This window comes from Coregonus clupeaformis, chromosome 33 (genome assembly GCF_020615455.1).
Source record: "Coregonus clupeaformis isolate EN_2021a chromosome 33, ASM2061545v1, whole genome shotgun sequence".
NCBI lineage: Eukaryota > Metazoa > Chordata > Actinopteri > Salmoniformes > Salmonidae > Coregonus > Coregonus clupeaformis.
Genome location: NC_059224.1, coordinates 1308270 through 1379910, shown reverse-complemented (window position 1 = coordinate 1379910; position 71641 = coordinate 1308270). Strand labels below are relative to the sequence as shown.

Genomic DNA, 71641 nt, shown 5'->3' with positions numbered 1-71641 from the left:
CACAAAGTGCTATACAGAAACCAGGCCTAAAACCCCAAACAGCAAGCAATGCAGATGTAGAAGCATGGTGGCTAGGAAAAACTCCCTAGAAAGGCAGAAACCTAGGAAGAAACCTAGAGAGGAACCAGGCTCTGAGGGGTGGCCAGTCCCCTTCTGGCTGTGCCGGGTGGAGATTATAACAGTACATGGCCATTAAGGCCAGATTTTTCTCCAAGACGTTCAAATGTTCATAGATGACCAGCAGGGTCAAATAATAATCACAGTGGTTGTAGAGGTTGCAACAGGTCAGTACATCAGGAGTAAATGTCACTTGGCTTTTCATAGCCGGGCATTTAGAGGTTGAAATAGCAGGTGCGGTAGAGAGAAAGAGCTGAAAACAGCAGGTCTGGGACAAGGTAGCACGTCCGGTGAACAGGTCAGGGTTCCTTAGCCGCAGGCAGAAGAGTGGAAACTGGAGTAGCAGCACGACCAGGTGGACTGGGGACAGCAGGGAGTCATCAGGCCAGGTAGTCCTGAGGCATGGTCCTAGGCCTCAGGTCCTCCGGGATGTCAGTCAGCCAAAGGATAATCATATGATATATGGCTTAAACCGAAACTCAGAATTTATAACCAGATTAAAAACAGCTAGGATCCAGAACCCTCTGTCACCTTACAAGAAACCAATTGCCTCTGGCAATTAAGGTAAGTAGCTTAGTGGGTAAGAGCGTTGTGCCAGTAACCGAAAGGTCGCTGGTTCTAATCCCCGAGCTGACTAGGTGGAAAAACCTGTCGATGTGCCCTTGAGCAAGGCACTTAACCCTAATTGCTCCTGTAAGTCGCTCTGGATAAGAGCGTCTGCTAAATGACAAAAAAATAAAAAAGGTTTAACGCAATAATTGAAGAAGAGCAGCTAGGGGACGATTTAGGGGAGGTTGAGAATTAACTGTACTTTACATTTTGATTTACATGATATTAAGAGTAACCTTGTTTGATAAAATTCAACAACTGAAACCAGAAATATTATTGGTTAGATACGAAGAGAAACTGGAATGGTAATTTAGAAAAGAAGTGTTCCTGGTTACAAATGTTGTTTCCAAAGCATGGAAGATACATCAAGATAAGCTACACTCAGTATACACAACATTAAGAACCCCTGATCTTTCCAGGACATAGACTGACTAAGTGAATCCAGGTGAATGCTATGATCCCTTATTGATGTCACTTGTTAAATCCACCTCAATCAGTGTAGATGAAGGAGAGGAGACAGGTTAAATACGGATTTGTAAGCCTTGAGACAATTGAGACATGGCTTGTGTATGTGTGCCATTCAGAGGGTGAATGGGCAAGACAAAATATTTAAGTGCCTTTGAACGGGGTATGGTAGTAGGTCCCAGGTGCACCGGTTTGAGTGTATCAAGAACTGCAATGCTGCTGGGTTTTTCACGCGCAACAGTTTCCCGTGTGTATCAAGAATGGTCCACCACCCAAAGGACATCCAACCAACTTGACACAACTGTCAACATGTGCTAGCATCCCTGTGGAATGCTTAACAAACCTTGTACAGTCCATGCCCAAACGAATTGAGGCTGTTCTGAGGGCAAAAGGGGGTGCAACTCAATATTAGGAAGGTGTTCCTAATGTTTTGTTCCTAATGTTTTGTACATTGTTTTTGTCAAAATTGTTCAAGCTCAGTAAATTTGGTTGGGAATAATTTATGGACAACAATATTCAAAAGCTAATTTAAGTCAGGACTGAGACTGGACCACTCAGGAACACTCAATACCTATTGGAAAGCCAATCCGGTGTGTCTTTGGCAATACCCATAACATGATGCTGCCACCACAATACTTGAAAATACAGAGGATCAACAACATTGCATTCACTCCACATCACTGGCCTGTATGACAAAGTGAAAAGAAGGAACCCTGCGTAAAAACATCCACTCCAAATCATCCATTCTGTTTGCAACAAGGCAGTTAAGTAATACTGCAAGACAACACGGCAAAGATATGAACCTTTAAAAATGACATGTTTTGGTCAAATACAACACAGAGTGAAGCCCTCTGTAATTTCAAGTATTGTGGTGGCAGCATCATGTTATGGGTATGCTTGTCACCGGCAGGGAATGGGGAGTTTGTCAGGATCAAAATAAATATGAAAGGAGCAGTTTAATTTTGACTGGGGAGTTTGTATGCATGCATATATATCATTATTTTCTTTGCTACTGCAGATACAGTGTCTTACAAGCCCATGTGGGCTGGGCATCTTGAAAATGCAAGACACTTTCATAATGAAATAAATCAAATCAATCAATGCTGTGTTTTCAGAGACCAGCCTGTGTGGGAGCCCTGAGAAGACTGGGGATGGGAGCCAGAAAAGGAGCAACAACAGCCAGTATCTGTACAGGCAGCTACGTCATGTAGAGAAGGAGCTGAGCCTACTGGGACCCTCTCGCTTCCCCAACCCAGACAGCTACTGCCGGGCAGTGCAGCAGGTCCAGGGCATGAAGGGACTGCTAGAGTCTTCCAGCCTTGGAGGGGACCAGCTGGCTCGAAGCCCCAGCCCAGCAGAGAGCAGTGAGGGAGACAGCAGCAGTAAGAAGCAGGGCGGGCTTCCCTGGTGGTTTGTGTTTATTGGCTGGATACTGGTGTTAGCCACCAGCGGAGTATCAGGATACTTCACCATGATGTATGGGCTGACCTATGGGAAGGACCGCTCTATAAGCTGGCTCATCTCCATGGTTGTGTCTTTCTTTGAGAGCCTCTTCATCACTCAGCCGCTGAAGGTGAGACCTACAGTACAATACATACTGTACAATGTAAAATGTCCTGCATCATGTATCTGAAATCTGGGTATTACTTTGTGGATTTCCTATCACAGGTGCTAGGTTTTGCAGCCTTCTTTGCTCTCGTTCTGAAGAAAGTTGATCAGGAGGAGTATGGGGATCCAAAGTTTGAGGGGGAGCTCCGAAACCCAGGTGCTTTATCTTAAAGCTAATTTCCCATATTTCAGGCATAACGGCATATCCTTTCTGCTTTCCTTATTCGTTATGGATATTCTGTTTACTTGTATATGAGCAAGCTAAGACTAGATACCTTTTACAACCATCTTGTCCACAGATGACCCTGATGCAGTGCGGGCTGTCAGGAGGGATAGCACATGCAGCTTCTACCAGCCCCCTCCTCCCACAGACATCGACAGGATGAGGAACAACATGATCAAGGAGCAGAAGGTCTTCGCCCTCATCAAAGAGATTCTCAGTAAGATGAACCGCTTTTTCATTCACTGCACTGTCATTCACCGCACCTATTGGTTAACACACATGCTTAAGGCCTATGATTCTTTTGCAGCCTACATGGGGTTCATGTGGATGTTGCTCCTGGTGGCGTATGGTCAGAGGGACCCTAACGCTTACTTCCTGACTCAGCACATTCGGCAGAGCTTCAGCCAAGGGATCTCAGACAGCATGAGCCACGGAAATGTGTTCACCTGGGCAAATACCTCTCTTCTCAGCAACCTCTTCGGAGAGAACCCAGGTAGCATTCTCAAAAGAGGAGGTTTATTTCATAGAGAACGTTAATTTCTAGAAGGTTAAAGAGAAATTGTATAGATGAAAGCGTGCTAGCGTTTTGTCTTTTAGTTATTCTTTGCCTTAACATTTTCTGCATGCTGTGTTATAGGTTTCATCACAGATGGGAACTCCAAACTGGTTGGTAATGCCCGTCTTCGCCAGGTGAGGGTGCAGAAGAACTCCTGCCGCATCGCCCGCTCCATGCGCCAGTCTGTTCCTGACTGTCATGCTCCATACTCATGGGAGGTGGAGGACATGGGCTCCTATGGGCCAGGCTGGAACCGCTCGGGGAGTGAAAACACCTCAAAGACCCTCCGCAGCCCCTGGCAATACCAAACCCAGGCCCGACTCAGAGCCCAACCTATCTGGGGTAGTGTGGTTCTCTACCGGGGAGGGGGGTTTGTGGTGGACCTGGGCCCTGACTCACAGAACGCTAGCAGGTAAATTAACATTGACCAAATGTTTAAAAATTATCAGAGTTATCAAACCATATTTGTGGTAGAGAAATATGTTATTTTATTCATGCATGTCTTCTGTCCCTGCAGTACCCTTCAGTATCTGTTTGACAACACCTGGCTTGATATGTTCACCCGGGCAGTCTTTGTAGAGTTCACCGTGTACAATGCCAATGTCAACCTCTTCTGCATTGTCACACTCATGCTGGAGACCACAGCTGTAGGTGAGACAGTTGTTATATCACTCCATGAATACAGCACAAAGTAAGTATTTAAAGGCACCCAAAGCTCAGATTGTCAGCACCTGTCTTATTCTCTCAGGAGCGTTCCAGTTTCGCAGTGAGCTGCAGAGTGTCCGACTGTACCAGTCCACCGGTGGACTCCACATCTTTGTCATGGCCTCTGAGGTCATCTATTTCCTCTTTATCCTCTACTACATGTTTGTTCAGGTAAGCTGTAATTTAAATACCTTTCTTATGTGTAAAGAGTATAAAATCAGTGCCACAATGGTCTAGTGCCATTGTTCTGGAATTCCTCCTCAGTCTAACTATTCTCATCTCCTCACAGGGAAAGCTGATGAAGCAGCAGAAGTGGGCTTACTTCAAGACAAAGTGGAACCTGCTGGAGCTTGCCATCATCCTCCTGAGCTGGAGCGCATTGTCTGTCTTCATCAAGAGGACCCTGTTAGGGAACCGGGACATGGAGTACTACCACAACCATAAAGACCAGTGAGTTCACACTGGGTTGGGGTATCATGGGTTTCTGCTTTACTTTCGCTAGTCTTTTATCCCTATTGTTGGTCAGTTGCTTCTGTGTGATGTTAAACTTCTCCGCTCTCTGTCCAGGTTTGCCAGTTTCCATGAAACAGCCATAGCAGATGCAGTGCTGGGGTATCTGATCGCATTCCTGGTGCTACTGGCTACAGTCAAACTGTGGCATCTGCTGAGGCTCAACCCCAAGCTACACATGATCACAGCCACACTGCAACGGGCCTGGACAGACATATCAGGCTTCCTCGTGGTCATCACCATTATGTTCCTGGCCTATTCTATTGCTGTAAGGGTCTTTCTGAAACACCTAGCCTATAAGTTGTCCATGGTGCTGTCATTCTCCAACTTCATCCTCATTCTCTTCTTATGTGATGTTGTGCTTGTGTATGATGGGTGTCCCCTTGACTTGCAGTGTGAGTGACTAAACTGTGATCATTCTCCGTCTGCAGTCTAATCTGATGTATGGCTGGAAGCTGTACTCATATAGGACTCTCCTGGATTCTGCTCTAGCCATGGTCAGCTTGCAACTGGGCATCTTCAACTATGACGAGGTTAGTAGAGGACAGCTCTACTAGACTGATTACTGCTGTAGTCATGATGGTAGCGTTGTGATTAAATTCTGTAACTTCTCCTTCTAATCCAGGTTCTTGATTACAACCCGGTGCTTGGTGCGTTCCTCATCGGCTCCTGCATTATATTCATGACCTTTGTGGTTCTGAACCTGTTCATCTCTGTCATCCTGGTGGCGTTCACTCAAGAGCAAATGCATCACAAGGTACTGTGCATCAATCTTACACTATGTAAAATTAACCTTGTTCTGGTCATATTAGGTCTTATTTGAACATCAATATATCAGAATCAACCGGGACCAATACCTTAATACATTTCGACTGAGGCGGTCACTTGACTATCCATTCTGAGCTGTCTGTTCACTGTTCCACAGCCCTCAGAGGAGGAGGAGATAGTGGATCTGATGCTGATGAAGCTCTGCAACTTGTTTGGAATCAAAATTAAGAAGAAGGAAGACAGTGACAGCCCCAAGGAGAATGGCATGACTGCCTCAGCAACTAACAAAGGATTCTTCACTATATCCTCATAGATGATTACTTCTAAGTACTGGTGTACCACTCTGTATGTATTCATAGGGAGCTGTCATTTTCTGTTCTGTTGCTTCATAGGAGCGGTGATGCATTTTGTTGACTTGTTGCCTCTAGCCGTTTAATTATCTAATATATCATGCATGAATGAGGCTATTTGTGCCGTTTTGTGATCTAATGCAAAGCTTTAAAAATATGTTAAGAGGAAATAACAGCTCCTTCTTTTCCCTCACACTTTTCTGTCACAAATACACACATGTATGGTTACTATGGTAATGTGAGGAGTAGACAACACTGAGGAGTAGAGCAGGATAAAAATATAATTCAAATGTTGTTGTATTCATGTTTGTTGTGAAATTAATAGCAAACTAGTATTTTGTCAACATTAACCAAATGAGCTACATAAGAATGAAAAATGATTAGACTTATGTGGAGTAGATAACCAAATAGCCAATTCCCTTCACTCTTTTAATACATAAAGAAAATGCGAGGGTCTTCTTCATAAAAAAAAAAAGATAAATAGTGTCCGACAGGTGGGAAGAACAAAAACAAACAGTCAGTCCGTAGTCAGAAATCAGCATTGCTTCCTCATTTTTTCTCCTTCTTATCTTTCTTAGTGTCTCCCTTCTCTTTTTCCTTGTCCTCTTTCTTCTCTTTCTTGCTGTCATCTTTTTCCTGGCCTTCCTTCTTCTCTGCATCTCGGTTGGCGATCTTGTTGTTGATGAGGTTGTGAAGAGCAACCACGGAGCGAATGAGTGAAGCCAGGTAAACCACCAGCATCTGGTCATTGGTCTTGAGGTAAAATGCCTTGATGAACTCTTGAAGGTTGACGTCAGGCAGCAGGTTGAAGACGTCCTGCAGCTGGTAGATGATCTGGTGGTTGATGGGCAGCTTACCTGTGGCAACTTTCTCCAAATACCCTTTGATATCCACTAACTTGCAGTTGAGGCCCTTTAGGCCGTGCACCTGGTTGGTGATGCGTTGAGACAGGGTGCCAACTGTTGTGTCCTTGATGTCTCTGGATAGAGATACAAAACATTTTATTTCAGCGACTTGCATGTTTTAAGTCAACCGGTTTCCCTTTTTGGTGGCAAAACTGGCCTTACATTTTTATGGTAAGAATCAGACCTGGGTCCAAATACTAGTTAAAATTGTTCAATTACTTTCACATACACTACCAGTCAAAAGTTTGGACACACCTACTCATTCAAGGGTTTTTCTTTATTTTTTACATCGTAGAATACAGTGAGGAAAAACTAAGAAATAACACATTGGAATCATGTATTAACCAAAAATGTGTTAAACATGCTTCCCATGTAACTGAGATTCTTCAAATAGCCACCCTTTGCCTTGGATGACAGCTTTACACACACTAGGCATTCTCTCCACCAGCTTGGCTGAGGTAGTCACCTGGAATGCATTTCAATCTTAACAGGTGTGCCTTCTTAAAAGTTCATTTGTGGAATTTATTTCCATCACGTTTGAGCCAATCTGTTGTGTTGTGACAAGGTAGGGGTACTGAAGATAATGCCCTATTTGGTAAAATACCAAGTCCACATTCAAGAACAACTCAATTAAGCAAGAGAAACGACAGTCCATCATTACTTTAAGACATGAAGGTCAGTCAATACGGAACATTTCAAGAACTTTTAAAGTTTCTTCAAGTGCAGTCCCAAAAACCATTAAGCGCTATGATGAAACTGGCTCTCATGAGGACTGCCACAGGAATGGAATACCCAGAGTTACCTCTGCTGCAGAGGATAAGTTCATTCGAGTTACCAGCCTCAGAAATTGCAGCCCAAATAAATGCTTCACAGAGTTCAAGTAACAGACACATCTCAACATCAACTTCAGAGGAGACTGTGTGAATCAGGCCTTCATGGTCAAATTGCTGAAAAGAAACCACTACTAAAGGACACCAATAAGAAGAAGAGACTTGCTTGGGCCAAGAAACACGAGCAAGGGACATTAGACCAGTGGAAACGTGTCCTTTGGTCTGGAGTCCAAATTTGAGATATTTGGCTCCAACCGCCGTGTCTTTGTGAGACGGTGCGGGTGAACGGATGTTCTCTGCATGTGTAGTTCCCACCGTAAAGCATGGAGGAGGTGGTGTTATGGTGTGGGGGTGCTTTGCTGGTGACACTGTCTGTGATTTACTTAGAATTCAAGGCACAGTTAACCAGCATGGCTACCACAGCCTTCTGCAGCGATACGCCATCACATCTGATTTGGGCTTAGTGGGACTATCATTTGTTTTTCAACAGGACAATGACCCAACACACCTCCAGGCTGTGTAAGTGCTATTTTACCAAGAAGGAGGGTGATGGAGCGCTGCATCAGATGACCTGGCCTCCACAATCCTCCGACCTCAACCCAATTGAGATGGTTTAGGATGAGTCGGACCGCAGAGTGAAGTGCTCAGCATGTGGGAACTCCTTCAAGACTGTTGGAAAAGCATTCCAGATGAAGCTGGTTGAGATAATGCCAATAGTGTGCAAAGCTGTCATCAAGGCAAAGGGTGGCTATTTGAAGAATCTCAAAAATAAAATATATTTTGATTTGTTTAACACTTTTTTTGGTTACTACATGATTCCATATGTGTTATTTCATAGTTTTGATGTCTTCACTATTATTCTACAATGTAAAAATAAATAAAAACCCTTGAATGAGTAGGTGTCCTAACTTTTGACTGGTACTGTACATTTAAAGTACGTATTCAGAAACATTTCATTTGAAAAGTAGTTGAATATTTTAGTGTACACTGAACAAAAATATAACCGCAACATGTAAAGTGTTGCTCCCATGTTTCATGAGCTGAAATAAAATATCCCAGAAATGTTCCATACGCACAAAGTTTTTTCTTTCAAATGTAGGGCACTAATTTGTTTACATCCCTCTTTGTGAGCATTTATCCTTTGTGTCATTACACAGGTGCCACTTTTGCTGGGGACAATAAAAGGCCACTTTAAAATGTGCAGTTTTATCACACAACACAATGCCACAGATGTCTCAAGTTGAGGGAGCGTGCAATTGGCATGCTGACTGCAGGGATGTTCACCAGAGCTGTTGCCAGAGAATTTAATGTTCATTTCTCTACCATAAGCCGCCTCCAACGTCCAACCGGCCTCACAACCGCAGACCACATGTATGGCGTCGTGTGGGCGAGCGGTTTGCTGATGTCAACATTGGGAACAGAGTGCCCTATGGTGGTGGTGGTATGGTATGGGCAGGCATAAGCTACGAAAAATTTTATCGCTGGCAATTTGAATGCACAGAGAAACCGTGTCGAGATCCTGAGGCCCATTGTCGTGCCATTCATCCACCGCCATTTTCAGCATGATAATGCACGGCCCCATGTCTCAAGAATCTGTACAGAATTCCTGGAAGCTGAAAATGTCCCAGTTCTTCCATGGCCTGCATACTCACCAGACATGTCACCCATTGAGCATGTTTGGGATGCTCTGGATCGACATGTACAACAGCGTGTTCCAGTTCCCGCCAATATCTAGCAACTTCGCTGGAGGAGTGGGAAAACATTCTACAGGCCACAATCAACAGCCTGATAAACTCTATGCGAAGGAGATGTGTCGCGCTGCATGAGGCAAATGGTGGTCACACCAGATACTGACTGGTTTTCTGATCAACACCCCTACTTTTTATTTTTTTAAGATATCTGTGACCAACAGATGCATATCTGTATTCCCAGTCATGTGAAATCCATAGATTAGGGCCTAATTTATTTATTTAAATTGACTGATTTCCTTATATGAACTGTAACTCAGTAAAATCTTTGAAATTGTTGCATGTTGCGTTTATATTTTTGTTCAGTATATTTAGAAATACACTTGGAAAGCATTTGAAAATACTAAAATACACTGACTCAAATACACACCCATGCACTTAACTCTGGTATTTGAACATAGTATTTGAAATAGGTATTTGAAAATGGTCTCAAACACAATTTGCTAGACTATTTCGTTTTTTACAAATAACCATTCAAATACTCTAATAAAAGTACTTGTATTTGAACCCAGGTCTGGTATGAAAAAATTATGAGCAATAATACAAGGAACAAGTACATACACATTGACCACATGCTTGGGTCCAGTCTTACCGGAGTAAATGCTCCACGCCCACTTCCTCTGCTTCTTCAGCGCCAATCTCACTGGTGACATGTTCAAATGTCTTGGATGTGGGAGTGCCATCCTAAAAACAAAAGGAATGTTCCAACCATTAGACCTTCTTCTCAAGCGAGTTTATCAGTTTTCCTCAACATTAAAGCTCAAAAAGGCATCCGTTGCTCCACAACATAACAAACTGATTTTTACAGTGACATTCTTTCTAATCCTACAATTTTTAGATTTTACTTAGTGGTAGATGTAAGACTGACATGCAGCATAAACCTTTGTTGCAGAGGTAATAGTAGAGAATTGTAATTCCACTATTACATTCTTTCAATAATTCCACTGATAAAAACGTACATCATGCACTTCCTCCACAGATATGTAGGCCTCTGTTGGTAGACCCAGGTCTTTCGGTTTCACATCAATGATGACTAAAACCTAAAACGACCAAAAAATCCAATTAAAATCTTTGTACCATAGTATATTTATTATTATATTTACTACAGTGACATCAGTAGTAATTGGCTAATTGCTAAGTAAAAAATTACATCAACGTTTTGTATTAAATTCAACTAAAATGTTGTACTTATACTTACAGAATTGGTACAATATTGCTTCACGAGTTCATTGATGGCAATGTCATTCTTGTGCAGTTTGGGGCCTGTGTGATACCAACCAACTATTCTTTCTCTTGCTGAAACACAATGGGGATACATGTTCAAGTTCAATCACATTGTAGAGTAAAATCTAGTGTTATTAAAATGCATACTAATTTACAAAGAACTCCATTCTTACCATTGACTTTCTTGAACATGTTATACATGTTCTCCAAATAGTCATGGTCCAGGAACCACACAGAATCATCCTTGTCATCCTCGTCAAAGGGCACTGTAAGAAGAGCAGGGGGGAGATCAGCCATATCAACAAGAAACCAGAGTGTTATCAAAGAATGGACCGTGGTTATAGAAAGAGGTAACGTTAGGAAACTCACCTGCAAAGCTGTTGGACACATCAAGAACCTTCTTATGCCATGAGCCGAGTAGTACACCCACAACCCTCTTCTGACTTCCAACTTTACCGATTCTGATCAAATTCAGAATGAGAATAGGCTGTTAGCTACAGACATGGGGTTTCTGAACTGTCTTTGCTACAGACATGTGACAGTGACATCCCTGACTAGAGAGCGGATGGCGCTAACGCGTTACAAGCTGGTTAACATTATCTAGCTACAATAGCTAATAAAGTGCATAAAACGATGCACTAATCGTAGAGGAAACCTGCAATTTGTGTAATATGAGAACATGTTGTGTATCTAGCTAGCTACTAGCTATACTGGATAGCAGGTGAATCAGAGCCTTCTGAGGTGAATCAGCTATCTAGCTACACAGTAGCTAGTTAGATAACGTTAGCTTGCTTGCTCTAACGTTAACTTACTGTCGCTAGCTAGTCGCTAACGTTAGTTAGCTATCTAAACTGTACTGTTATTTGGGAAACAACAATGAGTCCACATTTTTTAACAATCATCAACAACTGTCGAGCTCATTCGAATCCTTTACCTGTTAAAATGATCCACCACACTCAGGAGCACCAAGGGATGGACAATAACTTTTTCAACAGCTAACTCCGGCATGTTTATGTGTGAATTGAATTAAATATTAAATATTTTCGCCATAGAGCACAACAACCACAACCACTGTCAGTGCTCCACGATCCCTTCTTCTTCAGTGGGGTTTATCAGCGGTTGGCATCCAACGTTATGGTGCATTACCGCCACCTACTGTACTGGAGTGTAGGCCAGAGACAGGGAGAAACGAAATCCTACCTGCCAGCCCCGTTGCTCTTAAACAAGTTAACAAAATATGTGAGACTATATCTAATGACGTTCTACTCAATATACTCTTTAAACTAATTTTCTGTATCCCCTTCTCCCTCATACTAGATCTCATCCTCTCTCTTTCCCTCTGATACTGCCCACACTGTAGCAATACATGCTCCACTGTCTCTGTTTCCTGACAATAATCACACTTTCCTGTTGGATGCTTTCCTATCACATTTAATGTCTTATTCAACTGGCTGTGTCCCACCCTTAATCGACTTTCCTCTGTACTTGAAATACATGCCTTTCCTTATTATCTCTATTCCACTGCTCCTACCATCTCTGCACCAACACTTTATATACCTTTGCCTTGCTCATTGAAACTTCAACAACAGCATCCCCACTACTAAGTGCTTGTTTAGCCTGTTCATCTACTGCCTCGCTCCCCTCCACCCCCACATGGGCTGGGACACAAGTAAATCTTATCTGAATACCCATCTGTTTAATCCTGCCATGGGTTTGTAGCACCTCTTAAAGCAGGTATTGTCTGCTACGTGAGCAAAAGGACTGGAGACTCAACAACACTGCACATGAATCAGAGCAAATAACTACCCTGTCTTGTTTGACTTCCTCCACCCCCACTGCAAGACCAACAGTTTGGCCATCAGCTCCGCCGTATATACAGCCAGCTGATCTGTAATACGTTTCCTGACTTCCATCCCACAACTCCACAATCCCACAATCCTTTGCTTAGGGTCTTGTGACCAAAGAGCCAAAGTGGATCGATTTGTCAAACTGCGCAAAAAAATGCTCCGTTTGGATTGTAACGTGCATTTTGCATTCATTTGAGTATCCTTTCAACAAAAAAATGTCGGTGTGGGAAATATCATAAATGCATTTGGCAAGCTATTTTTTTTTTACCCAAACGAGTCGAGAACATACTTTGTGTAGATTCATTGCGAAGTTCCAGTTCAAGCTTTTTTTGTATGGATTCCTCCATGGGTTGGGTTGTCCCTGGTTTCAACACTAGAGGGCTGGAAATGCATAAATAAGCTCTTAGAGTTGGGGCTTCACTTTATAGTGAACTCTCTTCTTGCATTTCTTCAGAGTTAATAATAATCGGCCCTTGGTAACTTCATTACCCTCATGCTCATCCAAGGTTAGTAGTAGTTGCCACATGCTGTGTGGATGCAGGCCTCACCCTGGGTGTGTTATCTAAGGTACATAATATTTACAATTCTGGTTGTATGGTGTTTTCTACTAAGGTTGATGAGGCTTCTTGTGATGGAGGAGTTAGGGTAGTGCCTTTATAAACTAATAATGAGCAGTTTATAAACTACTTATAACCCTCTTTATAAATCCTTAGGTTGTTAGGTTGTTACAAGCTGGGCAGGGAGCTATTCTATCGCTGGCCTACTGTATTGTCTATTTTACTTCAAATGTAGCCTACTGGTCAAACTATTTTTTTGATTAACCGTTTTCTTGTGTCCACCATAGGTGACAAATTAAGATGTCACCACTGAACAGAAAGTATTGGGAAGGGTGGTCAGAGAGGCCTAGTTATCAACAGAATCAGAGGGACAATAAAGGCATAAAATCCCAAGGACAGGGTCATAAACACTAAGGCTGCAGGTCGTTTGAAGTTTCTTTTTCAGTGCTCCTTTCTTTTTATAGAAAGAGTAATGAACTTGTGAATTTGAAACAACTGACGAAACATTTGCTGTTTATTAACTCAATGCACTGAGAAAGTAATGATCAAACGCAGATTTAGACCATGGCATGTGAATGGCTATTTTAGGAGGTATGTGGTGAGTGCAGTGGTGAGATTAGGTATATGATTAGGTCTCTGCATTGTTGGGAATGGGCTCATAAGTAAGCATTTCACGGTGAAGTCTACACCTGTTGTATTTGGCAATACAATTTGATTTGATTGATTTGATGTCCAATGATGTTGGGATTTGTACTGTGCCATTCTCCAATCATCACTATAATGTCTATCTTCAAACCTGCAGGCTTTCTAAAGGGTTCATATGACATGAATAACAAAATCGTCTCACATACCTCACAACATCTACAGCACAGTGCAGTACACGCATTGTTACAGTCATGCCCCAATCAACAAACAGGTTTCTGCAATTACCTTGCTGCTGCGTTAACCTTGCTCTTGGCCATTGTTAGGATTTATAAGCATATCATTATTCATTCCATCAAGAAGCCCATTGTGTTTTATAAACGCTTTCATTTTTTATTTTAAGTCTGTATATCTATTTAAACGGATAGTTATCATACTTCAACAGGTGGCATAAGTGAAAAATATGTAACTGCCAAATCAAATAGTTTCTCACACTGAATCAAAATCCTCTTATTGCAGCAGATAGTTTGGCCTTATGAGATGCATATCATAGAACCTTGATCCTTCATTATACTCTAATATCAAATCAAATCAAATGTTGTTTGTCACATACACGTGTTTAGCAGATGCTATTGTGGGTGTAGCGAAATGCTTGTGCTTCTAGCACCGACAGTGCAGTAATATCTAACAAGTAATATCTAACAATTTCACAACATATACCCAATACACACAAATCTAAGTAAGGAATGGAAATAAGAATATATACATATATGGACAAGCAATGACAGAGCGGCATGGACTAAGATACAGTAGAATATTATAGAATACAGTATATACATATGAGATGAGTGGTGCAACATTATTAAAGTGACTAGTGTTCCATTTCTTTAAGTGGTCAGTGATTTCAATAGGCAGCAGCAGCCTCTAATGTGCTAGTGATGGCTATTTAACAGTCTGATGGCCTTGGGATAGAAGCTGTTTTTCATTCTCTTGGTCCCAGCTTTGATGCACCTGTACTGACCTCGCCTTCTGGATGATAGCTGGGTGAACAGGCAGTGGCTTATGAGGACCAAAAAGCCACACCAAAACAAATAACAACACCATTAAATATTTAAATGTGTCAGCCATCAATTAAAATTAGAATTAACACATAAATGCACATAAATGTGTCACAACCACTATCATCGACTCATTTTATGCAAATACATATATTAATTATTTCACATTTACATTTCATGGTCCCCATGTTGGAGTGCTTTCCCTGGAATTACGAAAACTGTCAAACTGACCCATCAAAAGCAGTAGTATGGAACCTAACGCCTGATTGGTTACCCTCTGCATCGGGCCAAGACAAATCAATTCCAGATAATGTCAGCAGGTCCTGCTTCTACATCTCTCTGCTGGTTTAAAATGTCTCTAACCAACTCCCCTGGAAAGCCCATGAGATCCTGATTGTCTCTATCCAGGTTGGCCCACTTACCTAGACCAAAGCAATGGACTGACCAGATTCGCAAAAGCAGCCTGCCCACTTGACTTTGATGGGTCAGCAGCCTGACAGTTTTAAGTAATTCATGAACCACTGAAATTAGACTATGAAAATGTAAATGTAAATAGGAATAATTATATATGTATTTTACAAAAAATGAATCGGTATTTGAATTAATTAATGATACATTTAATTACACATTTATGTATTTAATTTTAATTTGAATTAATTAATGACACATTTATACTATTTAATGGTGTATTTATTTATTTAATTGTGGCAATTTTTAGTCCTCCATAGTGGCCCGGGTGGTTGATGTCCTTGATGATCTTTTTGGCCTTCCTGTGACATTGGGTGCTGTAGGTGTCCTGGAGGGCGGGTAGTTTGCCCCCGGTAATGCGTTCGGCAGACCGCACCACCCTCTGGAGAGCCCTGCGGTTGCGGGCGGTGCAGTTGCAGTACCAGGCGGTGATACAGCCCGACAGGATGCTCTCAATTGTGCATCTGTAAAAGTTTGTGAGGGTTTTAGGTGCTAAGCCACATTTCTTCAGCCTCCTGAGGTTGAAGAGGCTCTGTTGCGCCTTCTTCACCACACTGTCTGCGTGGGTGGACCATTTCTGTTTGTCAGTGATGTGTACGCCAAGGAACTTGAAGCTTTCCACCTTCTCCACTGCGGTCCCGTCGATGTGGATAGGAGGGGTGCACCCTCTGCTGTTTCCTGAAGTCCACGATAATATCCAAGAAGGAGTTGTGTGCTGTTACTTTTTAAAGTTATAGGAGTTGCAGTGCCACAGTCTTTGTTTACTAATATAATATCATATATATGACAAAACACGTCAGAAATAGTGGATGCACCTACATGACTTATATCCACTATGCCCGAAAGAAAGAAAGAAAGAAAGAAAGAAAGAAAGAAAGAAAGAAAGAAAGAAAAGCTGTGAACAATCTCATCAGGACCATTTGCTTGTGCATTATCCTAGAACTACATTGAAATTAGGGGGAGATCACCAAACGCAAGAATGGAAAGGATCCCTTATTATTTGAGTAGGCCTAGAGTTTTTACACTTTCAATTATGCAAATTTCAGACTAGTTGTAGGCCTACAATCATGTGACAGATTATTGTCCAGTGGCTACTGTCTTATCTTGAATGACGGGTTTGCGTCATGGGGGGGCGGGGCTGTACAGAAAATAGACGAACTGAACACATTTGACGAACACGCATGTAACGGAGTCAGAAAGAAGCGTGTTACACAGGCTAATAACGACTGGTTCAAGCTATACATAGCCTATATGTCAAATAGAGTTTTGTTTGTTGTCAGTAGTATTTATTTACCATTAATTCAGTGTCAGAGAAATATGTATTTCTAGCTTGCTTGCTCAGCGACGTTCACATCTGAGGGGGTCAGATTTCCCCTCTTCTTCAGAGGCATTGCGATGCCCTCTGATTTTATATCTCTACTCAGCGCGGATCTCGACCTGAATTCCCCCAAATCCCTATATTCCAAAGGTAATACATCTATTTTATGTTAAGCAGAAACTGTCCTCTTTTCTTGTCTGTGTTTTAGTTATTTTCGTTGATATACGCTGTTGTTATTCTCGTACATGTGTTTTGTGAGAGCGCTGTCGTGCTGTTTTTTCCGCCCCGGTCGGCGTGAACGCCAGCGCACCGCATCCCTCTACGTCGCTTTGGCATTGCATCTAAACAGTAGAACTATAGCTTATGCCGTGTTCAGAACAACTGGGAACTCGGAAATATCCGACTTCAGTGCATTCAAGACAACTGGGAACTCGGAAAATACGAGCTCCGACTGGGGAAAAATTGGTTTGAAGGGTCATCCACCCGGAATTCTAAATTGGAAATCAGGCATCTTCCTAGAGCGCCGACTTTCCGACCTGAAGATCACTGATGTCATGATTTGACCGCGTTTTTTCCAAGTTCCCAGTTGTCTTGAAAGCACCATCAGTGCAACGTCACACGTACATCTTTTTTTTTTTTATTAGAATATTTGCTGTAACACTAAAGCTAGTTGAAGCATGTTTGTTTCCTCTATGTATTTTCGACGACTATGTCATTTAAAAAAGGAGATACGTTGCCTAACATCCTGTCAATTTCATACACAATGGCACATGGCACATTTACCCTTTTGACCCAGTTTATTATTTGTCCCCCTTACAAAGGTGAGGACTTATTTGGCAGATCTAGCCTAATTGATTGCATTCCTGCAGTCTAGAAAATATTAGTAGGCATTGGCCAAGTGATCTGTTATGTATTAGAGCCATGTGTAGATTTATATAAGAAAATAGAAAATTGCCTCTTAATAATAGGCTAATCTTATGAATGTAAGACATGATACGATTTTGATACCATTCAATGTAGCTTTATATGATATAAAGACATGTATCTGATAATGGACCAAAAGCTGCTTACCTTGATGCAATGTCAACATGTTACTGTTGTTCGTCATAAGTCAACTAGGCATTTTATTCAGCTGGTAAATGACTACACTATCTTTTTAAAAAACATGTAATGATGGTAATAAAGCAATTTGTGTTTATGGTCCCATACCCTACACATATTTTTTGTGCTATCATGAGTGTGAAAGGATAAAGGCTGCCTCATTGAGGTCACAACACAAAAATGGTTAATTCCTGATACCCTATGTTGAAAGCCATTCATGTATTCAGTGGAAGTGTTTACCAACACTGTGCCAGCAGTCATTTAAATATTTAATGTTTAAACAAACACACTCATCACTCAGATGGTGATTTTAAAAAAGAGGCAGATACTAGAGTACAATATAGGTAGAGGCCCTATTTTATGGTATAGTCGTAGCTCTAAATAGAATCTATTCACCATGGCCTAGTCCCACTGAACAACAGCTAAGGGAGAGTGCACTGGTTGGCTGAACAGTTTGGGGTGTCTCTGCAGCAGCATGCCAGTCCTCCTGACTGATGCAACAGCAGAGCTGAACTGGGGTTGCAGGAGATCTGCAGCAAAGAGCAGAGTCAACGAGAGGAGTGGGTTGCTGCACAGTCAAAGGTGAGAGTGTAGAATTTGAGATGTCATTAAGTATCTCACACTGTAGTTGCTTAAAGGTCATGTGCTATTTGTGTGGCAAATTGACAACCGTTTCAGAGCAACTTTTGTTTTTCCAAGGGTGTGATGTTATGTTGGCAATACCCAGGGCCAGGTACACTGATTCATCCTCCAAATCTCTTTTTCATATGGTTTGGCAATATGTCTCAATACAGCACTTCAACAACATATCTATAAGCCCTTTGACAAACAACAGTATTAAACATGTCCAATTTCACAGTAAAAGTGAATTGTGAAGCAAACAGCCAGTGGACTTAGGCTAGCCCCTGTCTATTTTTTACTCCCTCAAATCCCCTACAAAGTGGAAAATGCAGTCTTTATTAAAATCAGAACTTTTTTGTGACCCATTCCTGAAAACATGTTTTTAATTTCCTGAGTATACTGCAGAGATATATATTCTGTTTGTAAATATACACGCATCTTTGGTTCCTAGTACAGGACCCCAGTAATCTCTGTGCAATTTAGTCCAAGATAAATTAAACTTTTATCCTGGTATCTTTATCAAACCCCTAATTACCATACAGTTACCAGCATTTTCATGCAGTCAGTCCCGAGGGTGCATGTAAGTATTCAACTTCAATCACAATATTGGACAAGTAGGGACTCTGCTGGTGTAGTGTTGGACCTGCGTCCTGAGTGCCTTAGCATTTTAGAGGACTCTTCAGTCTTCATTGCCTACTTTCAAAGATAGATACTGCATAACTTAAGCTGCATGTTCCCTCAACTGAGAAAGGAGAAAAACAGTGGGTATGTTTTTCTGGTGTCTTTGGTATGTTTGTGGTTTGCTGAGGGTAACCATAAGACTGACTGTGTTTTTCAACTGAATTCACAAGAATCTGGGTAACCTAAAGTATAAAGGGATAGTTCTGTTAGGGTCTATAACAGAAGGTGCTGAAGTAAAGAAGTGGATGTGTCTGACCGTGCTGTGTAGTGCTGTTAATCCTCTACCTGGCTGGCTGCTGCCAGTGACCACAGAGGCTGCATGCCAAGAGTAATCTCTGCACAAACGATCACACTGTTTCTGTGGCTCAGATTTGCTGAGGGTAGTCTAAATGTCATAGGCCCAACAGTTTTGGAGAGGTGGCGGACTGAAGCCCAGAGGGGGTCAAAGAGCCACCCTTAATCAGTGTGACTTAAAAGCCAGCGGAGTGAAGAGTGGCGCATTCCTCAGTTGCTGTTAAGCCAGGTTTAAAGTGATGTATGAAAATGTATGCACTCACTAACTGTAAGTCGCTCTGGATAAGAGCGTCTGCTAAATGACTAAAATGTAAATGTCTTCATAAAAATTACTTAATCATCCTCTTGACTGATGTCAGGGAGTTGCTCATAAATGGGTTAACTTGAGTTGGCTTGACTTGAGGCTGTAATGGACTGCCCCATGTCAGAATATGAAAATGATTAGGCTAGGCCTAGTTTCTTCACTGAAAGTCTGCTTCTTTGAGGAGCTACAGATGGCTATCATTATAGTGGGCTCACAGGGCTATCTATTTTTCTGTTTCACTACTTTTAAGGGTGGAGTGAGTGACCGAGCATCAGCTTGGAGAAAAAAGCTATTCGTTTTGCTCTCCAGATTTATGATTCTCTAGACTGCTTACATAATCGTAATCCAAAAGAGTTTGTGCTGGCTTAGGGGAAGTTTATCCACTTTTGTAATAAGAAGGGAAAGTAGGGAATTGGAGGGAGAGAGAGCTTCCTCAATTGCTGCCCTGTAAACTTTTTGAGAGGTTGAAAACGCTCAAATTTAAATGAGACACTGTGTTTCCATTGTCTGTTTTTACTCATTACCCAAATTACTCATAGTTTACTGAGTTTTACAAGCATTGACATAACAAAATGTCATGTGTCATTTTGATGGACTAGAACATATTGACACTGAAACCACTTGTATGAAAACTAATCTCTGCATCTCCAAAAAAAACAACCTGAAACATAATATTTACATAAGTATTCAGACCCTTTACTCAGTACTTTGTTGAAGCACCTTTGACAGCGATTACAGCCTTGAGTCTTCTTGGGTATGACACCACAAGCTAGGCACACCTGTATTTGGGGAGTTTCTCCCGTTCTTCTCTGCAGATCCTCTCAAGCTCTGTCAGGTTGGATGGGGAGCGTCGCTGCACAGCTATTTTCAGGTCTCTCCAGAGACGTTCGATCGGGTTCAAGTCCGGGCTCTGGCTGGGCCACTCATGGTCATTCAGAGACTTGTCCCGAAGCCACTCCTGCGTTGTCTTTGCTGTGTGCTTAGGGTCGTTGTCCTGTTGGAAGGTGAACCTTCACCCCCAGTCTTAGGTCCTGAGCGCTCTGGAGCAGGTTTTCATCAAGGATCTCTCTGTACTTTGCTCCGTTCATCTTTCCCTCGATCCTGACTAGTCTCCCAGTCCCTGCCGCTGAAAACATCAATTTTGAATCTCATAGCAAAGTGTCTGAATACTTATGTACATAAGGTATTTCAGTTTTATATTTTTTATACATTTGCAAAAATTTCTAAACCTGTTTTCGCTTTGTCATTATGGGGTATTGTGTGGAGGTTGATGAGGGGAAAAAATAATTTAATCCATTTTAAAACAAGGTTGTAACGTAACAATGTGGAAAAAGGGAAGGGGTCTGAATACTTTCTGAATTCACTGTATATACACAAACATTACATATTTATTGCAGCTAAAGTAATATAAGTTTCACACTAGGATGATAAAGCAGATGTTGCTGGCAGCCGAGGCATGGTGATAAGCATTAAACAGACAGGACAGAGTGCAATGAACGTCAAATGTTCTGTTGACTCTCAAAACCAAATTTTTAGGCTATAAGTGGTAGTTTGTTAAATCAATTGTCAAACACCTAAATCCTTGTAGGTAGGCTACATCTGTTCCAATGTTTTTTGGCTGGTATAAAACTGTACATGGACTTCTTTGATGAATAAGGATTTTCATCCTTTTCATCCTGTTAAAGGATAGAAATGTATGTGAATTGAAACACTGACACTACATTACTTTTCTTAAACTTGTTGATTGTTTTGTATGCAATGTTTGCCTGAGTCGAAAACATGAAACATTCACAGCTTACATGGAAGTTGGAGCAGACAGCTGTTTTTACCTCATGGCTGCGTGAGGTTGTGTCATCATACTGTACTTTTATTTTCTGTCCTTTATGGACAGATGATGATCATATTGTGGTGTTTCCCCTCTGGCTCAGAAAGTTCTGGGGCCTCTAGGAGCACGCTCTCTAATGAGGCAGTGAATCACTGCAAACGCTGCTGTGGAGATGGAGCCAAGCATATGGCCGTTTCTCTGCTGTCCTGAACCATGGCAGAATGCCCTAGAGATGAAACACTTCTATTTCTATTACACCTCTTCTATGACATCTGTTTTTAGTCATAATTCACGTAGTCTATATGTAGATATTAAGGCAGTGAGGGATTAGGTTACTTTTAATACATTTAATACAGCTCAGGTGGGTTTTGTAATGTATTTTGCTCACTATGTGTTTGCTGCAGAGAGACGAGGGAACATGAGATAATTAGTTTTGATCAGTCATGATAATAAAAGTGCTGAAACATGTTGGCTCAATATTTATTTAAAGAAGATTGAGAACAAGTTATAGGATGAAAAATACTGGAGTTTTGGCGCAGGTACAGCCGACTAGCGTTGGCTAATGCTACCTAGCAAAATCGATACTTGGAGTCAAAGTATTGATATAATATTGTCCAAAATAATATTGCGATATGTAACTATAGATTTTTACCCCCATCACTAGCTTGCCTTGTCAAGTTGCAATGTGACAGGCATTTTATGAGAAGGTGTAACTGCCATTAGAAGTCAAATGGAATTGGTAGATTATAAGGCAAGATATTTGAAATGGCCAGCCACACAATGAAACCTTTACTCCTGAACACTCACTTCACTGTTAAGCTAACTGGTTGGCCCAATTTACAAGCCCTGTGGTTTTGGTAAGCTTAAGAGCTCAGTCCTAGAGAGCCTGGTCCCTGTCTTAATGACTGCATTTCACAGTGATGCTTTCTGTCAGTATTGATGTCTTTGTCCTACCCTGGACCACAGATCTCCCTTTGGGAGAGGCCCTCTTTATCTCTACTAAACTAGCCCACCAGAGCCCATAGGGTCAATCATTAACCATCACAAGGGGAGCGGGCTGCTTTGTGTGTAAACCTGTGCTTGCGCTCAATTCATATTGACTCTGCTATGTTAAACAAACTTGGCGGCATGCGCTTCAAAATATTTGATTGCCTTGAATGCTAATATATTTATGATGATGAAACACCAAAGACCTCAGAGGGACAACAAATGCAGCCAGTTTTTGATTAGATTCTTGATAATAATTTGAAATGTTTGACTTTCTGATTGGAACAATGAGACTACAATACCAATCTCCTCTCTCTTTTAAAACCGATGCACAAACATTCAGTTCCACACTCCTGTGCTTGCACTTCTACCTCAAATCTGAATGGCATACACAGAGAAAGGACAGATTAGTGATCTCTCTTTTTAACCTTTGGGATTAACATGGATTTAGAGAGAGGCCGGAATCTAAAATAAAATCAGCTCTCCCACTCTTTTTCTGCGCTACACAATTTCATTTAGCCTAATCACAGCAGTTGACGGTGTCAGTTTCACAGTACTACCCAGGCACACATTTGAAACATGCCCTAAAGCCTTCTGTTGATGTTGTGCAGAATAAGGCCTAGGTTCTAATTTCTCAGACCTGTCCTTATGAAATGATCTCCTTGTTCACTGGATGGTTGCTTGTGTTTCTATTAATGGTATTAGGAGGCTCTAAAGTCTAAAAAAATATATATATTGTTTTGCGTTTCAAGAGGTACAGAAGGTGTTTTCCTCTCAAACACCAGGTTATAATAAGCCATGCAGGGTATAGTAGGAGAATGCCAGCTGGGGGGCTATAGGTAAAAGGGTCACAGAGGGCTGTTACAGGGCCATCCGTGTCAGTGAGTTAGGCTATAAGGATCCACAGTGGGTTAGTTAAGGGCATGTGTAAGGTAACAGTATCTTTCTGCCAAAGTGGATGCCTGTCTCAATGCCTAATTACATGTAGATACATCCGCTGGATTTGGTTTTGAAGAACCATCATATGATTTAGTCTCTTTAGGCGTAGACTACTGCTTTAGGAATATTGTCATAAAATAGGCTAAATCGTTTAATACTGTACAGTGCCTTTGGAAAGTATTGACCCCTTGACTTTTTCCACATTTTATTAGGTTACAGCCTTGTTCTGAAATTGATCAAACTGTTTTTTCCCCTCATCAATCTACACACAATACCCCATAATGAGAAAGTGAAAACAGGTTTTTATAAATTTTTGCTAATTTATAAAAACAAATGTATGGAAATATCACAGGTTGGATGGGGAGCGTTGCTGCACAGCTATTTTCAGGTCTCTCCAGAGATGTTCGATCGGGTTCAAGTCCGGGCTCTGGCTGGGCCACTCAAGGACATTCAGGGACTTGTCCCGAAGCCATTCCTGTGTTGTCTTGGCTGTGTGCTTAGGGTTGTTGTCCTGTTGGAAGGTGAACTTTCGCCCCAGTCTGAGGTCTGGAGCAGGTTTTCATCAAGGATCTCTCTGTACTTTGCTCCATTCATCTTTGCCTCGATCCTGAAAAACATCCCCACAGCATGATGCTGCCACCACCATGCTTCACCGTAGGGATGGTGCCAGGTTTCCTCCAGACGTGACACTTGGCATTCAGGCCAAAGAGTTCAATCTTGGTTTCATCAGACCAGAGAATCTTGTCGGGTTCTTGGTCACCTCCCTGACCAAGGCCCTTCTCCCCCGATTGCTCAGTTTGGCTGGGCGGCCAGCTCTGGGAATAGTCTTGGTGGTTCCAAACTTCTTCCATTTAAGAATGATGGAGGCCACTGTGTTCTTGGGGACCTTCAATGCTGCAGAAATGTTTTTGGTACCCTTCCCCAGATCTGTGCCTCGACACAATCCTGTCTCGGAGCTCTACAGACAATTCCTTCGACTTCATGGCTTTGTTTTTGTTCTGACATGCACTGTCAACTGTGGGACGTTATATAGACAGGAGTGTGCCTTTCCAAATCATGTCCAATGAATTGAATTTACCACAGGTAGACTCCAATCAAGTTGTAGAAACATCTGAAGGATGGTCAATGGTAAACAGGATGCACCTGAGCTCAATTTCGAGTCTCATAGCAAAGGGTCTGAATACTTATGTAAATAAGGTATTTTTATTTTTAATACATTTGCAAACATTTCTAAAAACCTGTTTTCACTTTGTCATTATGGGGTATTGTGTGTAGATTGCTGAGGAAATTGTTTTATTTAATCCATTTTAGAATAAGGCTGTAACGTAACTAAATGTGAATGAGACTATTAATGAATGGATTGTTTTGGTTTTGTATCCAAAGGCTATTGGTATTCTTCATGTACAGAGATAGGCCTACTTTACAGTGTGGTCTGGACATTTTGAAATATGGCAGGTATTTTTCAGTCCATTTCCTTCTCTAGGATTAGCTTAATCCAGAACTATAAAAAAAAAATAATGGTCAATAAAGTTGCGGTGTACTTTAGGCAAAAGGAATGTTCAATGTCAAACTATATCTTAGGCCCTAGTCTTTTTTATCTATGGGTCTGGGTCTCTCTTTGTTGTGAATCCATCGAGTGGTTACCAAAATGCTCTGTTATTTCTGAGTCGCTCATTGCTGATATGCTTGTCTGCATATTGAAAGCTGTATGTCACCACCAACATGGAAGGAAATGGGTTGGCATCGCGTCCGCTGTGTTGACATGGCTGAGAGTGGTAGTCCTTTCTCTTGGTTCAAAGAGCAAATACAGATGACAGTTACAGGTATGGGATCTTAAATTGACCTGTATTGCCACAGCAAAATAGTCCTGCAGCAAAAGGATTTGAACGTTTAGTCCATAATGTTGCTTGATCGGTGGTTAGGCTATTAGCTGGTCAAAGTGAGGCTACATGAAACGTGGAATACTGTTAATTTAACTTTGTGTTAGTGTGGGTTTTCAGTGAATTTCTGTAAATCACAATCTGCATTTCCTGCGGCGCAAGAAAATTCTCAGCAACAAAAGTGTGATCAAATTAAAATCCTTCATCTATATGTGAAAACAACACGATTTCTGGTAGATGATAGGTTGACCAAAAGCCTACTTTTTTTCACCCAATGTTATTGTTCGAACTATGTATTGGGTCTGGGGCCAACATGCTTAACAGGTTCTTAAATGCTTCTTATGCTCTCAGCGTACAATGTTGTCAATGAACAAGAGCTGTCAACACTAGCTGAGTTATTACAGCGGTGTATGCAAAAACGTGAGCAGACTTGTTTTGAGCAATGAAATTTGATCGCACAGTCCTCTCCCCCTCAACACACTAGCCTACTTCAAACCAGGCTGTACATTAAGGCTTCACTGATGGATCTTAAATCCATTTTATGACGCAACAGCAGGGCCGTTTGTAGCTTTTTGGGGGCCCTAAACGATATTTGGTTGGGGAGGCCCTGCCACCTCGCGGGCAAAACATATTTTAGTGCCCCCCCTCTTGGCGGTGGAGAGAGAATTGCAGCTTTAAAGTTAATGTCAAGCAATTCTACACATTTTGCCATGGGGCATAGAGATGTTCTGCATTTCTAAAACGAAGTCCATGGGGCAGAGAGAACATTTAGCAGTTTAAAAACTAATTTCATGCAATTCTAGTCATTTTGCCATGGGGGTTGAAAGAAAAAATAGTAGTTTTAAAGCTGATTTCCTGCAGTTCCTACACATTTTGCCATGACTTATGCCATGTTCATATGATATCTGAGAGAGAGTGAATATCAAAATCAATGGGGGCCCCCTAGAGGTCAAGACCCCTGGGCATGTGCCTTGAGTGCCCAGTCACTAATTCATGATTACTACAAGGTTTAGATAGCTGGTTAGACTAACTTACCTAGCAGTCTATAAACTATTAGCTGACATGGGCTTATTGACTGACTGACATGACGAGGAATACTTCCTTCCTTTTTGGTTGGGGGCCCCATATCAGCCGCGGGGCCCTAAGCGGCCACTTATGCATAGAAACAGCACTGCTTTCCCCCATAACTTCCTTTTTAGAAACACTCAGGAGGTTAATGGTTAACACTAACCAAACCTCAGTAAAAAGGAGTAACAGGCCTCAGGTCGAAACATTACCTCTTCCAGTATTTACCGTGACTTTGTTTCAGCTCTAACCATCCTATGCATGAGCAGTTTAACCTCCTAGCACCCCTAGCAACAGTCACTGATAATAACATCAACACTTGTCATTTCACCTTGCAAGGTTGTGTAGTGGTTATCATCACTCTTGTTCTCATATCAGTGGTTACGTTGTTTATAGGTCCGTCTTAATATACCGAAAGGTCGAAGTTTCAAATTGACAGATTTCTGACGGTATTATGCTATGAGGGTTTCATTAATCAATGTTTAAAATGACTGCAGAACACTGTAGGCAGTGTCATAGACACCCTGATCATAATTTGGCAAGGGAATACTAGGTCAGATGAGCGTGATGAAATATGTAGAGCAAAAGCCACAATAGTTGCAGGGCTACAGTCTTTATAAAGCATGTCAAGAGGTTGGCAATACAACAAGGCCAGTTGGTTAATGCCTACCTTTCTCAAAACATCAGTATCCCATAATGATCGACACACCAGTCCCTGTTGTTGGATGGTTTGTATTAATACAATCATAGTCACTGCTGTGAATTGAGTGCCTCGCCTCATTGAGTTTTTAAAAGCGTGGCTTTTATCAGTACTGTTAAATGCCATTTGTGATTTAGTGAACATCAAGACTGTGGTCTCATGTGACTCTAATTGATTACATAGGGCTCTTATTTCAGAAACCCTGTTTTAGGAGCTACTGGAAGGATGCCCAGATCAGTTGTCTGTTGGGGACAATTCAAGAATGACACAATCGTGCAGGAAGAATGACACATCGGGCGGCAGGTAGCCTAGCATTTAGAGAGGCGAGTCAGTAACCGGAGGGTCTGAATCCCGGGTCTGACAGGGAAAAAATCTGTCTGAAAGTGAGCCAGGCAATTGGAGGGTTGTTGGTATCCTAGATGCCATTGCCTACCGTTGTGTCCTTGAGCAAGGCACTTAACCCCCCACAACAACTGCTCCACGGGCGCACAGTGTGACAGCCCCCCTGCTCCAACCTCTCCAACCTGTATGTGTCTTTTGGAGGGGTTGGGATAAAGCAGAAGTCACATTTCTGTTAGACCTTCTGTACAATTGACAAATAAAGTTATCTTAATCTTGTGCCAAATGATGTGCACGTTCCCCAGTTGTAGCTTATTTTTGGAAATCAGAACATGACACTTTGATTTCAGCTACTGCCAGTAACTATAAAGAAATAAATGTGGGCCTTATGTAGGCCTATGCACTTAACAGCATAGTCTCTGAGCAAATAGGGCCTTAAATTGGGCGATACGAATGCCTAGTCTCAACACTGTCCCTTGGCTTTTGTCTCAGAGACAGATCCTACTGTATACAGTGATACTCTGTGCCCACAGTTGAACTCCGGTGGTAGACTAATTCTCACGTTTTCAGTATTTCATAAATCTCGTGTCGACAGATGAATGTAACATAAATGGTAGTAGCAGCTGTCGACAGACTGTGTGATGCGACGACTAAAGCCTGTTGCATGCTTCCCTATCGAAACATTCTGCGGATATATTATGATAAAATTCGGTGAAGTTTTGGTGTTTGGCAGGTTTTTTTTTCATCTGTTCACGCACACAAAAAATGTTCTTGAGGCAAGTCGAAGTTCGGTAGCCGAAGTCTGCTCCACTTCGTCAGTGATTGGTCAACAGTACTACTCCTAGTAAGAGTGGGAACTATGGACAGGATTTTTCAATAAAGTGTTTGTTGTCATTGAACGAGAGACAACTAGTTTTCATGCCAATTTTGTTCACTTAAGAAATACTCCACCAAACATCTTAGCTAGATGTGAAATTGCACAACTAAGACCTCCTTTGCAAAAACTTCAAAATGAATGACAGATTTCTTGATTTATCTTAGATTAATTATTTTGAGGAAGTGTTACTGGGTATGTTGTTGCTACAGCGTCTCAAGAGGGACAAACAATAATATTGCCGCTTTTTTCAAATTTTTCAAGCTAAGGTCTTTTTAAGGGATCATGCGAGGCACAGACGTTCACTTCGCCTAGCCGAGTTCTGCTAGGAGCAAACTGAACCTAGTATGCGGACGCCTTTATGAGGAGCTTTCAGGTACACAGATTTTTTGTCACTGGTCATTTGGACAAATCACGATTTAGCAGGTCCTCGCATCTTTCGAATTTCAGAAGGGGAAGAGATATTTGGCCTGTAAACTTGCCCCAAACTGTCTGAGAGTTTATGTTTAGAGGGGTGGAGACTTTGCTAGTCTCATTACTACATTATCGAACACGTCTCTCCCTATAACCTAATCGATCATCTGACGCAATTACGCAAGGTTTTAGTTCTGGGTGTCCGAGGTTAGTGTTCTATTAAATCCTCTCTGGCCACAGGTGCTGTACCAGTGAGAGGCGGGAGAGGTTGGCTGTGGCGCCCTCTGCTCTCGCTGTGTCTCTCCCTCGTAGGAGACTGATTTGTGACACCTTTCTGTGAAAACCCAAAAGCGTCTCCGAGCTCTGATCCCTCTGATGTTTCTACCCAGAGCGAAATGCACACTTTTTTTATGTCAACAAAGATGTTAAATATTTAGAGGGCTAAATCATAGCTGCCAGGAGCTTTTCCATTGGCAGATGAGGAGACAAGGTCAGGTTTCAGTGTAGGCTTACAGCTCTGGTAGTCCCGCCTCAAAGAGCATGGCTCCTTATGTGGACTTCGTGACATGTCTGCCCCACTTGGATCCACCGCTAATGAGCATTGTTCATCAATCTTAACCAAAGGACATAAGCCTTTTCCTCTTGTGGTAGTTTTCAGATAACCCCTTGCTCTTTAGTGCTATTTAAAGTCCTGTTCCTGATTTGTGATTATTGTTAAAGCTGTCTCTCTCTCCTCTCTCTTCTCCTCTCTCTTCTCCCTCTCTGCTCCTGCCATTGCCACACCCACACGTGCTCTGTGTCAGAGAGTTTGCCCAACGGCAGATTATTATACACAAAGGGTATGTCAAGGGCTTCGGCAATGCTGTGTGACTACACAGGGGGGTATAAAGAGACAAACATTCCAGCGCACCATAACGCTTGTGCAATCTCAATTTCCTGTGTTTTCATTCCTTTTTCCTGAGTTACCTGTTAGTTCCCAGGGAGGTGGGGGCAGAGAATGGCACCTTTGGAGTGACAGTGTCCTATTTTTCCCCCTAACATCCTGTCGTTAAAAAAACATATATTTGACGTTTTATGTAAGTAGCTTAGCTACCCCTCTTAAGTCTCAATAACTTGAAATTGGGAGCATAATAAGGTTCACTTTCACTGAAGTACAGTTAGTTATCACTTTACCTTCGCAGAACTGCCTCTTAGTCACAGCCTGATAAATTACGAAATGTTAGATGGGTTTTGGTGAATGGGAAAACCAGATGTCATCATCAGGTATGACGGTGCCCCACTGCCAAGCTCTGAACTGGATGGAACCGGCTTCTGGTTAGAGATAGGAATGATTACATTTTATCTCAGGACCTCTGTCAGGATCTGCTTGATGGCATTGTATCCTGTTTAATCAATCTGTGTTGCAATAAATTGGGCTACTACCTTTCTCAAAACTTATCTGGAACAGCATTCATTGTCCTTCATCGTTTTGAATCCACCTCAATACAGCCTTAGCAACAAAACAATTCTGTTGAACTAAATTATATAGCCTAATTAATTTTGTTCTTCTCAGGATAACACCCTCGCCTACAAACATTGCAAACTGAGTTCCTATCAATTATTTATTTGTTGTGGTGTTGGCTTGTACCATTGCTGTGATAATAGCTTCATTCTCCCATGGTTATTTCGAATTAATCAGCAGACATTCTAAAGCCTTAATTAGATTTTGTTCCAAATCCTCTTAGGTGATTAATATACTGTAGGTGTGGTCTTAGTCTGGTTGGGAAAGGTGAGACTGAAGAACAAATTAGCACTGCTGTGCAGCACTGGCCAGGGCAAAGACTGCTACCACCACACACAGCCCTCCATGCAGCCCCATCATGGTCCAACTGAAGAATCCAATCAGGAATGTGGTCAATGTGTACAGCAAGGCTATCTCATCATGGGTTAAATTATAAAAATAGGTAAATACACAGTTGGTTTTATTTTGGTTGTTCTGACTGCTGTTCTTCATAGTGCTCTGCTCAGTAATAACCTATGTTATATTCAGGTTTATCGATTTTTCTAAATGCATCAACGACCTCCCTCCCCAACCCCCAAGGCCAAAACAACCCTTCCTAACATAAATTGTTAATGCCAAATATTTTATCAGCTTATTGCTACATTCTTATCAGCAGAGTCAACATGCGCTCGTAGCAAAATCAAGAGCAAATCCACAAAGGTTCCAAATTTGTAGCCTTGTGACGCCGCAGGCTATTTTTAAGCATGTTACTAATAACTCTCCTGGGCTTTATAGATGGATGGTAGGAGAGGAGTCTCTGTTTCCCCATGCTCTACAGAGCTGACGTTTGACTGTGGATTTCATGGGCTGCTGGGTAAATGGTTTGAAGTCTTTCATAGTTCTTCTATGTCAACATGGCTGGTACTGATAGAACCTCAACTACTAACCATTGTTCATCAATCATTCACTTGGGAAGAGATGCATTTTTCTCCTTCATATGATCCTGGCTATAAATAGTAGGGCCGGGACAATAACAGTATTGCAATATTTTTTCCATGACAAAAATGAAACCATGAAGCAGACCTAACTCTTTGGTCCTTTAAAAACCTGCTGTATGTAAAATATTGTGTGCTATAGCTTGGAAAATAAATAAATGTGACTCTGGATGACAACATAATGATGTTTGTCTCCAACATTAGGGCTGTTTTCCTAAAGAAGTTAAATCTGCTTTGTGTTTTGTTTCCTTGCCACGATACTAACGAGTATTGTGATACTGGTACCGTCCCGGCCCTAGTACATAGTATTGCCCTTTTGTCTTTTAACCGAATCAAAATCTAATCAAATTGGATTTGTCACGTATAGAGTTTACAGCAGATATAAAAGGTGAAGCGAAATGCTTATGTGCTAGCTCCACTGAGGTATAAATGAACTAGAGACTGCCTCCAAGATGGCCGACCGTTGTTTTCAACTTAATCTACTTGCGTTCGCATACACCGTTCCGTGGTTGCTGCCATCTTTCTTACTGGGACTACTCCACCTGTGCATTAGCACTGTGTGCACTGGACAGACAGCAGTATCGTGCAAACCTGCTCCGGGAACTCTGTCAGAGCACATGGGCAGCTAAACAAGACAACCGGTACTTCCCCTGGTTAGCTGGGGTCATGACCTCAGACCAAGAATATAAAATGTTAATAACTTCTGCTGTGAGTGATGGAAAAACAATCGGCCTCAGCGACAATTATTTGAATAATTTTGTGCATAAAGGTGATGACTAAAGTTTCTTATTAGGGATTTTCTAATTTGACTTCTCTATGGGGCTGCCTTTCTTGGCTGTGATTCAGTTAAACTGCAATACCGACGCAATACTGTAGGTGAAGTCAAAAGCGTGCTTCCAGACCGGAACCCTGGCCTCTTGATTAGCTCCCTCAACAATGCAGTACATCAGTCAATAACAATAATACTGAAAAAATAACAAGTAATATAATTAATAAGAGAGGTAGTATGCATAGTAATAATGGACTGTATTATACTGTATTTATACATATAGAGTGGATAGTGTCTTGGTCACGCAGTGGAATATATATTATATAGTAGAACAGCAGTGTTGTGTGTGTGAACAGCAGTGTTGGGTGATAATATTGGACCTCACGATACAATATTATCACGATATTTAGGTGCGGATACAAAATGTTGCGGTTCTCTCTATTCTATTGCAATTCGATATTTACATTTTATTGCTGTTCTATGTTACAAACGTATTGCTCACCATATGTCTTCTGCAGCGGGACAAGAGAGAGCCATGAGAGAACGAGTTTTGATCACTCATGGAAATAAAAGTGCTGAAAAAAATTTGCTCCCTATTTAAAAAGAAGATGGAGAACAAGCCATGAAGGAAAAATACTGGAACTTTGGTGCAACTAGCACAAAAATAATATTGCGATATTGTCAAAACGATACGATATATCGTCCAAAATGATATCCCGATATGTAACTATCCATTTTTTTTCTTCCCCCATCACTAGTCAGTGCATCTAATCTCTAAAGTGCGGATAGTCTCTGAGGTAAATTAACTCTAATTTCAGTGTTGAATGGCTGGTTGTTTTTCTGGTTTTCCTGTTTGGGAGGCTGAGAAGCTAAAAGCTCTGAGTGTAGCCCTGGCTTGGTGATGTCATGCAGTGAGTGTGTTTGTGCGTGCTGAGTGACCACAGGCCTCCTTGTTGCCTAAGCATGGTTTTCCCACTGGCTGGAGAAATGCCTATGTTGGCACACTAAGCTCATTGTGAAGCAGCATCCTTGTGATAATGGGGGAGTGGGGGAATGGCAGTCCTGTGATTTGTGTCCTATGAATGAGACGGGCAGTAACAAGATGGATATAAGCAGATGGACCCTATTGTGACTGACAGCCCACACCTGATGGAATGCAAGGCCTGGTTCAGTAAACCCATCCCGGGGTGGGGGGCTGGCTTGTGTAAATAGCTTGAATTCCACAGCTTTCTGAAGTCTTTCTTTCATCTTATCCCAGTGTCTGTTTCTCCTCTCTGAAGCCACTGGTAAACACAGCACAGACAGACCAGGGTTTCCGTTAGGAAAAAGTGGCGCAGGACATTTGAATGGCAGCATGTTAATTTACCGGACATTTGAGAAATGTACCGGGTCCATATGCATTGGGTGCGTAACCTGATTATGGCGTCCACCCACGGTGCTCAGAATGACAGAAATCACATTTAGATTATGGTAAATTAATCTTAACAGAACTAGAGATATATCGGGCCGATATTGGCCTTTTCTAGTCTATCAGCTATCGGCCCTTCTCTATCGGCCTTGCCGATTAGTGCCTCTACATAGCAAAGCTTCCGCTATGCCAGCCACCACTCACCGCCTGAGCCACGAGCACTGCACAATGCCGAGGAATGTCTAGCTGGGAAAATCATCATCAACAGCAAGCTAGCTCATTCTCCAACAGAAAGGTGCAGTATTGAGAAATTGATGAATTGACAAAGTGACCAAAATCGAATTCCTGTTGTTTAGTTAGCGAATACACTAATAAGGCTTTTGTCGACGTGCCCGGACATACATGCAATAAGCAAGCTAGCTAAGCAGATAGCTATGTGACCTGTTAGCAAAGATTACGATAAATGACCCTTTCATATGTCGTGTTGGCTAGCTAGCTATTATTAGCTACTATGCTAGCTAGCTGGCTAGATAAACATGGTGCTGAGATATCAGATAACATTAGCTAGCTACGTTGGCTATTAGCCTATATGATGTCCTTCCATGCAGGCGTGACATGCTGGAGTGGTCCTTCTATGCAAATGTTGTTGATCAGTAGGCTAATATAAGTCCCAAATAGAAGGCAAACAGATTGTCATCTGTAGCACTATAGACTCCACTGATCAGCCAAAACAAGCTCAATAACTCAATGCATGCACACACTCTAATTGAATATGCATTCACATGTATTGTGAGTAGGGCTATGCCATCTTAATATACCCAGTTTATCAGGAGATTTACCATTCAAATAAAATTATGTTATGTAGTTATTGTTGTGCCTCCTCCCAAACATTGGACTGCAACTGGGCTCAAATTGTCACTCATTAAGTAATTTATTTGAGCTGGAGATGTCAGTCTAAGTTAGGCAGTGTCATTTCATCGCTGCGAGTCACTTAATGAAGGAAGTGTTGGGAGCTAACATGATGACTTTGAATGTAGAAACACGACAAAACAAAACACCATCCGCAAAGTCCTGAAAACAAAAATTAAACATAGAACAAAAACCCACAACTACAAGGTGAACACAGACAGTTTAAAGAGGGCCCCCAATCAGAGATAACGAGCCCACAGCTGACACTCGTTACCTCCGATTGGGAAAGTCACTTGACCAAACATAGAATCCAGAATACCTAGACACTAAACACAGTACAAACATTAATGAAATCTATACACCCTGGGACTCAGACAAAACAGTCCCGGAGAGCCAGAGGTGGACAGTACTTCTCTAAAGAGCGTGGATCAAGTAACCGCGCCTAAATACGAAAGCAAAAACAGGGAGGGCCAGTGGGGCATCTCTCCCCGGCGGCGGCCTGCCCGGGCTAGATCCACTTCCTCTCCAACCCCCCAAAGTACCCTGGTCCTGTCTAGCCTGGCTTGAACTGGATCGACGACACGCCGCTTCGGCTTGCGGCGTGGCAGAACGGACCGACCGGGTTGACGATATGGCGCACTTCGCTTGCGCGCGTGAAGTAGAACGACCGGATTGCCACACGGTGACTCAGACTCTGGAAGTGGAGACAGGAACGAATGGACAGGGCTGACGCAAATGCACTTTCTGGTTTGAAGTGGCGGTGGACAGGCCGGGCTGGACTGATAACGCACACCGAAGGCTTGCGGCGGGAGGTGAAATAGCCGGACAGGGCTTACGAGACGCACTACAGACTTAGGCGGTGAGTAGGAACAGGCTGACCGGCCGGCTTAAACACATGGGGTTGAAAGTGGAGATGGAACAGGCCGGGCTGGTTGCATGCATCACAGACGAAAGAGAGCAGGCACGGCCGGATAGGAATACCAAACGCACTACAGACTTGCGGCGAGTGGTGAAAACAGCCGGTTTGGTGGGCAATACACCGTAGGCTTCTGGTGCGGAACAGAACAGGTCGGGCCGCCTGGCGACGCGCATCACGGCTTGCAGTGGGAGGTGGGGGCACGGGCCGACCGCGATCAGGGACACACACTTCGGCCTTCACGATCAGGAACGGGCCGGACCGACTGGCAACACACCCCCAGTACCTTTTTACATGCCTCTACACCTTCCTTCCCTTTCGTGACCAGTGGCCCTAACCTGTCGGCTTCTCTTCACAGCCGCTGGACCGCCCCATCATGCCTCCTCGCGTTGCCCCGCCGCCCACGTCGTGAGCCCCCTCGTAAATTTTCTGGGTCCGGACTAGCCTCATCGTCTCGCCTCAACTGGGCCTCCTCTGTCTGTGCACCCACTCGCCATCCAACCTGGACATGCTGCTTGGTCTGGTTATGGTGGGTTTCAGTCACGATCGCCAGGAACAGCTGCAATTGAAGCGCATGTTGGGAGGAACACAAGTGATGACTCAATACAGAAACACTTACAAAACAAAACACGATCCGAAGTCCCAGTACACCACTGAACAGAACAAAACCCCAATACAACCACAAGGTGAACACAGACAGTTTAAACACATGGTATTCTAATCAGAGATAACGAGCCGATAGCTGACACTGCGCTCCGATTGGGAGTCACTTGACCAAACATAGAACGAGAACACCTAGACACTAAACACAGTGCACAAAAAACACATGAAATCTACACACCCTGACTCAACATAAACAGTCCTGGGAGCGAGAGTGTCAGGTAGGCCTATTTCACCAACCCTATCAGAGATATAGTGAGCTTTTTTAACATTCTCAGAGTTGGTTTTGAATCTTCCAAGATTGATACAGCCGGCCAACGTCGGAGGAAGTGGACTGGAGGCTCAGGGTATAGGCCCCTGTGTTGTTAGTCACACATTGTGTTTGTTTTGTCTTTCAGGTGGTTGATTCCTCTCTGTCTCTGTGTGAAGAATAGATCTGCTCTGGGATTCAATTCCATGGAGAGCAATGTCGTAAAACATTCATCAGTGGATGGCTTAGGTGACAGGACCTGGCACTTGCCATGCATTAGGAAGTAGGTGAGAAGACCAGACCTGCTCTATTGGATTAAAGAAGCCATTACGTTTTTTTCTCAGGTACTGAGAGATTGTGGCTGGTCGCTCTCATTTGCATTTGGTTTCCAGTGTTCAGGTACCCTAGATGGAGATATGAATGTTCCTTTGGTTATGCACAGATAGAGACCCCAGTTCAGCTGTGTGGTGGGGCAGTGTATTGGAAACCTGTAGGAGTTTCTTCTGTGACTGGAACTGTGTGTTGGAGAGAACATCAAGTAATAGTTGTGTCTATCTGTTGTGCTTTTATCCAAACTGGAGGTGTGCTGGTGACCACGTCTATAATGATGTCACTGGACCGTGTGGTCCTTGCTTACACCTCTGTTTGGGAAGTGGGCACAGCAGCAAGAGATGAGGGTTGATGACTGTATGGTGACACTGATAGTGTGTAAAGGACGTGAACATTTGCATTCCTGATACCAGAGCTGGCGACCCCTCATATTCGTTCTCCACCACCCCTCCAGTTTTCCCGGAGAGCGTGAAAGGGGACAGATTTGCTGTTGGGTGATACCGTGGAAGCATTTTATCACTCCACCCCTTAGTTGTCAGGCTCATTTCAATCATGCCTCTGTTAGGTTGGCCAAATTGAGACTCAAGGGCATGGCAACAGTTGTGATTGTCACAGTTGTCTTTGGGAAAACCTTTTTCATGTGGCTTGAGTGGACTCTAGCTGATATAGGTAACTGTTGGGTGTGAGAATCACAGTGTACAGGTTAGGCTTACTTGTCAAATAACTTTTGTTTCTCTTTACCGATTTTGGTTGACATTTCTGTGGTGAAAACTATTAGCACCTCTTTTTGTCGCAAAAATTTCACCATGTTTCAGTCATACATTTTATCAAGCCGCATGGATGGCAACATCTTCCTTCATGTTGAACAAATCTGAGACAACGCTTTTGACCTCATCATTCAACATTCATCACTCAATATCATATTTTTCTGTGTCAATGTTTTACAAAGTAGGTGGGCCATATGTGAATTGTGCTTCAATGGTTTGTATTGGTTTGCCGTTAGGAGTGCATTTTGCGAAGTTGTTGAGTTCTCCCTCTGGGCTCATACCAGAGTAGCACCTGATTTGAATATAGAATTGATGGCTGCCCAGATCCTTTGACAGCTTTAGATGTCAGGGGAGGCCGTAGGTGGCGTTTAAAGATAACAAATTTTTTTAACACATGGGTTATCATTGCTTACTGAGCTGATTCTGCAGTATTTACAGTAACTCTGGCAGTTGTTGAAATATCCACCTGTAATGGTAGGCTAACTTCTTTATTTTGGCGTTTGTATTTACGGATATACACTACCGGTCAAACGTTTTAGAACACTTACTCATTCAAGGGTTTTTCTTTATTTTTACTATTTTCTACAATGTAGAATAATAGTGAAGACATCAAAACAATGAAACAACACATGGAATCACGTAGTAACCAAAAAAGTATTAAATAAATCAAAATATATTTTATAGTTGAGATTCTTCAAATAGCCACCCTTTGCCTTGATGACAGCTTTGCACACTCTTGGCATTCTCTCAACCAGCTTCATGAGGTAGTCACCTGGAATGCATTTCAATTAACAGGTGTGACTTCTTAAAAGTTAATTTGTGGAATTTCTTTCTTAATGCATTTGAGCCAATCAGTTGTGTTGTGACAAGGTAGGTGGGGTATACAGAAGATAGCCCTATTTGGTAAAAGACCAAGTCCATATTATGGCAAGAACAGCTCAAATAAGCAAAGAGAAACAACAGTCCATCATTACTTTAAGGACATGAAGGTCAGTCAATCCGGAACATTTCAAGAACTTTGAACGTTTCTTCAACTGCAGTCGCAAAAACCATCAAGCACTATGATGAAACTGGCTCTCATGAGGACCGCCACAGGAATGTAATACCCAGAGTTACCTCTGCTGCAGAGGATAAGTTCATTAGAGTTACCAGCATCAGAAATTGCAGCCCAAATAAATGCTTCACAGAGTTCAAGTAACAGACACATCTCAGCATCAACTGTTCAGAGGAGACTGTGTGAATCAGGCCTTCATGGACACCAATAAGAAGAAGAGACTTGCTTGGGCCAAGAAACACGAGCAATGGACATTAGACCAGTGGAAATTTGTCCTTTGGTCTGGAGTGCAAATTGGAGATATTTGGTTCCAACCGCTGTGTCTTTGTGAGACGCGGTGTGGGTGAACGGATGATCTCTGCATGTGTATTTCCCACCGTAAAGTATGGAGGAGGAGGTGTTATGGTGTGGGGGTTATTTGCTGATGACACTGTCTGTGAGTTATTTAGAATTTTAGGCACACTTAACCAGCATGGCTACCACAGCATTCTGCAGCGATACGCCATCCCATCTGGTTTGGGCTTAGTGGGACTATAATTTGTTTTTCAACAGGACAATGACTCAACACACCTCCAGGTGGTGTAAGGGCTATTTTACCAAGAAGGAGAGTGATGGAGTGCTGCATCCCCCGACCTCAACCAAATTTTGATGGTTTGGGATGAGTTGGACCACAGAGTGAAGGAAAAGCAGCCAACAAGTGCTCACCATATGTGGGAACTCCTTCAAGATTGTTGGAAAAGCATTCCAGGTGAAGCTGGTTGAGAGAATGCCAAGAGTGTGCAAAGCTGTCATCAAGGCAAAGGGTGGCTATTTGAAGAATCTCAAATATAAATAATATTTTGATTTGTTTAACACTTTTCTGGTTATTACATGATTCCATATGTGTTATTTCATAGTTGTGATGTCTTCACTATTATTCTACAATGTAGAAAATAGTAATACAAAAAATAAAGAAAAACCCTTGAATGAGTAGGTGTTCTAAACCTTTTGACCGGTAGTGTGTGTCTGTTTTTTCTCCTCATTAGCTCATGAGAAGAGACAACTCTCTTATGGAAAGTGCCCCCATGTTCCTTGTTGCTATGGTGTCAGTGGCAGCCCTCATGTAGGCTTGGTTGTAAACATATCAGGAGCGTTGTAAATAGCTCACTGCAGGTGCCAGCCCTCTGAATGGGTTTCTCCCTGTCTGGGTTGCATATCAGATGTGCTGCTGTGAAGGTAAGCCTATTCTTTATCCTTCCTTGTGTCTCTTCATTTAATGGTGTCCCACCACAATGTAGCATAGCCACCCTGCAGCTTTCTCCTACTTTGGCTGTTTGTGCTTTTCTCAATGGCCCCCATTTCTGCTTGACAAGCTTCCAATGTCAATGCCACCAACCTGTTGAACAAGCTGTTAGAAAATAGTCTGTGTACACCGTTACAAGACAAATGGAGGGAGGGGAGGGGGACAGAAGGGGGGTTAACAGTCACTCAGCCAAAACACAGTGCCACGCCCCAGGTGCCAGGGCTAGTAAGAGCAAGCAGCAGGAATGTGAGGGAAATGAATGGGAGTGTAAGTCTTGCCTTTCCCATCGTGAGTGGTCTCTCTTTACACTTTTACTTCAACATAGAGTTGTGCAGTAAAAACTGAACACAAGCGTGGCGCATGGTATGGGCACGGTATTTAACTGTGTGGACGTTTTGATCAACTTTGCCTGGATTTGCCTCTAAAGAAGGTGAATCTTTGAACAGTAGGCTACATGTGGCAGATCATAAGCTTGGCAGAGTTAGGCTAAATACATTGTACCTGTAGCTTCATTATAATTTAAACCCTATCATCATTGCATGGATAGTAACAGCATTCTTCTTTGAGAAATGGCATCTTAAATTCAGTTTTTGAACTGTGAACTGATTCAATTTCTGAATTGTGACATCTGTCAGAGTAGGAGAGGAAATGAAGTTATCCTCGTCTGACTTGATCAAATTCACAGAACAGCAAAACAGGGTGGAAGAATATAGAGTGTGTTAGAATGGAGGCAACACATGGTGTCGGGTCAATGTGTTTATTTTGCCAGTTAATGATATTGACCCTTGTTTTTCTTTTCCCCATGCGAAAGGAAAACCGTGTTTAGCGATGTGAAAAGAAAGCACTGTTCTCTGTTTGCGAGGGAGGAAACTATGCAGCAGAATAGGAATTTTCACTCTTTATAAAGTCCTGGGACTGTGGAAACACTGAAACAGGCCAGCCACTGATTCGAGAGCAGAGCTCTGAGAGCAGAGTACATATTTTCTGTCTGTGCGGTCTGCATTCTGTTTACTGGAAGGGCCCCGTGCAGAGTGCACATGCTCCCACATGTGCCGTCAGTGTGCCCAGGGAGGACTGGTAGAGGGAATGGTAAACGGAGGGGCAGACTCAGAGAATTAGAGAGAAAGTGTGTTTATTTATGCCTTTCTTTTCTGAGGAGGTTAGGTAACATAGAGGCATTAAAACCACACCAGGTCCCCTTGTGCTGCTGCAACGTGAAGCTGGGAGGAGGAGGCGGAGGAGTTTGTCATTTTCAGGCCCCTCTGTGTGGGAAACTGTGTTCTCATCCAAAATGAGCAGTGCTGTGGGACTCTCGAGGCCTGTGGGCTGGTTTCACTGCTTGCTTCCCAGGTTTGGCTGTAGTAGACAGGCAGCGGTAACAATGGGAGGGTTAAGTATCTGATACACACACACACCAAACCCCGGGACTCAGCTGCAAGTAATTAAAGCTGGCAGTTGGCAGAGAGTCAGGCGACTGTAATGGCCGCTGTAAGTTCATACCATAATATGTGGAAGATGAATAGGGTCTGGTAGTAAACGTGTTGTCATGTTGTTGACCTAAGGCTTTCTAGCTCCCCTCCCTGTGTCCCGTTCGCCCTGAGGGGGGAGTCCGAGGGAGAAAGGTCCTCTGTAAATCCTGCTCTCTCTACTGTAATCAGATCTGAAACACTTCTTATTGACATGCCAGGGCTTTTGCTGTGACCTGCATAGTCTTGTTAGGCATATTATTTTTTCCATAGAAGTTGTTTATCCCTGAGGTGTTACCGTCTCAGGTTTGAAAGTAAAAGATGGTTCCTTCTCAGAGAACCCTCAGCAGGCCATTCATTTGATTCTAGTTTGACATGACTGCATGGATTCATTCAGATCTGGTGTTGCAATCTCAATCATAAAGAGAAAAGTAGCTATGGAGCTTTTTGTGTTGTAAAATATATAAAGTATCAGCAGGGGCTTTACCAGGACACTAAAAGCAAATGATATTCAAATGATAATTGTGAAAGGGAGGACTTGTTTGTATGGGCTGACTATGGCCCTATTCCCACTACGAAATATGAAGGAGGGTCTGAGGTGCGGGGTGGTGAAAGATAATTCTACTTTTCAAACATTACATCCTTGCCTTACATTTTGTTGCAGCTGGCTACACGACATTCTTTGTCTGCAGCTCAAATTTAACGTAAATATCACAGTAGCCACCAGCCAGAAAGCACAAACTATTCAACAATGACAAACTTTTCTTCTAAAGCATATTACATTATTGAATAATGCAACCAAACCATATTACACTCTTGAATAATGCAACAATTCACAAGCATGTACAGTTGAAGTCGGAAGTTTACATACACCTTAGCCAAATACATTTAAATTCAGCTTTTCACAATTACTGACATTTAATCCTAGGAAACATTCCCTGTCTTAGGTCTGTTAGGATCACCACTTTATTTTAAGAATGTGAAATGTCAGAATAATAGTAGAGAGAATGATTTATTTCAGCTTTTATTTCTTTCATCACATTCCCAGTGGATCAGAAGTTTACATACACTGAATTAGTATTTGGTAGCATTGCCTTTAAATTGTTTAACTTGGGTCAAATGTTTCAGGTAGCCTTCCACAAGCTTCCCACAATAAGTTGGGTGAATTTGGGCCCTTCCTCCTGAAAGAGCTGCTGTAACTGAGTCAGGTTTGTAGGCCTCCTTGCTCCCACGCGCTTTTTCAGTTCTGCCCACACATTTTCTATAGGATTGAAGTCAGGGCTTTGTGATGGCCACTCCAATGCCTTGACTTTGTTGTCCTTAAGCCATTTTGCCACAACTTCGGGAGTATGCTTGGGGTCATTGTCCATTTGGAAGACCCATTTGCGACCAAGCTTTAACTTCCTGACTGATGTCTTGAGATGTTGCTTCAATATATCCATATACTTTTCCTTCCTCATGATGCCATCTATTTTGTGAAGTGCACCAGTCCCTCCTGCAGCAAAGCACCCCCACAGCATGATGCTGCCAACCCCGTGCTTCACGGTTGGGATGGTGTTCTTCGGCTTGCAAGCTACCCCCTTTTTCCTCCAAACATAAATGATGGTCATTATGGCCAAACAGTTCTATTTTTGTTTCATCAGACCAGAGGACATTTCTCCAAAAAGTACGATCTTTGTCCACGTGTGCAGTTGCAAACCGTAGTCTGGCTTTTTTATGGCGGTTTTGGAGCAGTGGCTTCTTCCTTGCTGAGCGGCCTTTCAGGTTATGTCTATATAGGACACGTTTTACTGTGGATATAGATACTTTTGTACCTGTTTCCTCCAGCATCTTCACAAGGTCCTTTGCTGTTGTTCTGGGATTGATTTGCACTTTTCGCACCTATGTACGTTCATCTGTAGGAGACAGAACGCGTCTCCTTCCTGAGTGGTTTGACGGCTGCGTGGTCCCATGGTGTTTATACTTGCGTACTATTGTTTGTACAGATGAACGTGGTACCTTCAGGCGTTTGGAAATTGCTCCCAAGGATGAACCAGACTTGTGGAGGTCTACAATTTTTTTTTCTGAGGTCTTGGCTGATTTCTTTTGATTTTCCCATGATGTCAAGCAAAGAGGCACTGAGTTTGAAGGTAGGCCTTGAAACACATCCACAGGTACACATCCAATTGACTCAAATGACATGGTCATTCAGCCCAAAACCTTCTAATGCCATACATCATTTCTCTGCACTTTTGTTTAAAGGCACAGTCAACTTAGTGTCTGTAAACTTCTGATCCACTGGAATTGTGAATTATAAGTGAACAATTGTTTTAAACAATTGTTGGAAAAATTACTTGTGTCATGCACATTTACATTTTTAGTCATTTAGCAGACGCTCTTATCCAGAGCGACTTACAGGAGCAATTAGGGCTAAGTGCCTTGCTCAAGGGCACATCAACAGATTTTTCACCTAGTCGGCTCGGGGATTAGAACCAGCGACCTTTCGGTTACTGGCACAACGCTCTTAACCACTAAGCTACCTGCCGCCCTATGCACAAAGTAGATGTCCTAACCGACTTGCCAAAACTATAGTTTGTTAACAAGACATTTGTGGAGTGGTTGAAAAACTAGTTTTAATGACACCATCCTAAGTGTATGTAAACTTCCGACTTCAACTGTATGTGACAATTAAAGGGTTTATTTTCTCATCTATAGGCTACAGTCATTACATTTTAACGTCAAGACAAAAGCACAGAGTTGCTATACCAGCATGTCTTCATCAAGTAAAGTTAGCCTAGCAAAGCTGTTTTATTTGGAAGCCAGACCTGCCACAAAATTGTTTAAATAAAATGCCTCATGATTTGTCAACGTGCACAATTAGTCTGATCTTCAGTCTGATCAACTGTAGTCTACTGATAACAACCACAGCTGCAGGTAGCCTAGAGAAGCCTATGCAATCTGATCCCATCTGGTCCAGGGGAAACGTAATGTCATGTTTTTATAGCCTAAGCTATGTATTTATAGTAGGGATATAACAAATGTAGCATGCATCAGTCAGAAAATCTTTCAAACATTGTGAATCACCGGTTCACATAATTTTTTGCTCGTACTACTTTATTTCTACCTTCCGCAACTACCTCATATTTTGTGACCACTGATGTGTCCTCTCATTCAGTGTCGAACTAGCCATATAACTATGTTGACAGGCATTGATCTACAAGTAATGTTGTATGCCGAAAAACCCCAGGGAATATCAGTAGCCTATTCAAACTGCACACTGTGCCCAGCTTTGCGTGCTGACCAACGCGAGTTAGGTAGCCTGTCCCTGCAGGATCTTGCACATATGTGTGGCACTTTCAGCATTCAAATGCTAAAATGGCTTGGGCAGTATTAGGCTTCATTAGTTGAGTGACAACCTATATAATTTGCTAGATTGTTATCAATGCGCTGTTGAAAATGGTGTTTTACCGGAATAAAAGTAAGCTACAAGAGACTACTCTAATCTGGCTATACCTGCTGAACGGGGCTTACAATAGATTTTATTTCAATTGTTCAGGTTCACCACCAGCAATAGTTTTGGTAGTTTTGCTTTAAACGATCAGTGTACAAAACATTAGGGACGCCTGCTCTTTCCATGACATAGACTGACCAGGTGAATCCAGGTGAAAGCTATGATCTCTTATTGATGTCACCTGTTAAGTCCACTTCAATCAGTGTAGAGAATGGGAGGATACAGGTTAAAGAAAGACTTAAGCCTTGAGGCAATTGAGACATGGATTGTGTATTTGTGCCATTCAGAGGGTGAATGGGCAAGACAAAATATTAAAGGGCCTTTGAACAGGGTATGGTAGTAGATGCCAGGCGCACCGGTTAGAGTGTGTCAAGAACTGCAACGCTGCTGGTTTTTCACACTCAACAATTTCCCGTGTGTATCAAGAATGGTCCACTACCCAAAGGACATCCAGCCAACTTGACACAACTGTGGGAAGCATTGGAGTTAACATGGGCCAGCATCCCTGTGGAACGCTTTGACACCTTGTAGAGTCCATACTCCAACCTTGTAGAGGTCCATACTCCACCTTGTAGAGTCCATACTTTTTTTTATTTTTTTATACTCCGACAAAAATAGAAGCTGTTCTGAGGGCAAAAGGGGGTGCAACTCAATATTAGGAAGGTGTTCCTAATGTTTTATATACTCAGTGTATATGGTAATGTTTTTATATATAGGGTAAAGTTGATAATTTCAAAAACAAGGAATCACTTTTGGGAGCTGCACTGCATTGCTAAAACGGGAGGAGAGAAGAAGCTCGCTAAAAATGTAAAACGTTGAAAACCAATCGGTTTTGAGATGGCGTGAAATCTAAAGTTGTGCTATATATTCATTTGCTATGTCATATGTCATTTGTAAACGATAAATATTGATACATTACTAGCTCAAACACTTAATCTGCAAAAATTACGAGTTAATTAGTGGGCAAAGGTGATTTCAGAACCAAAGAGACAAAAAACATAAGCTACATTGCCCCCCCTAATCTGATAGTGGTAGTAGGGTGGTAGATGTCTAGTCTCCCTTATGGCTCAGATCAGGTGCCTACACAATATACACCATAGACATACATCATTTACACACAGACAGATCCAGCTCAGCGAGGCCCATCTCATAAGCTCTATCAGCAGCTGGTTTTAATTTAGAATGGAAAATGAATGTGTTTATGCAACAAATGTTACTGCATCGAATCGTATCGCATTGCTTCGTTCTCTAATCAAACCGTGTATCGTATCGGAGCCCATGTATCTAAATACGTATTGAATCGTTGTGAAAGGGAAAGATTCCTAATTTATAGCCTAAAATGGGCCCATTTATTTGTTTTCTGAGAAAATGTGAATGTGATCAAATTTGGTTTATATTCATACTTCAGGTGGCTAGGCTACCTAGGCCTTTTTAATCCAAAATTATTGACTGGATTTATTCAATCAACAAAATAGTGATGACTTGCTGTATGAGTATCTTTTTAATTACAGATGCAAAGGCCTACACAATGCAACCCTGCATACAGCGAGCTCAGCCCTGTTTGTTTGTTGTTTTGTTTGTTTTTGTCCAATCGCAGTTGTCTCTTAGTCTGTGTGAATGGTTGTAATGTTTTCATCCTCCTTAGGGCCATGAGTTTTTCCATTATTATATATATATTTTTTAAACATGACTTGATTAGAAAGATTATCTGGTCCCATTATAGCTCATATAAAACCGTTTTTTACTATGATTTATTACTATGACATACACTTCAAATAGGGTCCGGAGTTGGTTAGGTTAGCCTACTACCAGATCAGGAAAAACTCTAGGCCCCAGGAAAACAATTGCCCCCACCACCACTCTATGTCCTGTGGTGCCACCTCTGAAATCACCAAACAATGTTACAAATGAAAAAACATATCCTATTTGTATGTTTTTGGTGGGATGGGCTTCCATAATTTTAACATGGCTCAGTGCAGTCAGCACCTACTGCGACAATTTCAGAATGTAACAGGCTTTTACTGCAATTTCAGGTAGAAAATCTATAAAACAAGTCTAAAATATTAGGAAAATGTCTATACATTTCAGCTGTTTCAAAAACATTGCTCTGCTATTGCCATTTATACTGTAGGAGTGTTGGGCTGAACGAGACAATTGTGTTCACACTGCCCTGCTTCAAGGGGGGCAACTGTTGGACAGGTGTCATGCGCTACCTCCGAAGGTAGCGGTCGAGACAGTCCCGTGTAGCTCAGTTGGTAGAGCATGGCGTTTGCAACCCCAGGGTTGTGGGTTCGATTCCCACAGGGGGCCAGTATGAAAATGTATGCACTCACTAAAACGGTAAGTCGCTCTGGATATGACTAAAATGTAAATGTAAGTAGTGTAGCGCTTGAAGTCACCTCCCTCCACACCCGGCCTCCTCCAGTCCTCCTCGAACCTTTGGCTTTCAGTGTGGTGCTCATCAGCATACTAAACATGGCTCGGGGGCATTGTGCTCTTGTTCCCCTAAATAGCTCCCTGCCATTTTGCAGGGAGGGGGCCGAGCGAGACGTCCCAGGCCCCTGGCACAGACACGTGGTGATGGGGGTTGGTAGGTGTTGTGGGCACCGGGCAGCAGCAGATAGACCAGGCTGTGGAGACATGGCAGGAATCTGGACTGGGGCTGTATTTATCAATATGCTCTTGTTGTTATAGTACATTTATAAACTGCTAGGCCATTTTCCAGAGTGATGGCCAGGCAGGACAATGCTCTGGGCCTGGTACAGGGTCAGTGATAACCGCCAAAGGCATGCTGTACCATGTTTACGAAGGTTATTGTTTTTCGCTGTTGAAAGTTTTGCTTGATGTCTATAAGGAGAGCCTATAAGTATAGCCTATAAGTGAAAGGGAAAAAAGATCCAAACTCACAGAATTGTATTTTACATTTTTGAAAGTTGACCATCTTACTCAAATTTTGAAAAGGAGGAACTGCAACTTTGCTGTATTTACAATTGTCTTCTTGAATTCTGAAAGAGCTTCATCTACAGTAAATCTGCTGACTTCTTTGCAAGCACTCCCATGCTGTGAGATTATGAACAGCCTTTCAAATCCTTGCAAAGGGACTTGACTCACCTTCTGAACCCCCCCCCCCACTCCTCTTTCTCTCTGTCTACAGAATCAGTGTATGACCTTCTCCCCAAAGAGCTGCAGCTGCCATCCTCCACTCAGCAAAACACAGCAGCAGCCATGAGCCAGAAGAGCGGTGGAGAGGCGGCTCCTCCTCCCTCAGCTGCCCTTGACTCAGGTAAGCCCCTCCTCCTCTACCCATCTCCTCTTCTGCCTCCATGGTAACAGTGAGCAGTGCTGGTAATGGTTCCATCCTGTTTCCTGGAGTCAACCCTTCTTTAGGCTACCTGCAAGACCACTTCCAACTACATTAGGGGTAGGCAGCACACAGTCTGTACCTGTAGGCTTACACCTGCATGTAGAGAGTACAGCCAACCCTCTATATTTCATATTATGCGTCCATCACATGCCTTGACAAATAGGCATGGAGCAGCTGCTGAAGACCGGAGTTATGAGGCATTATTGCCCTCTCCCTCGGGCATCCTGTGGCCCTCAGCAAAACACACTGCACACAGTGCCAGCCAGCCATCCCTGGGCCCTGGGGGCTTGCTCACGTCTCTGAAGACTGTGAACAGTTCTGACTGTGAGGGATGGGAATGACCTGTTCCTGTTTTTTTGTTTTGATGTGCATTATCCCCTGGGTTTTACACAGAGATAATTATTGGAGACATGCAGAACTATGAGCACCCTATATCATGATCTGTTGGTGGTTGCTATAAACCTCACAGCTCAGATGTAATCAGCTCCAGCTGCAGCCCCTTTTTAGAACCCCAATCAGAGGGCTAGACTGAAAATGAGCAGTAGTAAAGCATTGCCTGGTTTTATGCTGACACAATGATTCTATACAGGGGCTATAGGATCCAAACATCTCTTTATGACATAGGCCTACAGGTTGCAAGCAGATCAGAAAGGCCTCTTTTTAATACTTGTGCTTTAGAGTATACATTTTTAAAGGTTCCCCATCAGGGCGTAGGGGCTGTAACACACAAACAGAGAGGGCATTCTTTCTCTCCATAGAAATCCAACTTCATGATCCCAGCTCAACAATTGGCTATAAGGATAAGCACTGTTTTGAGTGGTTGGGTTATGCTAAAACAAAGTAATGCCTACAGTCCTTGCTGGGAACACTGTGCCTTGCAGTTGGAGTCTAAGGAAACCCTCTTCATTCCTTCCCGTTAGAGGACACCCCTGATTCTTTCGGGGCACACAAGACCTACAGAGTCCCCATCTTCTTGGGCTGTCTTAATGATCTTCAATACGGCAGTCTCAGTCTATTTGGGGTCCACTAAATAATGAAAAGCAAAATGTACCCCATTAATTGACAATAGCAATTGGCTTCCAGTCTGATATGGTACATTTGTGAAGATAAACATTATAAAAATGCTAACCATCTCTCTTTGGGACAAGACACAAGTCAGAAGCAGGGTACAAAACCATTTCGGTACTGCTCACAAAAGCATTGTTTGAGATCCAAAAATTCAGTGATATCTCCTTGCAAAATACCAGAAATATCACTAACTGTTTACTTATGTGTTTTGCAGCTATTTTGCTTAACCAGTTATTGCCACACCATTATTTAAAGAAGTATCTTCTGACACCATGCATCAGTCTGTGTAAGGCTAAATAGTACATATAGTACACTACTTGCACATAAGGAATCCAGAAAATCACTGAAACTAGTATGTTTGCAACTGTAGGCCTAAATGTTAATTAACCCAATATCATATTCAAAGGAAGAGAAAAAAGATCAAACAAAACTTGTCACAACCTGAACATTCAAAATGCAATTCACTTTAGCTCTTTTTACTCTGCCCCTTACCAAAGTGTCCCGGTTTAGAGTGAGTTTCAGTAGAACCAGAAGTATGTTGCCTTCGGACATCAGTGCTTCAATGAAGCCAATGCAGCCCTCAGACAAGGCGGGACATACTGGCTGTAGCTGGAGGAAGGTGAAGTATTTTTCAGTTTACATGAAATTGAATTTGGGACTGTAGGTTTCACTGCAAATTGGCCTTACTTCTTCTGGCTATCTCTTCTTCTTTTCACTTTTATGTGAACTTTATTTTGTACCCCAAATCTTTGCAATCAAGTATTGAAAAAATACTTTGACATTAAATTGTAGGTTTTTATTGGTCAAATGAGGACAACTCTTTAATTTTAGGCTGTCCAGCAGTTCAGGTTTTTTTTGGTCACACCAGCCAATTTTGGCCGTCGCTTTGGCTCTTTGTTCAAGTAGTTTCTTCCTCCCCATATCCCTGCACAGCCTTCCTCCGTTTGCCAGCCAGATAGCGCTCTGCTGAAGCATCTCTGCTCTGGAGCTGCTGCTTTGGCCTTTTTACTACTGTACTGTGTTGTTACTGTACTTTGCAAGGCGGGTGCATGCTGGCTGTGACATTACCCTACTCCCATCCTACGCCTGCCCTGCTACTGACACTGCTTTTTATAGCTTGGCCTGGCTGTCACCACATCCCTGATGCCAGTGTCCTTACTGTTTAGCTCTGTACGGCTGCACACTTCCCTGCCCCTGTTCCTATCCCTGTTCTTGTCCCTGTCCTAGCGCCCCTGCCTGTAACCTTAAGGCTTCATTACTTTTGTCCTGTTTGTCCTCCATTCCCTTCCCTGACCCCTGCACTTTGAGATATGGCTGAATGGAGATGTAGCATCACTCTAGGTTGGCTTCAGCTGTTATGTAGGAATGTCTGTTATTTTTAGTCAACTCTGGCCATACAAAATTCATATTGCTTTTACTTTGCTGATTAGCTCTCCCCTTTTTATTTTTCTAATTGATGTAACATGTTATTGATTTCCATCTAGAAGTCTGAAATGAGCATGAATTATTTGTTGTCTGAGGTCAACTTTCTTCCTTGCCTTTCAGTCAGTCTATATGGGAAAACGTTTCGTAAAATGAAATCCAAATTGGTACTAATGCCAGGCCATTTTTAAGGGAGGTCATTTCAAATAGTGCACTTCACAAGAGAGTCTGTTTTTCAGTTTTAAGTAAGTAATTGCAGTGGGAGTCTTTTTATAGGTGTACACTAGAGAGGGAAAGGACCTTATGTTACTTTTGCCCATAATTTCATCCAGTTGATCTTTAGGAATGTTTGTTCAGTTCACACCTTGCTATCCCAGCCACTCCTTCTCCTGCTTCCCACCCATGCCAAAGGGTCAGAGTTTGCTTGTGCCAACTTAGCTTCTGCATGAGTTTAAAGTGGAAATACATGTTATTTTACAAGCTCCAAAATGACACTCAGCCAGTACATTGAACAGCACCTGATCAATATCAGCATCCACACACCTCAGCAATATATTGACAAGTGAACATACTCCACAAAGTCTTTATGAAATGTTCTTCCTTTATTTGTTTCAATAATATTCAGCAAATGCACAAAGTGAATTGCTTTTTTGTTGATTGGATGCAAGTTGTTTTGCTATTAATGAACTTAACTTGCATTTTAGCTGGGCCCCACAGGCGTCGTCATGGGTTGTGTGACTGTGTCTGTCTATCAGTAGTGAAGACATTTAGTCCCAAGGGCTCTTAACCCATCAAAAATCACCCAGGGTGTCGAGTAGGTCCGTCTAAACTTTTAGACTTCTTATTATTTAAATGTATTGCATTTTATTGCATTTACAGTTTTTTGTATTGTATTGCCACTGAGTTTTTGATGTCAAAGTTTTGTTTCTTTAATTCTGTATTTAAATGGTAGTGGAACACAGTGTAGAAGGGGGTGGGGTTAAAGGGACATATTCATCATCTCCAGCACCACCCCAACATTAACATATGTGAAAATGGCGCATTTCTGTGTTTTGTAGTAAAAGAAAAAGATAAAGATAAGTGTTTCCAATGACATCAGCCAATTAGTAGGCAATGTCTACTCAAAATTTGTCCAAATCACACGATGCACACCGATGATGCCATTGGATACACTTATCTTCCACTATCTTTTTTTACTACAAAACATAGAAATGCACCATTTTCACATATGTTGATGTTGGGGTGGTGCTGGAGATGATGAATATGACGTTGAAAAATTGTGAAGTTTCCCTTCAAGGGTTTAAGGGTAAAGAAAAGCAGAACTTGGGCTAGAATGGAACATGCAATGGTCCCATAGGTGGAGGCATGGGTCTTAGGTAATGCCATTTACAATAAGAGCAAGTGTTTATTAAATGTTTATTATGTTCTATGTTTATTTCAAAATGTATTAAGTCTACGCTGTAATACACCTTGAATCCCATTGCCTCCATCTGCTGGGACTGTGCAATAATCACATTGGTTTTAAGAGCATGGTGATTTGCAGCCACTGAGCATTTTTGTTGAGTGGAAATTGGTAGGGTTTGTGGAAAGAATAGCCTACATAAATTGAATGATATACTACCGATACTACCATTTTATGGCCGAAACAAATAGTTACAGTGCCTTTAGAAAGTATTCATACCCCTTTACTTATTACACATTTTGTTGTGTTAAAGCCTGAATTTCTCTCACCCATCTACACACAATACCACATAATGACCAAATGAAAACATGTTTTTAGACATTTTAGCAAATTTATTGAAAACGAAATACAGAAATATCAAATTTACATAAGTATTCACACCGCTGAGTCAATACTTTGTAGAAGCACATTTGGCAGCGATTACAGCTGTGAGTCTTTCTGGGTAAGTCTCTAAGAGCTTTCCACATCATTTTTGTATATTTTAAGATTATAAATTATTTTAAATAATTGTATTTAAAAACTAAAATGTAAGTACTGTCAAATTGGTTGTTGATCATTGCAAGACAATCATTTTCAAGTCTTGCCATAGATTTTCAAATATATTTAAGTAAAAACTCAGCCACTTGGGAACATTTACTGTCTTCTTGTCAAGCAACTCCAGTGTAGATTTGGCTTTGTGTTTTAGGTTATTGTCCTGCTGAAAGGTGAATTAATCTCCCAGTGTCTGGTGGAAAGCAGACTGAACCAGGATTTCCTCTAGGATTTTGCCTGTACTTGGCTCCATTCCGTTTCTTTTTTATCCTGAAAACCCCCCCAGTCCTTAATGATTACAAGTATACCCATAACATGATGCAGCCACCACTATGCTTGAAAATATGGAGCGTGGTACTCAGTAATGTGTTGTATTGGATTTGGCCCAAACATAACACTTTGTATTCAGCACAAAAAGTTAATTGCTTTGACACATTCTTTGCAGTATTACTTTAGTGCCTTGTTGCTAACAGGATGCATGTTTTGGAATATGTGTATTCTGTACAGGCTTCCTTCTGTTCTCTGTCAATTTGATTAGTATTGTGGCATGCCTATAATGTTGTTGATCATGCTCAGTTTTCTCCTATCACAGCCATTAAACTCTGTAACTGTTTTAATGTCACCATTGGCCTCATGGTGAAATTCCTTAGCAGTTTCCTTACTCTCTGGCAACTGAGTTAGGAAGACACCTGCAACTTTGTAGTGCCTGGGTGTATTGATACACCATCGAAAGTGTAAATAATAACTTCACCATGCTCAAAGGGATATTTAATGTCTGCTTTTTTCATTTTTACCAATCTACCAATAGGTGTCCATCTTTGCAAGGCATTGGAAAACCTCCCTGGTCTTTGTGGTTAAATCTGTGTTTGAAATTCACTGCTCAACTGAGGGACCTTACAGATAATTGTATGTGTGGGGCACAGATATGAGGTAGTCATTCAGAAATCATGTTAAACACTGTTATTGCACACAGAGTGAGTCCATGCAATTTATTATGTGACTTAAGTAAATGTTTACTTCTGAACTTATTTATGCTTGCCATAACAAAGAGGTTGAATACTTATCGACTCAAGGCATGATTTATTGACTCAAGCTTTTCATTTTTGTAAACATTTAGAAAAACATCATTCCACTTTGACGTTATGGGGTATCGTGTGTAGGCCAGTGACAAATCTCAATTTAATCCATGTTAAATTCAGGCTATAACACAACAATTTGTGGGAAAAATCTACCGGTGTGAATACTTTCTGAAGGCACTGTATATAATTTGTTCATAATATACACCATTTTATGTGTGAAGTTCTCTAGCTTCAATCTGTACTTTGTTCCTCTGGATGTCTCTGTACCAAACCTCCTCAGAGTAATTATACATGAAGCCTTCAACCTTTTGACCTCCATCTCACTTTGAATCTTGAATTGCAATGCATTTCGTTAGCCAGGGTATTATGCACAAACAGAGCAGGTGATGACTCAAAATTCTAACAAGAAATGAATCCTGAATCTCTGCCCTTCAAGTCAGCCATTTTGGTGGTTATAGCTGTCTTATTGGCCAGCTGTCTTTTTCTTTTAGAATGGATGGGCTCCTATTGAACAGGATGTCTTCATTACCACCTGGCGTTCAGCATTTCAAGGTTATCAGATGTACTGTGCTGTTTGCAGGTATAATAGTTTGTCAAGATCAAAAGGTTTAAAACCAGGCAATGCTTTATGAGGGCCAGTTTCCTGGACCCAGATTAAGCCTACTCCTGGATTAAAAAGAATCTCCATTGAAAGTGCTTTTTAGTCCAGAAATAGTCTTAACTTGACATGATGATGACCAAAGACACATTAGGCTTTAACGAGGCTAAACAACAGGGGTTAAAAGGTGTCTGTAATAAATGCCTCTTCCTGTGGCCAGGTGCCTTTCTCCTGTGATAAATCAGACATCCTGATTTAAATTATTTATACCCTGGATAAAGAGAGGCAGCAGTGCTCTCCTCCATCCTACCTGTAGGTGTCTGAGTTTACTCTTCTTTAAGACCTGGCTACATTTTAAACAAACTATCAGCCTTGCGTGTTTAGACTAGAAGGCTAATGGTGGCGTGGGAGAGACAGAGAGGGAGATTCTATCCAACAGCTCTACTGCTCCACAGCACAGGCCAAAAACAGAGGGATTTCATTCTCTCCCGCAGCGTTTGCTGTCCTGCCATTTATTACACGGTTGTCTTTAGTTTCATTACACTCAAAGCAGGGCAACTTGTTTTTAGATTAGAAAAAAATAGGTTACCTCCTTCCTCTGGAGAGACAGCATGACATAAAAGGGCAGTTGTTTGAAATGTGTACACAACTCACGGATGGGACGATTTACTCAGGCATATTTGCCAATGTACAGTAGTCTACAGAAAGCTTTTAGGCCATATAAATAAGTCAGGAGGGAGCAGAGGAAGAGCTGTGAACCTTTACAAAGCTGGAGGGGTTTACTGGACTGGGTTTCTTTGAGGCCTTTGTTTCTCCAGTGTTTTTAAGTGTGGTGAGAGGGCGCTCAAAGTGGCTGCAAATCATTCACTGTGGTTCCAATCTTAGTAGGGCCTATATGTTTCTCATGTTTGTTGCTCTTCTAAAAATCTGCATGAACTGCACATCATGAAATGTTTCAAAGGAAAGCATCATATTTAGATTTTCTACTTTTTATAATTTTGTAATGAACTAATCCTTCAGCATTTCAAAACCACTACTGTTATGTTTATTCTTGTTTTTAAACTGATTTTCATTTGATATTACATGGTTGTGAAAATGGAACTAGTTCTTTTGCCTCCTAGGATCTGCATGTGGGGTCTGTGGGAGGAAGCTTACAGCTGCCATGGGGAACAAATTGCTGTCTTGCTGGATCCCAATTGAACTAAAACTATTCCTGTCTCTTGAATAAAAAATGTAATCTATAATCTATTGGGTAAAATAGCTGCTCCCTACCATCTGCAATCAGGTGAAAGTTTTTTGTCTGTTTGCTAGATTGTATGGATTTCCGCAAACAGAAGCAATGTGCTGTATGTTTTGAAAGCATTCTTGTTCACCAGAGCATAAATAGATGTATGGCTTTATCCATTTCTTCTGTTTATCATGGCTACTCTTCAATAAGTTCAATCAATTTAGCCATAAAAAATTAATTTGAGAAAAATATAAACCTATTAAAGCAAAATTGTGCTCCACATTGTTGCACTCTGGCATGGTTCCTATATGAGTGCATTTGGAACAGGAAAAGTGAGAGGGCTTGTGGGTGGAATGTAAAGTGACTGGAATTTCCTCATAGACAATGCACCACATTGGATTGTAATGAGTCATAGATATCTGGCATTCTTCCGATTACCATCAAAAAGCTATCTTATTTTTCAGTCATAAGGACTGTAACTACAGTTTTGAATGAAGTGTAGCCTAGTTGCACCTCTTTTATTTTTGATTGTTTTTAAATTCAGCGTATCGAGATAGGTTTTACAAATTAGGATAGCTTGTCTGCCTGTCCTCTCACTCCTCTCCCTTCTCCTGCAACAGTCTTCAGGTTTTCACCTCCATGCTCAGACCTTAGCCTAGTGCTAGGCCCTTAGGCTACCAAGGCTTCCACTTCTTCCATCATATCTCTAGTAGACAGTCAGGTATTGCTTGTTTGTAATGCTTTATTTCTTAACATGGGGTGTGATAAGCTTTCTCCAACTCCATGTTTTTGTTGCCCTTTTATGCCAGGGACAAGCCCTACAGTAGCCAAACAATCCAGTTTGTCATCTTCCACTTCTGTGCAAACAATCTACCATGTAGCATCTGCCATTTCACCTGCTTGAAGCTGCACTGTACTGTACCCTGCATTGAAGACCTGATAACTAGGAATGCTTTTGAAATGTACTCAACATTTGCTGCTATTTTCAACCCTGGCTAAGGTTTCCTAAATTGTCTTAGGAGGACTTTCAGAAAAACATATTGAGCAGGAATAGAATGAGACCCTTGAATGACGGTTCCATTTTCACATACTTTTTGTTCAACATAGGTTTTTATTACATTTGAATGTTCAGCTCTTATTGCTCATTCGCTGTCTCGTTTTTATTCCAGGAAGTTCCCTCTGAAGCAGGGAGTGTCTGCATATAAAATGGTCTGCAGTTCTCTGCTTCATAGGTCAGAAGCTTGTTTATCTTGTCTCTGTGGCTACGCTCAGTCCCAACTAAATTGTTTGAACCTGTATGAAAAAAAGCTCCAATTGGCACGCATCATCTTACACACCAGATAATCTTAATTTCATTTGAACATCCTTCTTCATGTAGATTTCCCAGTTAATTTCTGTTCATGGTAAATGCTATTGAAAATCAAGTCCCAGTGTCACTGAAAGATGGCTAAAGAATTGGATTACTTCATGTTCTGGGGTACTATTTTTTGCAGATTGAATTAGAAACTGACTATCAATTTCAGATAATTAGATTTTCATGTCAGAAGATTCATGACTTTCCATTTATATCATATCCTATAATATGACCCTTTCCCCCATTTTTGGGTCAGAACACACATGTACAAACATACTCACCTACACACACTCATACTCCCACATAGAGACACACTTACACATCATGATGCAATAAAAGAAAAGTGAAAATTATAATTGGATGACCAAAGAAAAGCAAAAACTAAAAAAACTAAAAACAATCATGCACAAATTTCGCTGCTTGAATGGGACTGCTAGCCAATGCTGGTTGAGATGCCTTTATTTACTGTCCAATTGTATGCACTGTAGATGCCACCACCGTCTCCTCTTCTATGACCATGGGAGGCCCTCGCAGTGCTTTTCCCACCTCTTCCAGCTCCACCATGCACTCCACTACTTCAGCCACCGACCAGACCTCTGCTCACACCGGCATCGCCGCTCCAGACGAAGGTGTAAGTAGCAGAGTGGTGGCAGAGATGCTTGGCGCTGAGGGCGGGACTGGCAACAGTGGGAGTGCTGGTGGCGGCAGGGCTGGCGGCGAGAAAGGAGGAGGGGCCGGATCCCTAGGAGGAGGAGGAGGAGGAAGAGGGGGGGCATCCCAGGAGGCCCAGCAGCACCACCAGATGACCCCCTCCAAACGGCGGACGGTGCTGAACATCTCGCCTCCGCCCGAGGACCTGTTTGACGACAGCTGCATGTCCTGCCAGGAGGATCAGCTCCAGGACTCAGAGCAGAGCAACAGCATCTGGATGGATGACTCCGCCTCCAACTTCAGCATCGTCAGCTCCAGCTCCTACAACGACAACACAGAGGTGCCCCGGAAGTCCCGCAAGCGCACCCCCCGCCAGCGGCCCGGCCCCAAGCCTGCCTCGGCCGAGGAGGCCAGCATGGACGTGTTTGATGCAGACAGTGCCAAAGGGCCGCACTTTGTGCTCTCGCAGCTGGGCTCAGACAGCAAGGCCTGTACCAAAGGAAGGTGGGTGCCCCTGGATCTCTTTTACAGTGAAATTAGCCCATGTGGAAACCTATCTAACCTACTGTTTACTTCCTTTTGGTCTGCAGAGTTAACTTTCCTTTTCTTTTACATCTCTGTAAAGTTGTGGTTAAGTTTCAGTTCTCCGTTTGAATCTTGAACATTAAGACAAGTTACATGTCAGAGAAAGTGATTAATTCATGGAAAAACACTGATAGACTTATACCATTGAAATTGGCAGTGGCCATTTACAATTACTATTGAATGGACATCTCAACAGAACTGTTCATTTTATACCTTGCCTGATTTTTGAAGAAGTTGATCTAAATTAGCTCCATACTTATTCCCATTGTTAAGAGGTGTAAAACCACTATACAACAAGCAGAAATCGTACCAAACCACTGGCTGAACGTTTTCCTCTGTGCTTGAAGAAGAGCGGGCATATCAGAGGCTAGGGAGGGGCAGGATACCACAGCACAAACAATGGTCAGCCATGGTGAATCACACTGAGCCTCTTTGAAAAGCGCTGAGAAAGCAGACCAGATTAAATAAACCGATAAGTCTGGATCCCCTAAGAGGTTCTGATGGACTCTGCTTGGTAGTGGGCCTCCAAACTCTGCATTGCTCGCTAGTGTCACTGGGAAACCATGGCAACTATTTGGGGATCCCTCACTAGTCTCCTGCTGCTCTCTAGTTCCAAATACCCCCTATGCTCCACCATACACACACACACACACAAACACAAACACACACACAGATATTTGCTGGTGGGGTCACAGCTTGGCTGGAACTTTGATAGTAAGTGGACGGTCTCCAAGTCCTGTCAAGTTCTCTTCTACCGAGAGGACGTTTGGTGCCAGCAGTGGAGCTGCTCTTTCCTCCCCTTACATAAATGAACACAAGGAGGAGAGTAGGAGTGGGGGTGAGGGTTGCTGCCAGTGCCACCCAACGCCAAGTTGTGCACCCTCAGTCCCCAATGATTACAAGGACACAGGCAGGGTTAGGGTTAGCAGGGGACAGTGCTGTGAATGAGTGAAAGGAAACAGTCCCCTGCATTATATATAAGCAAGCGTATTGTAGTCAATGGTAGTGTTGCTTGTTTCAATGTAGGTTGTTTAGGAGCTGTTGGGCTGACACTGTAGCTAACCAGTCTGTCTTGCAGTTCGGCAGATGGCCCCCAGACAACCCATCAGAAAGGGGGGACCCTAGCGAGCCAGTTCCCTCAGAAGAGTGAGGGCAAAGAGCTGAAGATCCTGGTCCAGCCTGAGACCCAGCACAGAGCCCGCTACCTGACTGAGGGCAGCAGGGGGTCAGTGAAGGACCGCACTCAGCAGGGCTTCCCCACCATAAAGGTATGCCTTAAACCAACAACAAGAACAGGGGTGCTGGGCTGGGGAATCTAGGGCTTTTTGTGGACAGTCAGTGCCCCATACACTGTTCACTGTTTTGACTCTACTCCTTTGTAAGTATGCCTTTATCTGTCCTTCACCAAACACCACCATCAACCTGCTCCATACTCATTGTTACATAACACCTCTACATTGGGTTAACATGCTTAAGTCAGTGATTCAGTGATTGTCACAGGCTATGTAGAAACTTGTATAAGTGATGCAACGTATCAACCCCAGGGTATTTTCTTTTTATGAAATAAGGTTTTATAGCTAGCTGTTACAACACATCTTGTAAGGCAGCACTCAGTTGGTAGAGCATGGCGCTTGCAACGCCAGGATAGTGGGTTCAATTCCCGGGACCACCGGTACGTAAAATGTATGCATGCATGACTGTAAGTCGCTTTGGTGCCTGCTAAATATTATATAACCTACATAAAAACAACAGATGTTCTTGTCCACCGAGAAAAGAGGTAACTATCATTATTCTCTTGAAGTGATTACAACGTCAAATCGTGACTTTGTTTGCATTTCTTTGTCATATCTCTGTATCAACAATGCTATTCACAATGTATTGCATACCTCAAATGTTTTACTCAAAGTAAATGGCAAAACAGGCAGTTGTGCAGTTGCAGTTCTATTATCATAGAATGCTATAAGATATGGCATTATCATCTTACTAAGCAGAAAGCTGGTACTATCTATCACGTATTCACTTTTGTACATTATTTTAGCTGCACCCTTTTGGCTCTTGTGAAAACTATCACTTGCACAATACATTCAACGCTCGAAATTCTCTAGTAACTTACATAAATAGGTAGAGTTGACTTTGGAGCAGCTGCGCTATTTTCTGATCTGAGTGTTCTTTGTTTCCTTCTTGTCCACAGCTGGAGGGTGTGAATGAGGCAGTGGTGCTCCAGGTGTTTGTGGGTAATGATGCTGGGCGTGTGAAGCCACATGGGTTCTACCAGGCCTGCAGGGTGACGGGGCGCAACACCACAGCCTGCAAGGAGGTGGACACCGAGGGCACCACTGTCATTGAAGTGTCCCTGGACCCCAGCAACAACATGACCCTTGCGTATGTATCTGCTTATTGCCATAGCTGTTGCAATTCTGTAAAATCACACATAATGGAGACTGCTCCTCTTAGTCATCCTCCATTGGGAGTGTGTTAGTGGCTGTTTCAGTGTGTTAGGGGCTGTCGGGGGCTGTTGCAGCCGCTGGGGCCTTGGTCAGCAGGCCTGCCTGCCAGTCTAACAGCTGTGCTGTGTGTGTCTCTCTCTGCAGGGTGGACTGCGTGGGGATCCTGAAGCTGCGTAACGCTGATGTGGAAGCTCGTATCGGGGTGGCCGGCTCCAAAAAGAAGAGCACGCGTGCCAGGCTTGTGTTTCGGGTCAACATCCCCAGGCCGGACGGCTCGGTGCTCACGTTACAGACACCGTCGTCCCCCATCCTGTGCAGTGAGTGGCTTTAGGTTATTCATAGCATCTGCTTACCGGAGTTCTCTCAGGAACGCTGTCGGAGCTCAGAGCTGACGCACGTCACCAGGGGATTAGGGGGAGGGAGGAAAAAGTTCCTTCAGGGGGTTGGGTGGACAGGAGGAAAGTGAAAAGGAGCTTGGGTCAGGACAAGGATGTCAATAATGAAGTCTCCATTGGGAGCCGTTACTGTCAAAATTGGACTGGATAGCCTTATGAGCATTTGTAATATAGGTTAGTTTTATTGTTTTCATCTTGTTTTTAAGTTCCAAGCTGAAGACTTGAACACTCTGAAGAGATGATTCAGTCTAGAAGTTCCATTTCTAATGCGTTATGTATACTTAGCAGATCGTTTTCTAATTTAAGTAAATGTTCAGAGACCATGTATATAGACTCTCTTCAGCGTCATGTGTTCCTCCCGTTGTGGGCATAGGGTGTGGCTGTGAGTGGCAAAAATAGGAAAGACTGCTCTGGGGTATAAGAAATTCTATTTGTCGGTGGTTTTAGAAGCAGAACTTCTCCAAAAAAATGAGGGAGAGAAAGAAAGGGGGAAGAAAGAGGTGTGGACTTCTATTGTTTACAATGTCAGAGTGCAATCCGACCAAGGGAAAATCTGGCCAGAAAATATAAAATATAAATCTCCAATGGCGTCTGTCTGTCTGTGTGTGTTGTGCTGTGGAGCGGGGTGGTGAGAGTGAGGAAGGCCTGTGAAAACTGGGGAGGGCGGAGGAGTAGGAGGAGTCTGAGCTTGTTGTTTATAGAAACTTGGGGATTTCTATTTGCCTGTGAGAAAGGGGGACTGCAAAGATAGTGTCAACTTGACCTATAGTACAGTCATTTTACTGTCTGGATAATGATTATATACAAAAAAAAATAAAAAAAAATCGAACAAATCTCAAGCACATGCACATACACACTATTTTATTAATGCCAGCTCAGCTCACATTTTTCCTGGCAAAGCAATTAAAGCACAATTACTATGTGTGCCTTCCAAGAAATCACAAGGTACTCTTGAGCAATTGGTTTAAGCTTTTCTGTTGGCATCCCCTGGTTCTTCCTGAGAAGGCCAGCAGTTCTGAACCCGTGACAGAATACTAGTTAAAGAAGCCTGACAGTCTGTTTGTGTCTTGTCTACAGCCCAGCCTGCAGGGGTGCCTGAGATTCTGAAGAAGTCCCTCCACAGTTGCTCGGTGAAGGGGGGTGAGGAGGTCTTCATTATTGGGAAGAACTTCCTCAAGGACACCAAAGTCATATTTCAGGAAAATGTATCAGGTAGGCCTACACAACCAAGTATTGTCTGAAATCCATGTCCTTACTTTATATGAATAATGTAAACTTGGCCATTTTATATTTATTCCTTTACCTACCATACTAATGAAACCGATAATTTTTCCCCCTAAGATGAGAAGTCTTGGAAGGCAGAGGCTGAAATTGACATGGAGCTGTTTCACCAGGTAAATAAGAAAATTCTCTGCTTATTGTGGTCCTAGAATGATTAATGCAAATGATTTAACGGGTTGATTAGATAACAGCAGCCATTTGAGATTTGTAGGTTTAGATGTAATCATCTTAAATTGCTACTCACTCAGTGAGGTGAATGGCCTCATTGTTTTGTGACCTAATTACTGTGAGCCACAGTGGTAAGCGTGTCTCAACAGTCCTGCATAAACCTTTGCCCTTGGGAGCCAGAGGGTCAGAGCTGTGTTAGCTAAGCCTCAATCAGTTGTCTGAGCCCTGAGGTGTTAGACGTCTTTCACATATTATTCACAATTTGTAACCAGGCAAACCATGTAAATTCACCACCACACCTTTTACTAGTCAGCAAAGTTAGAAAGGTGTTGTGTGTCTGAACTAGTTGATGACGTACAGAGTCCATTGTGTCTCTTTCTCTCTTTCAACTCTACATTGTGCTGACGTCGCTTGATTATTGAATCAAAGTAATTTTGCACTTGCACATGTTTTATAAGGGATGTTGACACACGTTTGTCACAGGATTTGATGTACAGTGGGGGAAAAAAGTATTTAGTCAGCCACCAATTGTGCAAGTTCTCCCACTTAAAAAGATGAGAGAGGCCTGTAATTTTCATCATAGGTACACGTCAACTATGACAGACAAATTGAGGGAAAAAAATCCAGAAAATCACATTGTTGGATTTTTAATGAATTTATTTGCAAATTATGGTGGAAAATAAGTATTTGGTCACCTACAAACAAGCAAGATTTCTGGCTCTCACAGACCTGTAACTTCTTCTTTAAGAGGCTCCTCTGTCCTCCACTCGTTACCTGTATTAATGGCACCTGTTTGAACTTGTTATCAGTATAAAAGACACCTGTCCACAACCTCAAACAGTCACACTCCAAACTCCACTATGGCCAAGACCAAAGAGCTGTCAAAGGACACCAGAAACAAAATTGTAGACCTGCACCAGGCTGTGAAGACTGAATCTGCAATAGGTAAGCAGCTTGGTTTGAAGAAATCAACTGTGGGAGCAATTATTAGGAAATGGAAGACATACAAGACCACTGATAATCTCCCTCGATCTGGGGCTACACGTAAGATCTCACCCCGTGGGGTCAAAATGATCACAAGAACGGTGAGCAAAAATCCCAGAACCACACAGGGGGACCTAGTGAATGACCTGCAGAGAGCTGGGACCAAACTAACAAAGCCTACCATCAGTAACACACTACGCCGCCAGGGACTCAAATCCTGCAGTGCCAGACGTGTCCCCCTGCTTAAGCCAGTACATGTCCAGGCCCGTCTGAAGTTTGCTAGAGTGCATTTGGATGATCCAGAAGAGGATTGGGAGAATGTCATATGGTCAGATGAAACCAAAATAGAACTTTTTGGTAAAAACTCAACTCGTCGTGTTTGGAGTACAAAGAATGCTGAGTTGCATCCAAAGAACACCATACCTACTGTGAAGCATGGGGGTGGAAACATCATGCTTTGGGGCTGTTTTTCTGCAAAGGGACCAGGACGACTGATCCGTGTAAAGGAACGAATGAATGGGGCCATGTATCGTGAGATTCTGAGTGAAAACCTCCTTCCATCAGCAAGGGCATTGAAGATGAAACGTGGCTGGGTCTTTCAGCATGACAATGATCCCAAACACACCGCCCGGGCAACGAAGGAGTGGCTTCGTAAGAAGCATTTCAAGGTCCTGGAGTGGCCTAGCCAGTCTCCAGATCTCAACCCCATAGAAAATCTTTGGAGGGGAGTTGAAAGTCCGTGTTTCCCAGCGACAGCCCCAAAACATCACTGCTCTAGAGGAGATCTGCATGGAGGAATGGGCCAAAATACCAGCAACAGTGTGTGAAAACCTTGTGAAGACTTACAGAAAACGTTTGACCTGTGTCATTGCCAACAAAGGGTATATAACAAAGTATTGAGAAACTTTTGTTATTGACCAAATACTTATTTTCCACCATAATTTGCAAATACATTCATTAAAAATCCTACAATGTGATTTTCTGGAAAAAAAATTCCTCATTTTGTCTGTCATAGTTGACGTGTACCTATGATGAAAATGACAGGCCTCTCTCATCTTTTTAAGTGGGAGAACTTGCACAATTGGTGGCTGACTAAATACTTTTTTTCCCCACTGTATGTCATTTTAAGCTTGGGGCTACTGTACATTTTTGTTAGCTAAGTGGATTTGTCTGTCATGCGTTTCCCCTCAGAATCACTTGATTGTGAAGGTTCCTCCATACCAGAACCCAGCCATCGCGTCAGCGGTGTGTGTGGGGATTTACGTGGTGACCAATGCTGGCCGATCCCATGACGTGCAGCCTTTTACCTACACTCCAGAACCAGGTCTGTGATAAGTCAATGAACAAACGTTCTTCCTCTTACTCCTCCTGCGCCACCTTAAAGCAGAATTTCCTCAGAGCACGTCTTCAGCCACTCTAAATTACAACCATTACTCTACCACCACTACTGGATTAGGTGGATATATCCTCTAGCCTGCTCTAAATGTACCATTCCAGTCTTTGGTGCAGGAAGCCATGCCCACTCGGGAACAGAGGAGGATTTGTCTCCTCCTTTTCTCTCTCATCACTTCCAGTCGTCAAAACGTCCTTTGGGCACTGTGGCACGAACTGTCAATGAGCAAGCAGGAAGTGGCAGAGAAAGGAACTAAAACAATTAAACAAAACATGGAAGTGTAGATGATCCATCTAAAAAAATACCCTTTTATAGACAGTATGTACTAAACATTATACCGGATTAGGCAGCACCCTTTACAAAACAGTCAAGTCATACAGATTTATTCCTCATTGTTTTTCCCTCTATACAGTAACATTTAATTTCATATTATATTTTTGTAAATGAAATCCTGACATGCAGAGGATGGAGAATGAGACAGGGTATGAAGAATAAGGTCATCTGATTTGCATGTCCATAACTCAACCTGCTTATTTGTGTATGTCTCAGGGGACATATCTGTGAAGAAAGAAGTCCCATCTCCAGGCAAGCCCTGCTCTTTTGATGAACGGATGAAAGGTAGAGTATATCTCTACCGTGCTGTACATGCTGTATCGTGTGTTCTTGTTTGTAATGTATAGGTGTGTGTGAGGGGTGTCAAGTGTACTCCTGTATCTTGGCTTTCAGTATGACAAAATTGTAACATTGTCATTCACGCCCCTACAGTAATTGATGGTGCCTTGATGCCCCCAATGTTGCCTCTTGTGAAGAGAGAAGAGGTCACGCCAATGGAGGTTTCCAGCAACCTCACTTCTGCTGGCGTGTTCAAGGTAAAAGATCTACAAATGCATTCATTAGCCTTGGCTGTGATAATGCCTCATTAAATAGTTGAACCATATCCATATGAACCATATTTTCCACCCAAAATATATAAAAAGCTAGCAGGTATCATCTGTTTTTTGTATTCTCAGCGGACCCCTGATGTCATGTGTTCGGCCCAGCAGACGCTGGACATGAGTTCCAACCTTCCCAACAACAGCCCGTTCTCCAACTCCTTGCCGCGGCCTGCCAGTGACCCTGACGAATCCCAAACAGCAGTCTTCAACAGTGCAGAGGCCCTGAGCACCATACAGAAGCAGGACATCGCTCCCACCAACTCCTTCCCCGTGCCTGCAGACTCTCTACTCCAACCTGGGCCTCAGCAGTTCCTCCTGGAGCCCAGAGAGGGGCTGGGGCAGGACAGGGCCGGCAACAACGCTGGGGCGGTAGGGAGGCTCGGTCAACTACTGGAGGCCCCTCAGCCTGCTCCCCAGCAACACCAGCTGCCCATATTCCCCCCAGACGAGGTGGCCCAACTGGAACAAGCAGTGAGACAACTGCAGGCCAAAGGGTACTGCAGCCAGCAGCAACAGCGACAACAGCAACAGATTCAACAACAACAAATTCAACAACAGCAGCAACAAATTCAGCAACAACAGCAACAACAAATTCAGCAACAGCAACTACAGCAACAACAACAGATTCAACAACAACAAATTCAGCAACAACAGCAACAACAAATTCAGCAACAGCAAATTCAACAGCAACAAATTCAACAGCAGCAGCAGCAACAACTTCAACACCAGCAACAGCAACAGCAAGTGTTGGAGAACCTGCAGCTGTTTCAGTCACAGATGCCCATGCAGTGTGGCATATTCCAGGGCGGTTCTCGAGGTGAGAACACTGAACAGCAGGGTTCCCAGCAGGGCATGGTGCAGAACCATGGTTCCCTCTTTCAGCAGGCCCAACAGCAGCAGCAACAACAGAAACAGCAGCAGCAAGCAGCGCTCTTTCAGCAAGCTAATGAGCTCCTCTCCATTCAGACCAACTTCCTCCAGCAGACCCCTCCTCATCCCTCTCCACCCCTCTTCCATAACCCCAGCCCCCTGGCTGAGGCACAGGACCCACAGGGGGCGCTGTTCCACACTCAGAAGGCCTCTCCCACCCAGGAGCAGGTCCAGGCAGCCCTCTTCCAGAACACCCTGACAGTGTTGAGTAGGACCAGCCTCTCCCCAGAGCAGCCCCCCTCTGCCGCCAACCTGTTCCTCCCCCAGAGTGCCCTGCCCGGGCAGCTCTCCGCTAACGGCAGCCAGCAGCAGCAGCTGGCATTCCTCAGTGCCCTGCAGACCTCTGCCCCTGAGCCCCAGTCAGTGTTCCAGGCTCAGACCCAGCTTTCCCCAATCCAGCAGGGGACCCCCATGGAGCAGCAGCAGCCTTCCCAGCCTCAGCCTCAGCCACCTCAGCAGAACTCCATGTTTCAGAACATCTCCCCTCATCCACCTGCGAACACTCTCTCTCAGACCCAGCAGCAGCAGGCCGGCCTACTGTTCTGCAGCAACCCCCTCTCCACTCCGGAGCAGCCCCCCAGTCTGCTGTTCAGCGGCCAGGGCCAGATGCCCCCCATGAGCAGCAGCAGCCTGAACTCTCAGGAGCCCCAGAACCCCTCCATGCTGTTCTCTCAGGCCAGCATGGTGACGGTTAGCCAGCAGGAGCCCTCTGAGCCCATGGCCTTCCAGGACCAGAGCCAGGTGGTGGGGAACCCCTCGGAGCCTCTCCAGCAGGGCCTGTTCCAAGAGCAGCAGCCCATGCAGCTGATCACCAGCTCCAACAATGGCCCAGAGCAGCCCGTCTCCCTCTTCATGCCCCAATCTAACATGGCTGCCCTGCAGGGTGGCATGGCTGCCCAGGAGCTCCCGCAGACGGGCATCTTCAGCACCCAGAATGGGGTGGCAGGCCTGCAGACCACCACCTCCTCCCCCGTGCAGCAGCCAGGGTCTCTGTTCCAGACAGCAGTCAGTGGGACCCTCAACCAGCCCAGCCAGGCCCAGCAGCCAGGCCTCTTCCTCTTTGGGATTCAGAACGGTAAGGATTCATGATTATGATTTCTGTCCTTTTTATCAAATGTCAGCTTTTTTAGTATACTCCAGAAAACAGTATGATGCTAACATTTAACATTTCATGTGGCATGTAGTCAGTGAATACCCCTTTCTTCCCCATACAGAGTGTGGCCAGCTGATAAACTCTCCTGGAACCACTCTTTCTGATCAGATCATTGCCATCAGTCAGTCTGGTCAGAACCAGAGAGAGAGCGAGGCCCAGATCCAGTCGCTGCTCAACCAGTCCATGTCTGAGTCAGGGAGCATGCAGAACAGCATGACCGCCTCCCAGAACATGGAGAAGATAGATGACCTGCTTGTCAGCTTGCAGGAGCAGGGCAACAACCTCACTCGCTCCTACTAGGTCTACTATAGGTTTCAGGTGAATGCTCATCTCTATATAAACAAGTTTGGTTTGCCAATGTGTTTAAAACGGCTGCACTTTTGTTGTTCAGTTTAAACATCTTGAGGGTATCTCAGAAAGCAGGATTAACCTGTTGGAATTCTAGTTAAAACTGACTACTGTTTACATGCTCCTATGTCCTTTAAACATGTAATTGCCCCTCCCTTTAGGAGCCCAGAAGACCCCCAGTGTGGACCCCCATTACAGACGGCAGAAGACCCCCAGTGTGGACCCCCATTACAGACGGCAGAAGACCCCCAGTGTGGACCCCCATTACAGACGGCAGAAGACCCCCAGTGTGGACCCCCATTACAGACGGCAGAAGACCCCCAGTGTGGACCCACATTACAGACGGCAGAAGACCCCCAGTGTGGACCCCCATTACAGACGGCAGAAGACCCCCAGTGTGGACCCCCATTACAGACGGCAGAAGACCCCCAGTGTGGACCCCCATTACAGACTGCAGAAGAATGGAAACAAACTCAACGGTGGGCTCCTGTCCGAACTCCAAGTTACATGTAAGCCTCAGCGGCCTTCTTCTCCAAGGACGGTCTTCATGTGTAGATGCTCCACAGTGGCGCCGAGTGGGGCACCAGTCCTCCACTGCATCTAAACCTGGACCTCAAAATAGGACATAGGTTGTAGTCACCCCACAACTATCAGTGTGGTCAGTGTATCTCGCAGCTAGTCCCATCCAGCTGTTAATGAAACATATGACACTTAGTAATGTTAGGCTAACTCATCAGTTCTCAGAGCAGCACTTTGCGGTGTGGTTTTATAAAGATGGTGGTGGAAGCTAGCACAGCATTCTGTATTCTCCTGGACCAGAGTGTGGGCTCACAATTGTTTGTAACGCATTGTTGTCCTTTTTATATGATATTAAAAGTATTTTAGGAAATAGCAGAAGAAAATATATAATTCGTGAAGAAACCTTTTGTAAGATATTTTGACATTTATTCTTTCAGCACTTTATGATGCTTTCCTTTGTGACCAGTTACTCATTAAATTGGCCCATGCATTCACTAGTCAGCTATTTAGCTCTTCTCATGTTTACTGGATGTACATTTCGACTACTTTATTACTCATACATGTGTGTTGAGTTGTGGCTTTAGTTTTTTATTGTTCCTTTCATGAAATATCAGTTTATCTTATTGGCAGCCATCTTCCCATTACCCATTCCTGAGAATAACTCCCAAGTACTTGAGTATTACACCATGGATTTCTCTCCCTGATTAGACTCTGGAGTACATTTTACGAGAGATGCTCTAGATTAGGGTAAATGTGGATCAACAGAAAAAAACATCCAGCCTTTAAATCATTCATTTCCAGTCAACATAATTAAATAATAGGCCTACAGTTTGAATAAATCATAACCATATACCAGTGCGCACGGTTCTCTGATTGACGTAATTAAAGAGTATATTGTTATTTGTATCATTCTATGGCAAATGTAGATAATGTGTTGTTTTGTAGTGATGTCTCCATGGCAGATGTTTGTATTAGCTCACGTCTGGCACGCATGAACTGGACATTTATCCATAGATCAGAGAGGAGTTTTCTGCCCACTGCAACATTGAGGTGGGCTTAAAGAATACTGCCATGTTACAGAAAGGCATCATCCATTTATTATTTCATCAACCGGTTAATGTTGCCATGGTGCTACATGCAGGAGTAAAGCACATCGTTCATTTTGTCCCTGATAATTAAATCAGTTTAAATAGTTCCGTATGTTTGTCTTACTGTAAAATACCAACTCTCAGTGGGCCACCCAAGGACCTGAGTCAAGGCCTCGAGTCACAGTCTCCTTTTTCTTCATGAATGGCCAGTTTTATGGCTCATATTGATTGGTGTGTTCATATTTGTCGTTTGAGACTCGCCATGCTTTGAGAGGGAGAAAGTGGTGAAAGTGACTGGAGCAGTTTTCTGTTTTGCCTTGACCATGTATGGTTGTTTGTAGTTGGATTATTAGTGTCAGACGTGATCTACAGATGTAGGATCTTAATTTGATCACTCTTTTGTTGCAGATAACTTTCAGCAGGAAATGCAAACTTGTAGTGTATTTGATTCTTATATTTATTTTTTTGGTACTTTTTACCCCCAATTTCGTGATATCCAATTGATAGTTACAGTCTTGTCCCATCGCTGCAACTCCCATACGGACTCAAAAGAGGCGAAGGTCGAGAGCCATGCGTCCTCCGAAACACAACCCTGCCAAGCCGCTCTGCTTCTTGACACACTGCTCGCTTAACCCGGAAGTCAGCCGCACCAATGTGTCGGAGGAAACACCGTACAGCTGGCGACCGAAATCAGCGTGCATGCGCCCGGCCCGCCACAAGGAGTCGCTAGAGCGCGATGGGACAAGGACCCTCCCCTAACCCGGACAACGCTGGGCCAATTGTGCGCCACCTCATGGGTCTGCAGTGACGCCTTAAGCACTGCGATGCAGTGCCTTAGACCGCTGCGCCACTCGGGAGGCATGTGTATTTGAGTTTTTAAAAGGCTTCTAAATTTCGACTTTGACATTTCATACTTGATTTGCCCTAATGTATCAACCCCTACAAAAATGTCCATGAATTATAATCCACAGAATAATTCACATTTCCTTTTGCTGCATGATTATTTTTCTGCTGAAGCAAACTGGTCAAATTAATATCCTACACCTGTACTGCTGCCAAACTGGTTTGTGCTTTTATTCTTTACATGTGAGTATTGGGCTGGAGTGGAGCCAACAGTAAGATTGTGTCTTGTTTTTAGTCTGAATCTGAGTATACGCATGAACAAGGGGCTGGTCTCTGATGACAACAAGAACAGCTTAGTTGAGTGCCTCCATCTTTCTCTCTTATTGTTGTTGTCTGTTAGTGTGTGTTCTTAACATCAATACCTTTTATTCACTTTAAAACAAGCAGATTTTTTAAAGGGAGAGTATTTAAACTATTTTGAGTAATGTGATTGGTGGGGCCTATGGTACGCCCCATATTCCCCATCCCAGAGCTTGAGCTGTGTTCTTTTAGATATTTAAAGGGACCCTACTCATGAAGAATGAACCGTTAAGTTGCTTTGGAGAAAGAGCTGTCTGTGATTGGCTTTCTTCAACTCTTGTGAAAAACTAGTACTTTTGTTTCCAATAGTCATGAGTATTTATGTGAATTTATAAGATTTACAAATATTTTATCATATTTTTTACTGGTGTAGTTCTAATACATCTTTTCAGAAATCATATCTAATTTATTTTGTATTTTTTGTCTTAGATATTGTCTAAATTGTGTCCCACAATCATCTTTTTGCTACAAATGACTTGACGTACAAGTTTAATTCTGATTTAACTCTGTAATTATATTAATATGTGGATTTGGCCCTTCCCCACTTGTTGAAACTGTAATTGGCTGTGGTCTTGTGTGACATATCTGTCAGTGAAGCTTTTCTTCTCCTTTTAGATGTGAGGACAGGGATACAACTTTATGGTTGAGGGAGTTAAAATGTACCATGTACACTGAGTCACATGTACATTCCTGTGCATTGTTTTCCTCTGATAGATTTTCGTTCATATGCCAGGTTGAGATCAATTGTACAAAGCTGATAGTTTAAAGTCAAACCCTTGTGATATAATTTGTGGAACATTGAACCTATACTGTCACATCTACAACTTATTTCACCTCTTGAATAAGGAAAGTGCAGGAAGTTATTGGACAACTATGCCAGTTATAAAGCCATACAGACCGTTAAAACAGCATCCGTTAAATATTTGTTAATAGGGTTTACAAAAAACTCCAAAATCGAATGTGTTTGTTACCTCAACCTGAGCAGGTTGCTAATCAAGCCACCTTACTCAACATTGGACCAATTACAATGATAAAGTACATTCTTTATATATATAGTATACATAGATATACAATATTTTGGCAGCAGCATGTTCATGTTTTGTGTTATGAATACACAATAAGATCATTGTTATTTTCAAGCATAAGC

At 42.8% G+C, this 71641-nt stretch overlaps 3 protein-coding genes across 9 annotated transcripts in view; 2 read left to right on the top strand and 1 right to left on the bottom strand.

The window, feature by feature from the left end:
• The window catches only part of LOC121555751 (polycystic kidney disease protein 1-like 2), a 10581-nt gene extending 4166 nt beyond the window's left edge, over window positions 1-6415 (top strand). The window contains exons 10-21 of the mRNA XM_045210111.1: window positions 2307-2764; window positions 2860-2956; window positions 3099-3239; window positions 3330-3515; window positions 3660-3990; window positions 4096-4229; window positions 4327-4454; window positions 4573-4733; window positions 4851-5061; window positions 5225-5326; window positions 5419-5550; window positions 5719-6415. Coding sequence (XP_045066046.1) covers window positions 2307-2764; window positions 2860-2956; window positions 3099-3239; window positions 3330-3515; window positions 3660-3990; window positions 4096-4229; window positions 4327-4454; window positions 4573-4733; window positions 4851-5061; window positions 5225-5326; window positions 5419-5550; window positions 5719-5874 — 2237 coding nt within the window. The 3' untranslated portion in view covers window positions 5875-6415. The remainder of the gene's footprint in view (window positions 1-2306; window positions 2765-2859; window positions 2957-3098; window positions 3240-3329; window positions 3516-3659; window positions 3991-4095; window positions 4230-4326; window positions 4455-4572; window positions 4734-4850; window positions 5062-5224; window positions 5327-5418; window positions 5551-5718) is intronic.
• On the bottom strand, window positions 6175-11720 carry LOC121555752 (26S proteasome non-ATPase regulatory subunit 7). Its single transcript, XM_041869585.2, has 7 exons — window positions 11553-11720; window positions 10988-11079; window positions 10792-10884; window positions 10593-10690; window positions 10354-10434; window positions 9987-10078; window positions 6175-6890 (listed from the first exon to the last, which is right to left on the bottom strand). Exons 1-7 carry the CDS (start codon window positions 11624-11626, stop codon window positions 6461-6463), a joined length of 960 nt encoding a protein of 319 aa, XP_041725519.1. The 5' UTR covers window positions 11627-11720; the 3' UTR covers window positions 6175-6460.
• A 4388-nt stretch (window positions 11721-16108) lies between these two features.
• Window positions 16109-67933, top strand: LOC121556362 (nuclear factor of activated T-cells 5-like). Of its 7 annotated transcripts, none has more exons than XM_045210104.1 (14): window positions 16109-16658; window positions 47463-47591; window positions 56903-57569; window positions 58729-58918; window positions 59842-60032; window positions 60242-60414; window positions 61570-61704; window positions 61834-61886; window positions 64117-64249; window positions 64868-64936; window positions 65084-65187; window positions 65329-67258; window positions 67398-67654; window positions 67846-67933. In XM_045210104.1, exons 1-13 carry the CDS (start codon window positions 16586-16588, stop codon window positions 67634-67636), a joined length of 4086 nt encoding a protein of 1361 aa, XP_045066039.1. In that variant the 5' UTR covers window positions 16109-16585; the 3' UTR covers window positions 67637-67654; window positions 67846-67933. The 7 variants fall into 7 exon arrangements, with proteins under 7 accessions (XP_045066039.1, XP_045066040.1, XP_045066044.1 ...); XM_045210105.1 differs by lacking the exon at window positions 16109-16658 and adding an exon at window positions 49238-49359 and having other exon boundaries at window positions 47517-47591; window positions 56230-57569; XM_045210109.1 differs by lacking the exon at window positions 16109-16658 and adding an exon at window positions 56230-56292 and having other exon boundaries at window positions 47527-47591.
• Window positions 67934-71641: the final 3708 nt, after the last annotated feature.

Coding starts and splice junctions, on each gene's coding strand:
- LOC121556362 (XM_045210104.1), top strand. CDS start 16,586: ATGCCCTCTGATTTTATATCTCTACTCAGCGCGGATCTCGACCTGAAT. Junction 47,592..56,902: donor CTCAGCTGCCCTTGACTCAG/GTAAGCCCCTCC, acceptor TATGCACTGTAG/ATGCCACCACCGTCTCCTCT. Junction 61,705..61,833: donor ATTTCAGGAAAATGTATCAG/GTAGGCCTACAC, acceptor TTTCCCCCTAAG/ATGAGAAGTCTTGGAAGGCA.
- LOC121555752 (XM_041869585.2), bottom strand. CDS start 11,626: ATGCCGGAGTTAGCTGTTGAAAAAGTTATTGTCCATCCCTTGGTGCTC. Junction 10,691..10,791: donor CATGTTCAAGAAAGTCAATG/GTAAGAATGGAG, acceptor ATTGTGTTTCAG/CAAGAGAAAGAATAGTTGGT. Junction 10,079..10,353: donor CTGTGGAGGAAGTGCATGAT/GTACGTTTTTAT, acceptor TTTTGTTTTTAG/GATGGCACTCCCACATCCAA.